Source organism: Rousettus aegyptiacus, unplaced genomic scaffold, assembly GCF_014176215.1.
Source record: "Rousettus aegyptiacus isolate mRouAeg1 unplaced genomic scaffold, mRouAeg1.p scaffold_m13_p_18, whole genome shotgun sequence".
Lineage (NCBI taxonomy): Eukaryota > Metazoa > Chordata > Mammalia > Chiroptera > Pteropodidae > Rousettus > Rousettus aegyptiacus.
The window spans coordinates 11908861-11971783 of record NW_023416293.1 but is presented as its reverse complement, the minus strand read 5'-3'; the positions used below and the strand labels follow the sequence as shown (position 1 = coordinate 11971783).

General features: G+C 44.0%; 1 protein-coding gene across 3 annotated transcripts; it reads right to left on the bottom strand.

Annotated features, from left to right (window-relative positions):
• Positions 1-5673: 5673 nt before the first annotated feature.
• On the bottom strand, positions 5674-58757 carry MARK1 (microtubule affinity regulating kinase 1). Of its 3 annotated transcripts, none has more exons than XM_036235462.1 (18): positions 58510-58757; positions 37529-37732; positions 36496-36549; positions 29434-29482; positions 28251-28316; positions 25600-25670; positions 24209-24265; positions 21109-21345; positions 20895-21014; positions 18835-18934; positions 17732-17844; positions 16173-16182; positions 15536-15732; positions 14635-14735; positions 13259-13423; positions 11997-12260; positions 9729-9773; positions 5674-7832 (listed from the first exon to the last, which is right to left on the bottom strand). In XM_036235462.1, the coding sequence occupies exons 1-18, from the start codon at positions 58558-58560 to the stop codon at positions 7478-7480; spliced, it is 2259 nt and encodes a 752-aa protein (XP_036091355.1). In that variant the 5' UTR covers positions 58561-58757; the 3' UTR covers positions 5674-7477. The 3 variants fall into 3 exon arrangements, with proteins under 3 accessions (XP_036091355.1, XP_016020561.2, XP_036091354.1); XM_016165075.2 differs by having other exon boundaries at positions 16029-16182; positions 58510-58655; XM_036235461.1 differs by lacking the exon at positions 58510-58757 and adding an exon at positions 57334-57546 and having other exon boundaries at positions 16029-16182.
• Positions 58758-62923: the final 4166 nt, after the last annotated feature.

Genomic DNA, 62923 nt, shown 5'->3' with positions numbered 1-62923 from the left:
TTTTCTAGACCAAAGTAATTTTATGTCGAATCCCATAGTGCATTTTAAGGACAAAGGCATGTATAAAGAAAAGGTTGAATGTTATTTGCTTTATAATTATTAGTACTGGTATCACTATTTTGAATCTATTTCTCTTATTGGCAAGTAAAAGAAACGCGTTATCATGTTGGCTTTGCTATGAACCAAGAACTTCAGAGTGACAATTATGTTATAAAAAGATGCATAATTATAGTTTGAATATAGGATTCAGAGTTTAAATATTGTGGTGGTGAACTGATCTTAGGACTAAATTGATAATGGGTCTGCAGTTAGTACGCGTGCATCTCTGTCCACAGAAAAGGTCTACAAGTCACAGTATCCCAGGGGCGCTAAGTCAGATAGGCACCCCCCAGGGCTCACAGTTCGGTCTCTAATATCGATTTCCACTACTGGGGCTTAGGATGTTGGCCAATGGCATGCCCAGGACAGAGAAGGTGGAAGGCGGGCCTGGGGTATCTTGTTACCAGAAAGCAAAGACACTTTAAAAAAAAATGTGTATTTTTATTAAAAGGCGACATGGGACACTTAAAGGGTTCCTTTGGCTAAACTGTGACATTTTGATCACTGAAGAAAGAACTAACGACTACAGATAATGGAAACAAATCGAGCCAATGAAAAGCATTCTAAGAGGAAAAGAAAAATGCGATGTAAAAAAAAAGGCTACGAAAGACTATGTTATTTTTAACATCAACTTTAATGTGTCTTGGCCCTGCTAGATTCCTGCACTATGAAAAGAATGCAGGATTCCATGAGGTTCCAGAAAACTTACGTGAGCATTGCACGTGGGCATGAGGAATCCAGCGGAAGTGTCACGTGCCTTTGGAGCTACAGGGAAGATATTTAAATAACCTGAGTGAATCAAAATATTGCCAATTCCAGTGTAAGCACTGAAAAACGTTAGCCTCAAATTCGTGAAGAGGCAGAAGAAATAAGACCTGCGATTAGTTACGTCTGGGGATGTGGGCCAGAGACCATGCACTGTGAGGGGTGGTGGGGCCTACGTAGTTTCCCCACTGTTCTGGGCAGTAGTGCAGCAGGCACTGACCTCTAGTGGTTCAGTCTGGTAATAACTGGAACCAAGAACAATTCCAACGTGTCAAAAGGTGGAAAAGGCATGATGTGGCCTTTCACATTTCTGTGCTTCTGGCTGGAATGCTACGCATTGGGTCTGGTGACCGGACCGTCACACGTTGACTGGGATCTGTGCTTGACAAACGCATCATTACTTAAATGCAGCTCGAGAGACCAAACTTTCTAAAAACGGACCACACAGAGAAAGCTAAAAGGGGCTGTTGATGAACAGGGTGGAAAGTGCTGGCTGGGGGTCCAGGACCCGGGGTGCAGAGCCTTCCCGGGCCGGAGGTTAGACCAAGTCACTTACATCGTTCGACCCGGCAGAGAAACGAGAGTGTGAAGGAATGGTTTCTCAGGCTACTTCTGTCCCTGGTTTTCTGAGAAGACAAAGCGTAGAAGCGTTTAAAAATGTGAACCGATTTCTCAGTCTGGATTCACTTCTTTCCATAGTTAAGTCAAAACCTTTTAACACACAGGATTATACTTTTAAAAGAAAGGAAACATCACTGCCGAGGTTTCAAAACCTGTTTTGTACTTAAACTCTGATGCAAGGGCTTGGATTACTCTACCCTTTCCAGCCCCTTTACAAACCGCTGAGAAAAAAAATGTCTGCGGTATGCACACCTGTTTTGAGGCCACTTAATCCTATAATAATAATAATAATAATAATAATAATAATAAAATAATAATATGATGATGATGATGATGATGCATTTCTCATTCGATGAGGAAGCTGTACGAAAATGAAAAAGGGAGCTATCTTTCAAAACAGAGAACGGCGGTGACGTGGGCTTGATGCCAAATGCCGTCAGGGGAGATTCTCCAGCTTTGTGTTTTCTAGTACTTGTCGGGTATTCTTTCCCCAAATCAGCTCACTCTACGGGGAGGGGAGGAAAAAAAAAGGAGACAGTGAGATGCAAGGCCCCTCAAAAGTATACGAATTTGTAATCACCCATCTGGAAAGAACATCGAAAGAGACCCACTAAGTGCAGCCATTGGTACTGAGTTTTATATGCTGATTCTACAAAACCGTAGCCATTCTTAATAATATATGTGTGTCTAGGGTGAGGGCGTGCCTCCCACGAGCTGGGGTTCTTTCTGCCCTTTGCTGTTGTGGCTGTTTTTTTTTTTTTTTTTCCTCCTTTTGTTTTTGGTGGTAAAATATTCGTATAAAATGAACCGTCTTCGCCATCGTAAGCGTCCAGTTCAGTGCAGCTGAGTGCGTTCACATTGTCGTGCAAACATCATCAGCCTCCATCTCCAGAACTCTTCACCTTACAGAACTAAAACTCTTCTGTCCCCGTTAAACAGTAATTCCGTTTCTGCCCCCCTCAGCCCCTGGCAACCACCATTCTGCTGTCTGTCTCTGTGATACCGGCCACCTGCCACCTCACGCGGCATTTTTCTTCTTCTGACTGGCTTACTGCCACTTAGCTACAGGTCCCTTAAGGTTCCACCAAGTTGTGGTAAGCGTTAACATTTCCTTCCGTAAAGCTGAATACAATGCCATTGTTTATCCATTCCATTTTGCTTCTGCGTTCATCTATCGGTGAACACATGGGTGGCTTCCACCTTGGGACCGTTGTCAATAATGCTGCTGTGAACATGAGCACGAACATCTGCCTGAGTCCCCACGTTCCGTACTCCCGAGCTTGTTAGGGGTGGAACTGCTGGATCCTTTGGTAATTCTATTTCTCCTTTATTTCTAGCTTTGTTGAGGTATCATTGACAAAAGTGTAACATTTGGCGTGTACATGATTTGATAGACGTGTAAGGATTTCTACTGAGGTAATACATCCACCGCCTCACTTACATATGTGTATGTATACATGCATTTATATATTTATATTTTGGTGAGAACACTTAAGATCTACTCTCGGCAAATTTCAATTATATAATACAGTATTACCAACTATAGTCACTGTGCAACATACATTAGATCCTCAAACCTTACTCATCTTGTAAAGTTTGTTCCCTTTTACCAACCTCTCCCCACCGTCCCCCCGTCTTAGCCCCTGGCCACCACCATTCTACTCCTTGTTGGTTATGAGTCTGGCTTTTTTTCCCCCACATATAAGTGATGCTATGCAGCAATTGTCTTTGTCCGGCTTATTTCACTTAGCATAATGCCCTCCAGATTCACTTATGTTGTCGTACTTTTTAAGGCTGAATATTTCACAGTAAATATATAAATACATTTTCTTTTTTCATTCATTCATTCATTCATTCATTCATTTGTTGTTGGACACTTAGGGCGTTTCTGCAGCTTGGCTCTTGTGAATAACGCTGCAATGAACATGGGAGTGTAGATCTTCGAGATAACGATTTTGTTTCCTTTGGAAACATAGCCAGAAGTGGACTTCCTGGATCTATTTTTATTATGGTAGTTCTATTTTTAATTTCTCGAGGAACCTCCATCCCGTTTTCTACAGTGGCTGCACCAGTTTACATCCTGACCAAAGGGTCTAAGGGTTTCCTTTCTCCACGTCTTCACTAGCCTGCGTTGTCTTCCGAGTTTTTGGTGAGTTATTCCAAGAGGCGTGAACTGATAGCTTGTCGCTATTGATCGGCATGAGTTCTGTGTATATTTTAGCTGTTAACCTTTTACCAGACACATGGTTTGCAAGATTTGCCCCTATCTATAGGTTGCCTTTGCATTTTGCTGGTTTCCAGAAACGTTTCGGTTTGAAGTAGTGTCGCTTATTTTGGATTTCCCTTCCTTTGCTTTTTGATCTAAAAGCACGATCTAAAATATCATTGCCACGATCCATGTTAAGCTTACTTCTGATGTTTTCTTCCGTTTCACAGTTTCAGGTCTCATGGTCAAGTCCTTAACTCGTTTTGAGTTGATGTTTTGTATGGTGTTAAAATAGCGGTCTAGTTTCATGCTTTCACACGTGGATATCCAGTGTTCACACCACCATTTGCTGAAGAGACTGTCCTTTTCACCTTGCACATTCTTAGTATATTCTTGTCAAAACTTAACGGACCATATACATGTAGCGGGTTTACTGATGGGCTCTCTATTCTGTTCCATGGATCTGTGCGTCTGTTTGGATCCCGGTGCCGTGCTGTTTTGATTACTGTAGCTTTGCAATATAGCTTGCAATCAGCGAGCTTGTTGCCTCCAGCTTTGCTCTTCTTCCCTGCAGATTACTTTGGCCGTTTGGGTCTTTTGTGGTTCCATACTAAGCTTAGGATGGTTTTTTTCTTTGACTATGAAGAATGCCACTAGAATTTTGATAGGGACTGCAGTGAATCTGTAGATTGTTCTAGGTAGTGTGGACGTTTTAATGATACGAATTCTTCCAACCCTTTCCATTTACTTGGGTCCCCTAATTGCTCCTCTCCAACCAGAGAGCAAATCCGAGCTGAGGTTACCAGTCAGTGCTTTACATAATGTGCTTTTCCTCAACCTGCGTGAACAGTGGCACCTCCCCTCCCCCGCCCAGAACATGTGGCGTATTTCTAACACGTGTCTTACGACCATGACGAACTTGAAGCCTTTCCTCTAAAGGGTCTTTTCCATTCTGCCTCTTAAATTGTGACCGTCCTTCAAATCTCTCAGAACTCCTTCCTTTCTCACGTCCGTAGAGAACTCACCCTTCTCCGTACACGTGGTCCGCGTCTGCTCGAACGCGCGTCGTTTCCTGTTTGGGTGTGTTGTTGTTGTTGTCGTTGTTGTTGTTGCTGTTGTGTCTTTTCAAATGGACCTGAATCTTGGAGAAGTAGAAGCCCTCTTTGACAATTCCTTCGTACGTCTTTAGACACGGTAGCTACCTCAATAGGTACTTTTAAAATGAAGATCATCTTGATTAACTTACACGCGCTGATGGAAGCATTTACAGTAAACTGGTATCTTGCTCATCACGTTTATCTTGCTGCCCACATTATGAGGTGGAACTGTTGGTTTAGAATCACTTCATGACAAAGCCTTTTGGACTTCACACCAAATTCTACCTTAGAGGATATTATTGGGTCAAGGTTCTGGAATATAGTTCATATTATTTATCAAATTTTAATTTTTCAAATTAAATACTGTGCCCCCAGTCTCCACATAGTAATTAATTTAATGTCGGGGATGTTGTGTCAGATAATACTTAAACAGAAACCAAGGAAATCCTGATATCATGTAGCCAGTGAACATAAACTGGTATTTATTTATGCAAATATTGTAAAATTCCTTTAAATCTTCAAAATAATTATGTGGTAATGAATATATAAAATGGGAAATCTAAAGTGAATATCAAGATTTCATTTTTAGCTCATAAAAAATATTGAAGTAAAATTCCTTGCCATAAACACAGAAGAGTTGACAGAGTGAAAAAAATATTTTAAAAAATCAGTTTTTACCTTGGGAAAGGCATGATGTCTGTTTTTTTCAAAAGTATTTCAACAATAGGAATTCCTATAAAAATATTAACCATTTCTCGTCATAATGACATGTTGGTGAAAACCTACAGAGAGCTTCACACCCTGCCAACTAAATTTAGAACCCATGACATCGACTCCCCATACGGAATACTTTCGTTCTAGAAAACAGGTAATTCAACATTCTGATAAAGAGCAAAGGACAAGTGCTTTATTATGAGAACCGTTCAAGTAAAATTTCAGTGTGCACCAGTGAAAGTGAGAAGATTTGCATCGATGTTTTTTTTGAAGGAACACTGGATTAAAAAGGGGCTACACAGCTGTTTTTTGTTTTTGTTTTTCCAAACACCACCCTTTGCTAAGGCAAAAATACACTTCATTCTAAAACAGAACTGGTACAGAAGAAAGCTACAACGCGGTACAGTACAGAATGGAAGATTCATCCTAGTCTGGAAGCCATTAGGAAACGGCACGTCACCTACACTTAGAGCTTTCTAATGTAGGGTAGAATTACAGTATTTATCACGGCTTTCGTGTTTTTTCAACTGATCAAATCTGAGTCCACTTTCTATTTCTCAGGAGTGTGCAGATGGGGCCCGTCCCTATGTCGATATTACAGTAATTACAACATTAAATAACATTGCACAGTCAACCTCTAAGGCTAATTCAGTAGAAAAAAACAAGTATTAAAATGTACCTTTGCTAGTGGTTTCACATCGCATGTAACACTAATTGTGAAAGAAAAGTAGGCAGATGCCCAATTACAAAACTGCACGTTGCGGGCGTTAATGACGTGGCATAAATACAAGAGATCTGGCAAAACAGGAAAAACAAACGGGTTACACGGGGAGAAACGGATCAACCACATAAGCGTACATCGATGATAGGCTGTTATCGATAGTATGTTTTGCTCAGCCTCTCTTAGGGAGTGACGTGCAGGTGTCGGGGGAAGGTGAAATGGATGGGAGGAGAATTAGACGAACGCTCCCAATGCCAGTTAATTCCTGAGGTGGCATTATGTCTTAACCGATGCACTGATCAACACTGTGAGGACGAGTCTGTGCTATGAAACAGTCCCGACATCACTACATTCCCGCGATGACACTGTGGTATTTGGAAGGCAGCAGACCTACGTGGACAGTTTACACTGGAACAGCCAGACGAAGTGTTGATTCTTTTTAATTTTGCTGCTACAACTCGCAGTGAGCCAGAAGACACTTTATCATAAAGTCCAAAAGAAATCTGATGTAGGTTTCAGGTTCCTCCCTTCCTCCCAGTTAGCTCAAGGCAAAGCTATTGTTTATTCTCGTGTACTTTATTTTAAAAACTCTAAGTGCCAACGTTGTAAACATTTCCTATCTTCTCAACTAAACCTTGTCTGGTAACAAGGATAAGAGCAAAGAGAAGCAGGTTATAATTCTGTGTATAATAAAGCTGATCTATTTATCAGCTTCTGGTCTAAACTTAAAATATGATTTAAAAATAATTTTTAAAAGTACATGCTACAATCATAAAGACTATTTCTGTGCACTTTTCATTCTGGACACGATTTCCAAAACTGCATGATGGAGGTAAGAATTTAAAAACCCACCAGAATGTAAATAACAGTGAAGAATATTTTCAACTCAAAAGCATCAAACGTACATTTCTGTGCAGAAATCTCGACAAACTATACAAGTCTTTAAGCAATCATCTGTTTTATTATACAACTCTATGAACAGAAAATGAACAGAAATACACAATATACTTACCTGTACAGGTGAACTTACTTTTTTTTTTTTTTTTTTTTTTTTTTTTTTTTAGCTACAGACATTATAGTTCACGCTGCCTTTAATTTTACAGTTCATAACTATGTATAACCTTATTGCGTTAAGGGCAAATTCGACACGGGGAGATCGACAGGCCAGTCACGTCGGGTGCCACCGGTACCGCTCAAAAACCGTACCTCAGAATCCGGCTGTTACCTCCCCTGAGCCCGTGAGCTCGCGCCGCTCTACAGTTTAAGCTCGTTTGCTATTTTCGACGCGACGTTCTTGAAGGCCATGGACGTGCCGGATATCCGCTTGAAGCGCACGCCGTTGAGCGACAGGCGGGGCAGCTTGCACACCTCCATCTCCCACTGCACCAGGCTGTCCCGCCGGGCGTCCCCGTGGACGCAGAAGAGCAGGAACCGCTCCTTCTGCTCGTAGTCACAGCTGTTGGCGTCCAGTACCTTCCGGATCTCCCTCATCATGTCCCCGGGGTCCATGGCGCTGGTGGTCTTCATGCTCCAGGTGAAGCGCAGGGAGCGTGGCTTGCAGTCTCTGCCCTCGTCCTTGTCCCTTTCTTTCGGCTCCCCTGATGTGCTTCTGGGAGGGGCGGGCCGAGGAAGAGAAGGGAAAGAAAAGCCCATTCAGCACAGACATCGGGACGCACGTGAACTCTACGTGGTCGTCATTCGGCGCGTAATAAAACTGCCCGATTTGCAGAACTGCCTTCGGGGAGATACTAAGGTTTCTGTTACTTTGCTGGTACAAATGTAGACTCCCCCCCCCCGCCCCGAGGACGGCCTCTGTTTTGACCTTCCTTACTATCCTCTGTCTACACTAGCATGTTTTCTTACATAGATCGGGTTTGCAGAAGTGAAGAACTTAATAATTTTTCGGTTCTTTCCATATTTTTCCTTTCAGTGTGCGAAAGCAGATTCTCCACTTTCTACACATTTGTACAGGAAAGAGACCAAGACCGCGAGCGTTCTGCTTGCAAATACACATTTTTGAAAAATAAAGAAAATTTCTTTTTTGTACTTTTGGGTGACCTGAAGACAATAGGCACATATGAGATGTCTTCTATGTGTATCGCCAAGGTGTTGCCAACGGTAACGATGGCTGCAGAAAGCTCCTAAAGATGCTGATGCTAACGATAACGGCCACCATTTATCGGGCACTTCCTAGGCGCCAGGAGGGGTTCTAAGTTCTGGCCTCGTCTGTATCGTTTCCTCGTTTGCCCCTCACAGCAACCCTAGGAGGAAGTCTGAATGAGGAGCTGGGGGCACGAGGAGTCGAGGTCACGCTTCTACGGTCACATAGCTACGTGGTGAGTGGTGGGGGACGCAGCTCAGACCCACCGGGTCCGGCTCGAGAGACCGTGTTCTCCCCATCATGGCCCACTATCTCCCTGACATGACGGACCCTCACTGGAACTGGTCTGGTCCCACATAAGCTCCTTACTGCTTCTTCTTCTGTAAAATGGTTACTTTTCGCCTGGTGGTTCTGAGGGCCAAATGGCCAGCAAGTACCTCGTAGACGGTACTTATTCAGTAAGTCTGTTCAAAAGCCCAATGAGGACCGAACCAAAGGGACTTGCAGTCACACTGAGAGGATGCGATGCACGCAGGGTAACTGCAGTATGGGCAGCCGCGTGTGACACTACACACTACTACACGTCTCAGAGGACAACTGAGTAGAGAGAGAGAAAGGACAAGGCGAGAGGGCTCGGAAATGACGACTCGCTGAGGGAAGACAGAAGGAAGCCGGGGAGTTCGTCCTGAGTCGCCGTGTGTCGGAACCCCGCGTCCCGTAAGCCCTGCGCTCACCTTAATGCCTTGGTTTCTGAAATGTCCCACCTATAAGTATGAACACAAGCACTAACGTGTCATTCATGTGGCCTCTAGCGGCCCGTCCCCCTGCCAATCACAAAATCACAGACCCTGGGAGCCGGGCTTGGCCACAGGTTTTGCCAAACCCTCCGCCTCGTCTGACTGCGCTCACGTTTGGGACCCCTCGCCAGAACGAATACGCGACCAGCGCCGAATGCCAGGAGCCGTGAGGGACGGCGGGTGTGTTCCCACCACTGGGTGCTCGCGACGGCGTGCGGCTCACACCCCCTCTCCCTACATACCCGGGCACCGCAGCGTTCTGCGTGATCCTGGCAAGGCTCACTTTCGGTGACGTCCTTTTACTGAGAAAAGGATCAGGACATTTCACCTCTTAATTCTTCTGCTGAGACGTATTTGCCAGGACGGAAAGGCCGTTTCTCTACAAAGCACGCCGTTCAAAATTATGTCGAGAAGACACAAACTTACAGCCGAGTTTTACTTAAATGTGAGGAACGGCGAGGCAACTTAGGAGGACCCATCCCAAAAGACGCACTGCCGACGCACGCACTGTCTAGTCATTAGCTGCGTCCGTGTTCACTGAGTGCTGTCAGGGTTTCGGAAGCGCGTTCTCACACCTGGCGGCCAGGTGTTAACAGGGGCTCCTCACCTGGAGGTGTCGGTTCTGCCGCTGGCCTCGCCTTCACTTGGATCCCTCAAAACAAAGCGAAGGGCGAGATTTAATGATAAAGTGAAAAGCGGATCAAGAAAACCGACATCTAAAGTGACCTTAAATACAATCAACCGTTGAGCAAATTTCTAGCACGACGGTTTTCTGCTACTAGTCATTCTAATACTATTTCTTATGTGTTTCAACATAACCACACTTAACTGTCATTTATTGAGCGTCTACTGGGTACTGTCATAGCGCAGAGGCTAGGTGACAGTTTGGGATTATTATTATTTAATTTTTACATGATCTTCCAATTCTCAGACATGATCTTAAAGTTATAATTTTGGTTTAGTTTAGTTCGATCTAAAGTTAAAAGTATTTAGTAATTATCAATAGCAAGATTCAACTTCATACCTGTTATTAAACAGAATTCTAGTAGCCGCTCAATTTAGAAAATACATTAACCTTATAGTTAGAAATAAAGCTCAACACGTACGTATTTCTAAAAATAAAGATCAATTTTTAAATAAGCAATTAACTTATTTCAGAAGTTATGCTAATGATTCATGCACATGATAAAATATGACAGCAAACCAACAGCCTAACAAACCAAGCAGGTGAGTCTACAAACAAAAATTCAATCTTAAACAGAAATACTGACCTTACCTGGATATCCACCTGTGAAATAGAACCAGGAAAACTCGACTACTTGTCCTTTTGTTGAATGTAATTAACATTTTTTGTTTACCAAAATTTTAAGTACTTCGTCATTTTCAAAAGTAAATAAGTATCTACAAGGAGCATCAAGTTATAAACCAGTTTAAACATATGAAGAGATGGCTTGTGATAGAAAAATACTATTAAAAAGCTGGGAAAAATTACCAACTTGAACCCTTAAGTTAATGTTTTCTTAACGTTTTAACCATTACATTATTTATGTAAAATGACTCCAGTTGGAATAACATCAAGTGCGACTTTCCTCACTCCCTCTTCACCCCAAATTAATAAAACACATCCATCCACTGAGTTCTAAAACATGAAGACATCTTAACCCGGTGGTTAAAAATGTGAACGCCTTATGCATCTTAGGGCCTTTAGCTACAGGCCCTTCTTGACAAAAGCATTGTGTAAACCACATTTTCCTACTTGAACGAAAAAGGATAATAAGATGTGTTCTCAAAACGGACTGGGGTTTCTAAAATTTTCCATTTTTGAACACGTGGCGTTTTCCCTGGGAAGTGTAATAAAAATTCATCTATGCAAATCTGTTTAGGTCAGAGCACACCGAAATAAATGCGGTCTCTCCGGAGCAGGTGCCAAGAGGAGCGCGCGCCCGGCGGCACGCCGAGGCGGAGGGCGGGCCGTCGGCTGGGCGGGGGCGCCCGGCACGCCGTGCGCTCCGTGGGACACCCCGGCAGGGTCCCCACACGCCGTGTGCACCGCGGCTCCGTGCGCGCGGCCTGGTCCCGCCGGGGCCACGGGCCCCCGCACAGCGCGGACGCGGTCACACGCACCCTTCTGCCGTCAGCACCTCGGACAGCGCTCCGCGTCCCGGACTTCCGCCGGGGTGGGCAGCACCTGCTAAGGGATGCGACTTAGCGTCGACCTCAGTGCGCCCGGCAGCTCATGCAAGCGATGTCTACTGATCCACGCTTATTTTTAGAAGACACTGCAATTTTACTATTTTATCAGATTAGAAATGTACTATTTTCTTAGATTGGTTTACTTTTTTATATATTCATTTTGGGTTTACTATGTTTTGATATAAAGTTTTTCTGATGTTAAATTATGTGAGTCATCTATACGATGGTAAGGCACAGACTTTTTAGGGAAAAAAAAAGGGAAATGACATATTATTGGTGAGAAGTTTAAAAGAGTTCTGAAGAAATATTACTTGAAGGATAAATGTAGAATCCTATGTAATTGCTTTTTCTAATCCAAGGCTGTTAAGGAGGGTGAACGTTTTTGTTAAAACACAGTTTTGATATCAACTTGTGCTCTTTTCCCCTCTACAGAATTTTTAAATTCTCATTTCATCCATTTTTTTTCTTCCCTTTCTCTTCAGGAAAGAGATTTGATGTCTTCCTCGAATTTTTTTCTCCAAATTTCTGTAAAAGCGCAGCCCTAATATAATAAAACGTCACACCACTATGTTTTGGGAAAAAATAAATCACTATGAAGATTATGAAGATTATGAAGGGCCCCCCCCCCCAGCTCCTGCCGGCGTTCCCCGGGGGGGGTGCACGGCCGCGGCCCGGCACTGACCTGCGGGCGAACCTGGACGTGATCTTGCTGATGAGGCCGGTGGAGGTCCCGCGCCGTGCGTGCACCAGCGCGCCCGCCTCGTGCGCCGGCGACGCGGGGGGCCCGTTGTATGCGGCGCCGCGGCGCTCGCGCAGCTGCTCCCCGTGGAACGTGCTGCGGCTCGAGCTCCCGCGGGGGAAGCGGGTCCGGTCGCGGTCCCGGTCCGGCGTGGCGGCGCTGATGCTGTGAGCGGACGGGGACGCGGCGGGCGCGCGCTGCGCGGGGCTGCGGGGACGCGGTAAGACACGGCGCTCAGAACCAGGGCGGGGGGGGGGCATGGGGGGGCCAAGAACTAGACCGAAGCCTCGCGGGGCTGCACCTGTCATCCCTGTTCGACGTGTTCGCCTTAGACAGAGATGGAATGCGGTGTCTGCCCTATCGTCGTACCCAAAGAGATACAATCTCGGTCTGAAACTAAACGCCTTTTCTAAAAATCTGGTTCCGAACGATTAAGAAATTACTGACGTTTATGCAAAGATAAACGCTCGTCAGTAAGAGGAATACAGGAATGCCAACGCAGAGGCACTGCATACATTTTTTTCTCTTTTTTTTACTATTCGCTAAACTTACGTCATTCAGCAACATGGAATATGAATGTTACTGTTTATCCAAAAGCATCTGAATAGAATCTTTTGCTACTTGTAACTCAGGCCTCGGTGACAGCACATGACAATGGAAATACGGTTAACGAATCTAACCATCAGAGATGTTCCTGAATTTGAGGATTCCTAACACTGACTAATACTAGAAAAACGGTCACATAATTTTACGCCTGGAAGGCTCTTTGAGAGCCGGTTTCACCGCTAGCTCCTGCCAGTTATTTCTTCTTCACTGAGCTGAGCTTTTAGTGTCCCTAAGAACGAGTGATGGGCAGGAGCTGGGACAACTGCCCAGAGGTCTCAACATCCAGGCTCAATCTTTTCTTGTTGTTTCTGAATCACGAGAAACTCAACTACCTACATGATGTATCAGGCAGCAATACTTCCCTTTTAACAATGGGTTTCAAATGACATCCTTCAAGGAAACTCCTCCAGAAAATGATTTAAATTATAAGCCACATGTTTGAAAACAGCAAGATTATGTTACAGTTCAACTTCTTTGCCAGGAACACTGCATCCTCACACACAGGTCTTTAGGTCCTGCTGCCTAAAGTGCATTTTCACGCGATGCCGCTCTTTTTAAGAACTAATGATGAACAAAACGCAATGCGACGAGCACGTTACCTGGGTCGGTAAGCTTCGGCGCCATCTTTAATGGTTGGCAGTGTAACTTTAAGAGGGTGGCCAGAAGCGGACATGGACTTCTGGTGGCGGGGTCGTGCCGAGGGGACAGCCGAAGCCACAGCAGCACCTGCAGAGGACATGCTACTCACGGACATCTCCGTAAGGCTTTCGACAGAGAACAGTTGGGAAGACCATGGAAATGCAAGAAAGAAGAGTTGCAGTTCATTACGACTGAAGAACTCGGTATTTAAACAGCTAAGCCGACTCACCCCCTTCATGAGCGAAACACTTTTACAAGAAATGAACATTAGTGGCGTGAATAGTGATTGACAAACACGATTCTTGTGATTCACCGCCACCTTCCGTGGGCAAGATGTCCTACACACTTGCTCTCCCTGTGTGAGTCTGAGAAGGTATGAAATAAATGACTTTTGTGAATAAAATGTCTACGACTGGAGACATTTTTCACTTTCCAAAAGTCAGTGTGGTGTGTGTGATGCGTTGGCTGCGGTTCGCTGTCCATTACACAATAAAAATTCACAATTATAGCCACGGCACCACTGCTAGGAACATTATTAAGACACATTTAGCTCATACCATTAATCGCCCGTTAACTGCTGCAGGAGGAAGGAGCTGCGGATTTGGCCTTAGCATAGGGAAAAGAATCCCAGTTGGGAAATAAATTCCCAATCATTTTTCTAGCCTGAATGATCTTATGTCCAAGGACGATACCTTTCTATGTCTTGTAGTAGCACTTACTGTACATGTCTATTAATTAAGAAGAAATAAATGTAGGAACAATCTGTCCACTCTACTGAAATGACTAAGGAATAGAATTTTATTAGAAGAGGCCCCCAGACCTTTTGCAATATATGGATGACTAGTCCTGTATTACAACTCACGGTGAAAAGAAGCGAAAATTATAAAATAATAAAAACAATATGGTTTATCAGTACTTAAATAAAACACTGAGAATTTTATGGTTCTCAATGATCAGCTTTAGAGGAAGAAAAATCAAGACTGTTATTTGGATAAAGTTAATGACTTGCTGGCGGGTGAAGGGAAGGAAGGAAGAAGGTCGCAGCAGGTGTATGAGAGACTAATATACAAGTTATGAAGGTCACATTAGGATGGTATGATCTGCTTGGTTATAGAAAAGTATTAGATCATTTTTAAGGGGTTTATTTGGAGAGTCTCAGGTCGAGATTCAGCCCTCGCTTTCCGTATTTCCTTCGCTGGACAGAGGACAGATGGATGCCTTGGTAAGGACGGCCGGTCACAGTCTCACCAGCGTGCACTTCCTCCCCTCCTGACCTGTCTGCGCAGGTGTGTCCCCAAGGGTCCCCCGCGGGGCCGCCGGGCGCTCCGCCACTCACCTGCTGTCCTTCCCGTTCTGCAGCGCCGTGTAGCGCTCTGTGGCCCGCTCACAGACGTACGTGTTCCTCCTGGCCACGCTGCCTCCAGCGTACACGTTGTTCTTTACGATGGAAGAAGAAGAAAAAAAAAGAAGAAAAAGCCGCTTTTAAACCCTGACTGCAGTTGTGGAAAGTCAAAGAAATGAATTCAGGCTGCTAATGACTCGGAAAAAAATGCACAGTGGAACTTCATTCTCTTAGAAAATCTTCTTCTTAACAAGCTCGCTCTCTCTCCTCTCTCTCGCGGACTGCAGGAGTTAGAGGCAGAGGCTTTAGCTCGCTGTCCTACAGCGAGCAGCTGGGAGGAGCGGCCGCAGATACTGATGTAGCTTCTTCGCTCCTGGCCCGCTGCTCACCTCCTGCTGTGCGGCCTGGTTTGAACCAGTCTGTGCCCCGGGGGTTGGGGACCCCTGCTCTAGCTGATGTTTAGATAACGGAAAATAATGATTTGCCTAGGGAAATTACTTTAAAAAATGTATTAAGCCTTATTATAGTTAAACCACTTCCAAACAGAGTCTGCCTTCATTGAACAACTTATTTGTAAATATAAAATTAAAAGCACCCATATAATATTACTTAAGCATGACAAATAGGAAAGATGAGGCAGGAACGTTTAGTGCACTATTCAGTGGTGAGGCTAAGTGTAATTCAAAAAATTCATATTTGATTCTTTCGTTCTCAAATTGCACTGATGAGAAGCTTAGCACCTTTTGTAGGTTCCTTAAATGTACGATTCACTTTAAAGTTTTGAAACTTTCAAAAAAAAAAAAGAGAGATAAAGGTTTTGAAAAACCTTTTAAACAAAGAAATCCTCACGACGGATAACCACCCCAAATGACGAAAGACCAGACTACCGACTCACACTGGGAACGGCTGCAGATTTCTTCCTCTCTGGCCCCGCGAGAGGGCTGGCGGTCATCTCGCTTTTTGACCCAACCGCGGCGCTGCCCAGTTTGCGCGCGGTGACCTCTTTGTCCCATTCCTCTCTCTGCTCACTTTCCACGCTGTTGGCCTGGGGCCTTTTCGTATATGACACGGCGGGAGGAATGGATGGGCCGGCTGTGACAAATCATTTAAAAAAAAAAAAAGCATCATTAGCTACCGAGCGATGCACCTAGTTTCTTCTTACGAACAAAAACGCTATTCGACAATATCTTTGTTTGCATATTTCACAATCCGAAGTTAAGATTAAACTGTTAAGTTAGAAAAGGTCAGGGGATTCTAGTTATCGGTCACTAATGGAAATCTGTGATTACTGGGACATGAGCACACGAAGATGTGAATGCGGAATGCTTAAAAAAACCACGGGTTTGGGTGGAGTCGATCTGCCTCTCCGCCTGTCTGACTTTCCCCACCATGGTCGCTAAAACGCCGCTGCTTCTGGTTTGCTGAGACGCTTCGCTGGACCTTCAGGTGAGCAGGGGACTGGAGAGTGCTGTTGTTTAGGTCACTACTGGGCCGCGACCTCTGACTCAAGTTTCCACTGGAAAAGGACTCACCGCCTTCGAACTGTGAGGAGAAGACAGACCATCAGGGTTTGAAAGCACAACAATGTTCCCCGAGTGACGAACGCCCCCCCTCTTCTCTTCCTAATCTGGCCCACTCGTCCGTCCGCACGGGGCGTAGTCGGAACGTAATCGGATAAACCGCGTGGGGACAGACGTGCAGGCCGGCACACGGGGAGGGAAGGACCTGGACGTGGCGCGCTTCCACGAGCACGTGTCGTCTTCCGTGGTCGTGTCCGAATGGCTCCGGAGTCTTAGTTTAGTTAACACACCCAGCGACCGTTACCACCCATTTACTGGTTGTTATGTGCTAGGCACTGTGCTAAGCTCTTCACAGAAATGACTTTGTTTAATCATTATGCTTTTAAAAACCCTGTTCGTTATTTACCTGCACTTTATAGACAAAAAAAAACAAAAACAAAAACAAAAAACTGAGGCTGAGAGAGTCAATGGTCGGCTCTGGATTCGAACCCGAGAAAAAAATCTAAAATTGGAACTTTATACACACACATATGTGACGTATTTTTTCCCCCCCACCACATTTACAGAACAGTATCTGGTTTACTGGCTGTGGTCAAGACATCGCACCTACCTAGAACGAAGCCGGGTGCATTTGGGATCGATACACTATCCCTCTTTCTGTGACCTAAAAGACGTTTGTAGCCAGCAAACTTTTAACTGAATCGCTGGCATCCCAACGGGAAGCCTAGATTCACGTGTAAAGATACTAATGACGAATAGCGGAATAATACTGATAATGAGAATCATAATCGAGACTAGCTAACACAGCACACAAAGGAACTGTTGTAAGGATTTCAGAGGTACTAATTCATTTAACCCTCAGTGATCCTACGAGGTGGGGACTGGTATTACCCTCATTTTACAAGCTAGGAAACTGAGGCACAGAGAAACCCAGGAAATTGCCTGAGTTACCTCGTTAGTTGGTTGGTGGCTGGCTAGGGTGGGCAAAGGGGCAGGGATTCAAACCCGGAGAACCAGGCTCCGAGTTCAGGCTCTTACTGCAGCCTCGTGAGTTTGTAGTCAGTATAGTTCAAACTTGACTTTAATTCGTGCACGGGCTGGACTCTGTACACGCGAAATCAGTGTTTCCTTTGTATTTATTTAAATTAACAGGAAAGTTAAAGAGCTTGGGAGTGAAACCGAAAACGTAAGCAGAAACACTCCAAAGACCTTAGAAATAACCATTTGTGCTACACTGTCACGTCCTCTTGTTTGGGTCACAGTCCCTTCTGCACACCCAGAATAAGCATGTCACCCTCGACTCTGGGGGGGGGGGGGGGGCGGGGTGGCATTCTCAGAGACGAGACCGTGAACGCTGCCTCTCAGAGGCGAGGCGCTGGTCCACGCTTTCGTAACGGAACCTCTCGGAGTACTCGGAAATAAAATCAGTTCATAGCTTAGCGTCTTGAGTTTTCTAATAAATGAAGGTGTTAGGGTCTTTCTGTTATTTTTGACACCACATTATAGCTTAGGCTTAGCTGTTACCAGCTCACGAAATGATTTACATTAACCTAAAACAGCGAAACACTTACTTCGGGTGGTTTTCTACCTAGAAGAATGTAAGTAGCCATAACTTCGTCATATTTCTGATTTATTAAGGCGTCATTTATCTCATCTCGTGCAAAACCCATGGTGACCATGATATCTGGAAGTTAAAAAAAAAAAACAACAAAATACAAATTTTCTGGAAATGGATTTTAGAAGACAGACCATTAAAAATGGGCAAGTTCCCCAACATTTACTATTTCAAAACCGTGTTCTGAAATTATAAAGTATAACATCTGTTACAAAAAATTCTGGATCATTAACATACGGACGCCACAGTCACAGATTCCCATGCGGAAATTCCCGCCCCCCTGGATGCTACATTCCTGGGCCCGCTCCGTTGCTCACGGCCCAGCACGTCCCTCGTCCCTGAGCTGAGTGCCTCTGCGCAGCCAGGGACACAGCATCTGCCCCTCCGCGGCACACGCGGGACCCCTCCTCTCTCTCCATCACACCCTCAGACGGCTTCTCTCTCCTGACCAGCTTCTGTGCTCCGAAGGCAGGGTGCCTTTTCTCTGGAGAGCTCCAATTCCACAGCTGTCCTTCTGAATAGAACCCTAACACCCTGGAATGCTCCTCCCTCTGCCCTGAAGCCCGACGAGCGCACGGCTGAGACGACTCAGTGGTGACGTCGTGGTGGCTTTGGGCTCGAAGGAAGAATGAAGAGAGCAGGCTGGGAGCAGAGCCCCGGCTCGCTGTGGGAAGGCGGGCCGGGCTGGGTGCGGAGGGAACTGAGAGGGGGAGCCCGGGGGTCTCTCCCTTTCAACTCTATGTTTTGGTCAAAATACACGCCGTGTTTTGCTAACGTTCACCAGTCTGATCGGTCCTGATATCTGAATCAGCCATTCCCCTTGTTAGAAATTGGTGAATGAGATTTATCTATATTATTTAAATTTTTATACCACTGTTGCCATCAATTACCTGAGAAGAAACTAAAGAACTTGAAATTGGTAATGTTTAGTGTATATTTGGGGAAAGAAAAGACGGGAATGCAAGTATTTTTCAAATAAAAACTGCTCCCTATTAATCGGGGGACTAAAAGACCCATCAGGCGTACGGACGACACCGCTCAGAACGGTTAAATACTCACCTATCCTCTTCGTGTCATTGAAATCCGGCTCGGGCTCAGTATACGGCTTTAGCTCTTCCTCTTCGTGACCAGCATTCATCCACCGATCCTTCATTATTTGCTAGGAAATAAATTCTGCATTATGCGTGGCCAAGCGGAACATTCGAACACTCACCTGCGCTCTGGCTTTGGCAAATGTGACATTCATTGGTCCACCCGCTAAGAATCACGTGACGTTTTCAAACTATGGTTAACTGTTTCCGGTCCGATGAGCAGGCCAACAAGAAATGCAGGACTCTGGGACATACTAACGCACCTCAGGCCCGCTATGACTGCCGTCTCACGCACCTGCCAACCCTCCTGGTTCATACAGCCCGCTGCCCGTATTCCTGGACAGGGACGATGTTCCCGCTGGACAGTGTTAACCGCGGGACCCACTGATGTTGACCTCCACTTCCCATTTTTACATGTAAGATGAACGAAGCGTGGACTGCACATTTCAGGCAAGAGTATGTTGCATCGAGCTAGGACTTGAGCGGACTCCTGAAATCGAGGTGGCATTTGGATCGGGAGCAAAGTCACAGCAGAGGGGACGTGGGACGGGGCGGGAGGAAGAGCCGGCCTGTGACTTGGAACCAGGGGAAAAGCAGCGAAAGAATGAATGGGACGTAAAGACAGCATCTTCGGGTGCCGCGTTTGAAGGTGACCTGGCAGCGTAGGGAGCCAGGCTCTGTCCGACGAGGAAGCGCAGCGGCAGTTCAGAACCGGCGCCGGGAGAAGAGCCAGCCGAGGCCGCGCGGGGCGGAGGGGGGACACCCCCCCCCCCCCCGGCGTGCAGCCAGCACCAGCTCCACCGCTGCGCGCGCCGCGAGGCCAGGCCGTTCCGGGGAAGGCGGCGAACCGCAGAGACACGAAAGGCCACCGGGCGGCGCCGAGAGGAGAACCCGGACCCGCTTCCCTCCCTCACTATCCACTCGCGGCGGCCGGGGGTCCACGCAGCAAGAACGGTGCCACAAGGACACCTGCGTGCAAAAGCAAATCAAAATCAACTGACGAGGAAATCTCCTTCGGTGAAAGGAAGGGAAGGCGAAGGTGGGAAGAGCGAGCTGCTTAGGAGGACGTACGGGGAGGTGACGCGTTTAATTCTAAATTCGAAGGTCTTTTCCGACAACGAGGCCCAGAAACAGCAGAATGGGGGTGAACGGAAGAGAAGCGACGTGCGCCCCTTGGCTGTGTGGGCCTCGCGCCTACGCGCAATGCCTCCACGGGGACCGGAGAGTGAACGGAAAAGCCAAGGAGAACTGTCCCCAGCAAACAGAGGTGCCGTGTGAGTAAACAATACAAGCTGAACCTCTGAAATTCTATTCGTACAGGCTAAAATATCACTCTTAAAAAAGAGATGGGCAAAATACTTAACAAGTAAGTCGTTCTTATTACAGAATCAGAAGGAACAAAGGTTAGACATTTTGGTTACATGAACCACAGATGTGATTCTGCTGTAATATACTTAATACACTTATAATAGTGTCTGTTATTAAAAATAACCTCACATATGGATAAGCAAGCAACATGACAGTGTGTTAAGGAATGAAATACCCATTTCCAGTATGTGCTACTTAAATATTTAAAAATTTCTGTACTGATGTTGAGAGATTTCTGCTAAATTGTTTTTGCTCTCAGGTACTAATTTCAGATACATCCATGAATTATTTACTGGATCAGAATTTTCATTATCTTCTTTTATCCTCAAAATATTTGTACTGACTAAATACAAGGTTTCTGGACGGGATCAAGTCATTTCTGCCAGAGGCTAAAAGTCAATTTAATCCCTATTTTTATGTTGTTTTAACTGGATACTTCACTTCAGGACAAAGAAGAAATGAGAAACCAATTGCGATAACTTCTGAGTAGTGAAAGAACCGTGTTACTTTCCTTAGCTCTAACCACAGACAAATTCGATGATTTGGCAATTTTCCTAAAAACACATGGGGAAAATGTTGTTAAAAACAATCGCCGCTTCCCGGAGTATTTTAATTATCCAACGTTAAACCCAGAGGACAAAAAAAAAAAAACCTACTCACTTCCAAGCTGCCTCTCTTAATTGGGTTCAGCACTAATAACTTCTTCAGAAGGTTTTCACAGTCAGTGGACATGTAGAAGGGAATACGGTATTTCCCTCGTAAGACTCGCTCACGCAGTTCCTTAAAAAAGCAAGAGACAGCACTTAGCAGGCCGGCTTTTCAAGTGAGTGACTGTGTCTGGGGATCAAGCGTGAACATCAAATTCGGCGGGTACCTTTAAATTCTGGCCATCGAAAGGCAAGGAGCCACTGACCAGCGTGTAGAGAATGACACCGAGACTCCACACGTCCACCTCGGGCCCGTCGTATCTCTTCCCTTGGAAAAGCTCAGGGGCGGCGTAGGGGGGGCTTCCACAGAACGTGTCCAGTTTGCTCCCGACTGTAAATTCATTACTAAAACCAAAGTCAGCAATTTTAATATTCATGTCAGCATCAAGGAGAAGGTTCTCAGCCTAAGAGGAAAATAATAAAAAGGACAATGTAAAGAGCCTACGTCAGGGAACGTCTGCATCACAACCGTCTCAGAGCCCGCACACGCATGTGTCGCCTCTCACTGTCATCCGCCAGCGCAAAGCCAGAAGCCCGGCACGGCCCTTCGACGTATCGTCCCTGATCAGAACGACGCCTGCCGAAGGCTGAATTGTAACACTGTGAGAGGAAAGCTCTCCTGTAGATGCATATCTGCGACCGTTTAAGAAAAGTGATTCTAAACCCGTTTTTTTTTTTTTCCCCCCTTCATAGTAAGAAACATCCTGGAACTGCATCTTAATATGACCTATTCTGGAGAATATAAATCGACATCACACTCATCCACTTGGGCTTAACCCAACAAGTTTACCCAACAGTACTCTATTTCAAGGGGGTATCTTTGGGTGATGTGAGGCTGATACCGAAAATAACGGCCAATCAGGACGTCGTGACTGCTGAGTTCGCCCGTTCGTCCTGTCCCATGGAATGTTCCTGAACAAAGTTCTGTTCTTTCAGTGAAAGAATGCAACACAGACTCCACGCGATCTTGTTGGTTTCCACCTTCCCTTTGCTGTTTGAAAACTACATTCTCTTCTGGAGCTAAATCATGGTAGAAAGCAGTGACTTCCACCCCCAAGCCCCCAGGTTTTGAAATCTCTTTTGCAAACGCGAGCAATACAATAAAGGATTTGCTTTTGTGTGTGTTTTGTTTCAAACTCTGTGTTACAACGGATAGACTTAACAAGGCTCTAGGTTACTTGGTAGATACGTTTTATCAGGTTCTGAGGAGTGAAATTTGACTAAAATGAAAATCGGAGTTCTTTTTATCACTGGACGGCCTAACGGTCATCAGAGTCGGGCACCGTGCACATCATAAAGCTCTTCCCTTCCCTCCCTGCTTCTTCTTGGCTTTTTTTTAAGGTATGCTAGCTTGGGATATTTATTTTGGAAAATGGAGATACATCCAGCACCCAAAAAATATATGATAAAAATAAGATGTGGTTTGTGATATGATTATTATAGCAGCACATAAATTTGGGAGATTTATATTAAATCATAGCACTTGTGGACTGTGTAACAAAACCAGGTTATTTTGATGTCTCGGGCCTGGCCGCTGTAAACTCCCGAGGCCATCTGTGAGCGAGCTGGACTGTGCTGGGTCTCTCTGAGGCATCTGGATGGATTATCGGAGAACCCAGGCTCCCTCAGAGGAGGAGAGCTCGGGGGTGGGGTCCTCGGGTCCCACCCAGGAGCGCGCGGGAGACGCTCTCGTCTGGGTGAGAACATGGGGTGCTGACCATGATTTTTTTGCAGATTTCCTTCATATGAGAAATGAGATGAGAAGCTGGGAGTCAAGCGCACAGGCTGGAGAACGGTCCTCTTTATGTGTGGACGTGACTTCCCCTTAAAATAGCTGAGGGAGGAAACCGAGAACTAGAAAAATCTGGCTCAGTAGAAAATCTGTAAGCTCAGAAAAAGGAAGCCAAAATACAGGGGTAGACTTTTGGCCACGCTTTCAGACAGAATTTCCAAATTGAACAAAAAGTAGTGCTAATAATTGACAGAGACGATGGGAAAAGAATAAGTAAAGAATAATGTGGGAGAAGAGAGATAAAGGAAAAAAAGACAAATGTTTTAGCCCAGGGACTTTCTACCTTCATAGTCATGTTTTTTTAAGGGGTGTGTGTGAGGAGAGTACCTGAAATCTATTCTCTCAGCAAATTTCCAGTGTTCGATGCCGTATTATTAATTTTTTTGGCTATGACACCAGAAGCTCAGGCAACCAAAGTGAAAATAAACATTTGGACTTGACCAAACTGAAAAGTTTCTGAACAGCAAAGAAAATCATCAGCAAAACACAAAGGCAGCATGTGGGCTGGAGGAAGATATTTGCAAACCAAAGGTCTGATAAAGGCTACTGTACAAACTACATAAGGAACCCATTCGACTCAACAGCAAAAAACCAGACAACCCAATTCAAAAATGGCCAAAGCATTTTTTTTTTTTCCAAACAAGACAATATACAAATGGTCAATTGGTACAAGAAAAGTTGCTCCAAATCAGTAGTAATTATTAGGGAAATGCAAATCAAAATCCTAATGAGATATCGCCTCCCACCTGTCGGGATGGCTAGCATCAAAAATACAAAAGATAAGTGTTGGTGAGGATGTGGAGAAAAAGGGAACCCTTGTGCACTGTTGGCGGGAATGTCAATTGGTGCAGCCGCTGTGGGAAACAGTATGGATGGGCCTCGAAAAACTAAAAATAGAACCACCGCATGATCCAACCATTCTCTCTTCTGGATATAAACCCAGAGGAAATGAAACCGTACCTCCAAGAGACATCTGTGTTCCCGTGCTCACTGACTGCCACAAACGTTTCTTGACTGTCACATGTTTCTTATTCCAAAGTGTGCTAGTTTCTACTAACAATATGCATTTGATGTTCATAACAACACTTAAAATCGTTCCTTACTCCTTTGAGCTTTAATGTGAAGAGTGAGCATTGGCTTTGACATCAGACGAATCTGGATCTGTGCCCTGACCTTGCTTCTGACTGAATGCGACCTCGGGCATTTTTAGTTAGGGACAAAGCCCCACATTTTACCTATTAAAGTAAGCTTATTAATGGTGAATCAAATCCTCTATGTTTTAACGCTAGATAACTTCTCTTTCATATTTCCTTCATTTTCTCAGTGAAAGTACTGCCTTTCGTAAAGTTGCTATGTAGATTAAATAAATGCTAGTTCCCTTGTAGAGTGCCTAGCACAACTAGGCGATCAAGCATAGCTCCAATATTATAAAAGACCTGTTAGTAATTAAGAATTTTATAAAATCAGTGGCTCACCTTAAGATCGCGATGAACAATGCATTTTTGATGGCAATACTGTACAGCGGACACAATCTGAAATGAGTATTTGGATAAAAGATTAAAAAATGTTTTGGTTAAAAAAAAAATCACAATTTCCCCCAATTATCACCTCCGATTTAGATAAATTACCAGGTCGGATGTCAGAGTAATATTTAATAATTTCACGGTTCCTTTAGTTCAGAAAACTACACATATTAAAGTGATGAAAAGTCCACTCTCAAACGTGGAAAATGTGGAAAAGTAGTATTCTCTTGCTAAAATACACTTAAAATATTTCTTTGTCATAGTCCGTGAAGATGGTTATATTTCTCTGTTTACATGATCAAATGTGTACAGTTTGTAGCTCGGGTCAAATGGTTTATTTATTCCGATTGATTTGGAGAACGCTACGTCCAAAGAAAAGCTAAACAGGTTTTTTCTTTCCCTTCTTTAGGACTTCTCTGTTTATACGTTAACATACATGTAAATTCTCTTAGGGAAAACTCCGATACCAGCATTCAGTGTTCTCCAAACTTGTTGAATACAGGCCTCCTTTAATTGTAGAATCGGTGTGTGTGTGCTTATAGAAGAGGAACTGAACTATTTTTAAAGAAAATATTTTAAGTTCCAAATATTTAAAATCCCAAAGTTTGGGATATAGTAAGTTGTCTGCTGAAACTTTACTTCGGTAAATTTTATGGACAATTTAGAATTCATTAATCTGTCATTTCTATAGCAATTTATATAGCATGCTCATTTTACTCCCTTTAAATTTGAATCCTGAAAAATTAAAAATAAAATCCTGGATTAACTTAAATTACTTTTTCTTATTTTATCATTTCTGTAATAAGTCATTTTCAAGTTGAACCAGAAATAGAAATATCTTACCATATTCTTCTGCCAAGTTTGCAGGGTTCCTAGCCTACCTACTAAATGAAATTGACCGCAGTCTTTAAATCTACAAAAATATGAGTTCTAACACCAAGACATCTTCTATTATAAAAGAAAATAATACAATAACCTCTTCAAACAGTACACATATATACTGTATGCATAAAGCTAACAATACTTGGTAATAATTATTGGATAAAGGATTAAGTATTTTTCTATCTGTCTGGTCTCTATTTCTAAGACCATCAGAGTTAATGAGCCTCATCTATAAACATTTCACTTTTTATAATCCCCTACAAATAACCATTTGTGACTCTTTCAAATTTAAATTCAGGAAGAACGGATTTCTTTTTTCAGTTTTCCATTCATAAAAAGCATAAGAAAGCAGGAATTTTTCTTCTTAAAATACCATGTACCCTAAAGTGCAGTTTGTGACATCGTCCATTGAACGTCACTAAAAATATCAGCAAAACAAAGTTGAAAACTGCTTTCCATACCTGCCTAAATTTTGCACGGGCCTCTTTTTCTTTCATTCTTCCGTGGGCAACTAAGTAATCAAATACTTCACCTGAATCGGAAAGGTAAAAAGCAGGCAGTAAAACAGACATAAAACTTTAGTTAACAACATACGCAATGTCAAGTTTTTGCTGTTTTTTAAAAAAGCTTTTGGCCCACAATTTTCTGATCATTCTATGTAAAGCACAAGCCATTACATTGTGAGGATTACATGAAATAATGCGTGTGCTTAGCACGGTGACTGGCAAATAGTAAGCACTCGATAAATTATATATTTGTATCTAGGTACACAGATATATTACATATACGTATATAATAACAATCCCATGATATAAATACTAAAAATCAAATATGTAATGGCGAACGTCAGATGAAACTAATACACTACAAAGTCAGACAGCATATTATATTAAGCATATTCAAGTGACTTAATGGGATTGCGGAGACAGAAATGAATGGGTGCTCTAGCCGACTCATCGCAGTAGTTAATTCTAGATACGTGAGGTTAGGCTGGGAAGGACGCACACACAGGAGTTCAAAAACGTGCACGACTCTCCAGTTCTGCCTGGAGCGCTCAGACACCGAAAGCCGACGTGACTCAGTCCTTCGCTCACTACATAGTGTGTGTTTATGGCTTGCTTCCTCAACTAGAACGTCACCTTTGAGATTAGGGACTCTGTCTCTGCTTATCCACGGGTTCCTAGCACCCAGAATATTACCCAGTACGTAGCAAACATTTAGTAAATATTGATTGCGTGAACGAAAGGAGGAATAAACGTGCTATTCCAGAGTAGACCTGACGCCTTCTTTAATGGGCTCTTTTGGATCAAACGTGATCCAGCATCAGAGAGGAGTTCCCTGCCTTCCCCGCCACAGGACAGCTCTGGTCTCTGTAGTGAACCACAGTCAACTCATCTTCTCCTGGCAGGAAGGAGGCCGTCACGCTAGACTTCTGTGTGCGCGTCCGATTCAACCCTAAAAGATCTGGACGCTTCAGAGGAAAAACATGAAGTGCTTTACTTTGCAGAGTCGCCTGGCCATTTCTAGATTCAAAGGGCGAGAGAAGGATCCTCGATTTACTGCCAGAACCATGATGGTTTTGTGGCAGGGTCGCTGACGGGCAAGACTAAAGCAGCCCTATCACGAGCCATCGGAGAGGAATGAGGAGGCTTCCTGGTGTGGGCTGGACTCCGGGGCACGTCTCTCTACCCTGCGCCGTCCCCAACGACGCCGGCGAAGGAGGGCAGTGAGGACACTCCGTCCCAGCCATCGCTCCCCTACATTAGCACCTGCGGGGATGACTGTACTTACCCCGCACTGTTATGCATATTATATGCGTAATATGTTATGCACATTAATATTAGCCCCGTGGTGGGCCTTCGTAAAAACGGAATGGTGCCCACAAACGACAGTTGCCTGTAATTTCTCATATCGAAGCATGTCTGGCCCCGTTCTCTAGATGACTCGAATGAAACATAAAGAGTCTAAACTAAAAATAACACTCAGGATTCCCACGCTGACAAACTGTTAAACAAATCTAACTAAAGGACACAAAAATAGAGTAACGGCTCATTACGTGGTATTTGTAGGTTCATTGATGTTATTATAGACCTACATTTTGTGCAAATTCTCATGGCTGAATAATTTTTTTAATCCAGTAATGATAAACATAATAGTATAAGTGTTTAGATTAAGTCGAAAAACCTGCATTGAAATATTTTGAGGGTGGAAAGCAGCTTTGTAAAAAAAACAAATCTACCAAAACTTTCAATCAGTATTTAAAAACTGAAAAGGAAATTAGCATGCATTTGATATGTGCAGTAAATTTCCTTTGAAGTTGACGAGCTGGCACAGACATACATAATTTAGATGCTGCGGACCAGAACACATCCTCTGTATTCCAGTTACATAAAATTTGAATCAACAGAAAAACCTATATACTTTATCAGCTAAAAGGACTCCACGCTAAGTTTTCTATTGATTAGCAAAAATGTTAATTAGCCAAAGTAGTTTAAATAAATTACAGCTTCCCCCACTTCTTCAACTGCTTAAATTTTCTGAGCCTTTACAACAGTCAAACATTCTCCTATAAATGTATTTTACTATTTCCCTGTCGACTCAATCTTCTAACTTAGAAAATATGTAGATCAATACTTGTTTAGATTGAAATATTTTACGGATTATCTTGAAAATGTATGTATATTAAGACTGTCATGTATGTATATTAAGACTGTGAAATAAATATTTGGCCTAGAAAATGCTTTTATCATAGACTTTATTAAGTACCTTCAGAATTTGAGATTTCCTGCTTATAGTCAAGAGGTTCTAATTATCATAATAATGATAAGTAATAATATAATAATGAGATAAGAGAATGAAAACATTCATAGATAAAAGTGCAAATTTAGAGTTTTGAAAAATGCCCCTAAGTAATTTTTAAATAAACCCCAAATCCAGCTTTCAAATGTGAGGTCAAGAGGTCTTAAAGCCAAACACACACTGATTTTCCTTAAGGTCTCATTTAAAGGCATGTTAGTAAAACCACAGGCTCGTAAACAACAGTGAAGACGGAGACGTCACAGTGAACCGTCAGGTGCTGATGACTCCATATGCTTCGATCCCCTCCTCTTACCCCCACTTGCGTATTCCATGACTAAATAGAGGGTCTTCTCTGTTTCGATCACTTCAAACAACTTTACTGAAAAAGAAATAAGAGATGTAACTCTGTAACTGTTAGCACATACTGAACATGCTTGAATAAAATCCAAGGTAACGCTAAACCAGTGGAAAATCTGAGGGTTTATTAAAGGTTATTAATTATAATTTCAACTTAAAAAATCCTCTCAAGGGTTATTGCTATGGTGAAATAAAACTATTGATCGTGAAGTAATTTGGAACCAACTGCTGGTGAGTCAAAAGAGAGTTAAGTTTCTGGGATTAAAATACATACCTTTTTCTAATTAGAGTAATGTAATAAAAGGAAAATCTTAAAGTCAAAATAAAAGTTTTTAGAATGATAAAATTTTACCTAAAGCTTTAAAAGATACTATAATATAATGGGCCTATCATAAAATTTTAAAAGATCTTTAGTATAGAAACAAAAAAATTCTATAATCATGTGATATAAAATTTTCTGGTTAAAAATTACTAAATTATCAGATTTATGTAGTTGAAATTATATACCACAAATAATTATAGTAATATCTCTGATAAACAAAAGATTTTAAAATGTGCCAGAAACAAGTAAAAATAAACAGATTAAAAGAACTGTTTTCTACATCTTATAATCCGATAACTTTATATAATAATCGATAAATTTATTTGTTAGTATGAGGGCAAACCAGCATTGATAGAAATAAATTCATTAAAACTGAAATCAACTATTTTTTTTAAATTCAAATTAGTTACTTTGCCTATAAACTATACTCAAACCACAATACATATTATCTGGAATTCATTTTTTATAAATACTTGGCATGAAATCTCTCTTTTAGAGAGACTGAATGAAAAGATACAAAAAAACATTTATATGCGTTAACTCCAAGTTACATCCATTATTTTAGTGGAGAGCAGAAGATAGTAACCTATCATCTTTCATTTGACTGCTCTCTACATTACTAGGGGAAAAAAAGTAACCTAGCAGAAAACAGCAATTTGTAGCCTTTAGTTAACTTCTTTACAGTCTATTTTTACCCGAAGTATCATTTTCTCAGGTTATCATTTTTCTTCTATTGATACAAAAAGTCCTTAATATCTTTCAAATACCCTCAAATGGAAGAAAATACTTGTCATTAATTTACATATAAATTTCATACCTATGTTAGGATGATTCAATATTTTCATGATGCGTACTTCTCGAAACAACTATTAAAGAAAAAGGTAGACATACTTTTATTATCAAAAAACACTTAAACAGAGAAAAAATCAAAACACTCACTTGAAGAAAGTCATCTGCTCATAAGACACTACGGAATCCCAGTAATGAACTAAGAAACGAAGTTTGTGTTTCGGCCCCAAGTCTAACTTTGCTGAGACCTGGTTTCCAGGGCAAGTTTAACTAGATGAACTTGAATGGTTCTGTTTGTGTGTGTGTGTGAATAAACTATACTTTAAAAACTTTCATTTGACTGCTCTCTATATTACTAGGGGGAAAAAAGAATAAAATAGTGTGGAAATGAAATGAAATGATCCTTCATATGATTTTTATCCAAAACGACATTTTGTTGGGGGGCTGCATTTGGTTCTTTAGTCATCCCTCATTGATCAGATATTTTATGAAAGATTAAATGATAGAAACACAGGGCACAAACCATTTTCCATAGGATTTTTAGGGCAACACATAATATTAAAGAATAAAAATATATTTACCACTTTATATAAAATCAAAACAAAATGAAAGTCACTTGAAACATGAATGTTAAAATTGCCTTCCTTTAATTTTACTTTTACACAATATAAGGCCCATTTTTCAAAAGCATGATTTGGCATATATATATATATATATATATATATATATATATATATATATATTTTTTTTTTTTTTTTTTTTACTCTATCTTGCCTTTGAGAATGGGTTGGTGTCAAAATCAAACAATTAGTCCCAGAAAATAGAAGAACCAATAATTGACGATACGCCAAAAAGTTTGTATTAAGACATATGTTTATTAAAATAAAATCTAAAGTTAGTGCTTTCAGAAGTTACTTTCCTCTAAGGAAGATACACAAATGAGCGAAAAGAACATGAAAAGATGCTCGATACCATTAATCATCAGGGAAATGCGAAAACAAATCAAAACCAAGATGAGATGCCCCCTCAGACTCCTTAGAATGGCTACTATATAAAAACAAACACACAAACAAACAGCCAGAGAAGAATAAGTGTTGATCAGGATATAGAGAAGGTGCGCACGCCCGAAGGAACTAAGAGTAGGGTCCCAAAGGGATACTTGTACCCCCACGTTCGCAGGAGCGGCACTCACAACAGCTAAAAGGGAGGAGCATCTCCAGTGCCCACTGACGGTTGAAGGGACACACAAAATGCGGTAAAGACACACAATGGAGTATCGTTTCACCTTAAAAAAAAAAAATGGAAATTCCAACATATAACACGAACCTGGGACGTGATGCTCGGGGAAACGAGGTAGTCACGAACGGACAAAGACTTTACGATTCCACTGAGGTCCCTACGGCAGGCTGGTCGAACTAACAGGGATGCAAAGCAGAGCGGTGGGTGGGCGGGGGGAGGCGCAGGTTTACTGTTCACTGGGTTTGGAGCTTTGGTTTTGAGAGATGATCGAGTTCTGGAGATGGACCGTGGTGATGACTGCGCAACAATGGCGGTTACGTGAGGCCACGGAGCTGTACACTTGATAATGGTTAAGTCACATGCTACGTATATTTTAACACAATATGAGAATCCAAGGTGTCTCTATGCTTCCATAATTCCTACACCAGATCTGGGCAGGACACAGTCTCTGTGTGTGTGCACACGTACATGCGGATGTGCATGTAAAATAAAATTGTATGAAATCCATGACACTTATAAACGTTAATTAACTAAAAATGACACGGCAATAAATAGAAGGTCAGAGCTAATTCATTCATGTTCAAAACGGCTCCTCCGGGTAAGTGAAATGCCGTCTCGTTTCAATACTGGGACCAAGCGCAGAGTGTCCAGCTGGACCTCCGTGGTCTTCAGTGCACGGTGACCATCCTCCCCAGGCCCTGACAGCGCGTCCTCTGGACACTCGTCCCACCCCCCACTGGCTGCTCAGCCTTCTGCTGGCTCTGCTCCCCGCTACTCAACCTCGAGGTTCAGCCCTTAGCCCCTTGGCTTCTTACTGGACGCAGCTGTACCTGGATGATTTATCCTGACTTCGAATATCCTTGACTTTTTCCTTCTGTTTCAAGTGAGCATGTCACATTGCAAAAACGTGAGGATGACGCTGTCACATGGGTACGCCTGATTTTATTCTTGTTAATTTTTACGAAATGATAGGCAAATTCCATCGTTTACTCTTAGAGGCAAACTGGTGGGACATATCTCATAACTAATGAAAACATACCGATGTCTCCTGGCAGCTCCATGTCTGAGAATAAAGAATCCGAAGGAATGAATCTGAAGGAACAATCCTTAGGCATTTCTCCACGGACACTGTTTCTGTTCGTTTATTTGGTTGTTTTCTGAGCTGGGCTTTTGAGTGGCAATCAATTAATGAATTTCGTCCCTGACTCGAACCTAGATTGTAGCTATTCTGTTCTACCAAGAACAGAGATGAGCCGGGGGTAGGACGGGACTCGAATCATCTTGTGGAAGTGGGGAGACCTCGCCGAAGCAGTGCCTGAGGAGGAGGACACTCCAGTCCTACCAGAGTTGGCTGCACAGAGGAGAGACGGGGCTGATGTCGGCTGCCTGAGTCCAAGGGAGCGGGCAGAGGGCGCGCCAGGGGCCACATGGACGCACGTCACCCTTTAGCCCAGCGCAGGCCTTTGATGGCGAGGGTGCCGAGCCTACCAGCGCCTGCTCGTCCTGAGGACAGATGGGGGGGGGGGTGGTCGAGGGGAGAAGGAGATCTGAACACTTGACCATGAAAAGAAGTTTACCCGGAGGTGGAGAGTTATTGTTCAAAAAAGTCAATTACCGTACGTATCGCGTGCTCAGGCACAAGTAAGGAAAATAGAGGTTGGCAAATGTACTAAATACCCCACAACGCTGCTTTAGTTTCTGATTTCCTGTTTTTTTTTGTTTTTTGTTTTTTCTCATTTTCAAACTGTGACATTGTGATGTTTCTGGCATGTATAAATTTAGCAGGGGAGCTCCGAATGCATGAATGAGCTCCAAATGTATGGTTTCACCTTGGCTGTGGGCTGGAAATTAAGGCCAGAGTTTGCTGCAGTGGTTTGCTGAGTCAGAGGAGTAAGCGCTGAGTGAAGACTTGAGATGGGTCTTCCATGACTAAAAGGCAAGGACCTCACTGTCTGCACTTGGGGACGGCTTTTCCGGTCCGTCAGAGGCTTTCACTATTTCCTTCTTGGCTGGCTTTTTTTCCAGAGGAGTGAAGCTGGTAAACAACCCTCGATTCTGTGGAGAGTTATTTACATTTCGGTTCAGTCCTTCCTGCTGAGGGCTCGGGGTCAGAATTTGCCAAACTCCACCAGCGTTAAGCACTTGCCTCAGTTATGAGCATTTTCCTTTTCTCCTCTCAGAGACTGAGCCCTCCTACCTCTTCCAGTCCTTCTGCCTAAGTGGCCACGTGGACACGGCTTGGAAAACCCCATTCTATTTACGCCCAAAGCATCGCAGTCAGGGGCCAGTCAAACGCATCTCCACACCTGCTCACCGTGTTGCCTCGGGCTCACCAATGACACGGGGCTGGTCCTGCTTGTTTGATCTTGAGGAAAACAGCTCTGTGGCCACCAAGAACTTCAGGAAGGCAGGGGTCAAGCTTATCCCCCCTGGGAGAGCTTTCCGGACTGTCATCAGAGTCCCAGTAAACTGGGCTCACAGAAGGAGGGTGACATTTAGATCGTCTTGTGCCGTACAACGCAGCCTTGTTGGCCTTGCAAGTCTTTTGCTCTGATTTGGATTTGAGGAAAGGTAAGAGCCTGTCTTTGCCTTCGTTGTAAACCGTGTAAAAATTCTACCTCTATTTTTGACAGCATCTCACTGGCCTGTAACTAATGTGAAGTGTGACATTCAGTTCTCAGTTCCAAAAGCCTGCTAGGACCTCAGAAGTGCCACTCGATGAGGGATTTTATATATGATTTGCCTATATAACAGAACCCTATAGATTAACCTTTCGGCTATTTAATTTCTAGGATCCTCGTTCTGCTCCTTTTTCAGCCTTCAGACATCTTAACGAGACAGCAAATATTCTGCAAGTTATTGCTTGTAGCAGCGTAACACTTAGGCTAACTTCTTCAGTTCTACCCACGGTATAGGAGTTCAGAAAAAGAGATCTGAATATCATTAAATGAATATAAGTTAGATGATTTCTAACTAAAAAGTAAACAAAACGATGCCCGGTGGTACTCCCCAAACTGGACAGCTTGTAGCCTGTTCCACTTTTCCCGAAGCTTTAACTTCATAAACAGAGTGTAAGATTCTTATTTTTTTATGAACTGGTATCAATTTTACAATGCTTAAGTCATTCCCAGGGCCGTGCACAACTCTGGGGCTTAAGTTGGTGCTAAATAAACGAAACCGTTTGAGATATCGAATCAAATCACTTCAGAGGGAACACACTAAACATAAAATAGATTACACTTCAAAAGATGGCAACCTCACTAGAAATCATGGAAATGATAACAAGATACCATTTTGCATCCATAAAGTCGGCATGAATGAAGAAATCTACTACTAGTGGAGCGATAAAGTAGAGAAACAGTAAATCTCGTCAGTATAAACTGTTTAACAGCTTCGCGGGGCAGTCGGACGATCTCTAGTTCAGTTGAGAACGTGTGTACCTCACGACGGAGCAGTTCCTCCCAAGAGAGGTTCTTCTACGTGTCTTCGCAGAAAGACATACGTGATAATGATCATTGCCGCGCTGCGTGTAATAGCAAAAATAAAAACCTAACGAACTAGAATAAAAACCGAAATGAAGCACAAAAACTTCAGGAACAATCTAAATATCCACCGAAAGAAAAATGGACAAACTATAGAATCTATTAATAAGAGAAAGGGTAAACCATGCCATATTTACATAATAATAGCAGTGAAAATGAATGAGCTAAACTATATAGACCTACGAGAATAAAACTGTAAGAAAATGTCCTATGAACAAAGTGAGTTGCAGGAAGATGGGAAGTTTAAAAATAAACAATATGTAGTATTTTTATGTACAGATATACATATGTGGAAATTTTTTAAAAAATTGAATGGGAATAAGAAAGACCTAATTCAGAATAGCAGTTTTTTTTCGAGCTAGGAAAAAACAGAAATAGAACCAAGGAATAGCGTATAGGGCTTTAACTGTATCTGCAATGTTTTTATTTCTTAAAAAAAAAAAAAAGATTGGACATGAAATATTTTAGTTCAAAAAAAAATCATGAGAAAGCAACTTTTCTTAAAATGGGAAAGACATTTTGAAGTCCCCATCCACAAACTAAAAATAGACTAGTTTACTATGTCAACAAACGTCCCAACTTAGAAAAAAATAGGAGGGTAACTCTTCAAATAACTAAATGAGAATATGACTTTTAAAACAGTCAGATGGTTAGTCTAAACTCATAGGTGATTTAAAGATTCCTTTTCTTTCTTGTGCAAAATCACCAACCGTCCTAGCGCTTGGCAAGGTCAATGGTCAAACGGTCCACAATGCATGAGAACTAGTCAAGCCTGGACCTGTTTTTTCCCCAAAACTTCTAATAGAAACCAAATCTACGAACATAAATAAAACTTACTTAAAAGACAACCACATACACACACTGTACTGGTACCTTTGGAGAATTTCAATCTTTCCTTTGCTTTAATTTTCATGGATTAAGGAAAACAAAATTTCCACTCGTTCTATGCCTATTTGGAAAAAGCTGCACTTTATCAGCAAGATCAGCAGAATTTATAACAGAAGTTTCCCGTCACCAACGAGTACATTTTTTAGTCATTCGGATAAATTAAGCACCATTAGGCTTCACGTCTGCATGTTTCCATGAGCACGACTTTGCTTCGGTGCCTTTGCTTCTGGGCCCTCTTGGGAAAAGCCAGCGAGCAGGGTCATGCGGTCCCTGCCTTTTAAAGGCAAGGGGCTCCCAGCAGAGGGGCAGGCAAAAGCTTGCCCCGCGGTGCTTGCATCCCAGAAACAGCATCCCTGGGGAATTCATAGACCCACACAGGAGGCCTTTTTGTAACTATTCCTGCCGCACCACGGTTGGCGGAAAGACCAGTGCTGGAAGCTTCTCCCAGAAGACATCCCTTAAGGTATATTATCTCACACTCGCAGAGAAAGAAGAATCCAGCCAACCTTTTGGGGTCTCATTGGTTGGAAATACCGAGGCTACAAACTGTTAAGTGTATAGTTAAATTTAAGCGTGACCTCGGAAAGTACAGAGACAGATCTCTAAGTAGAATTAAATAAACTGAGTTATCTGGGGCCGAGCTGTGCCGAATGCCTTGACAGACACAAACTTTTCAGGTAATGTCAGAATCACAGCAGGTACAGGTAAATGCACTGTACTAGACATTTCTTATAAGAGTTGCTCTGATTAAGGAATCCAAATTTATTTACATGACATCTATGATCCCTTTATATGCTAATAAAAATCACAATGTAAACTAACCACGAACTTAACGTATAAGGCAGAAATGTTAAAATACCTGCTTCATTTATAAACTACTAAAATGTCTATCTGAGAAAGTTTTCCCATGTCTGCAATTAATTAAGCAACATGAAATAGCTTTGCCAGACTCACCAGGGCAATCCCCAATGCTTTTTATTTTTTTCGCCCTTTGAAACAATGCTCATATCTTTTACTGTGAGTTAGCAGACAGACTAGTTCTTACGGGAGAAGAAGAAAAGCAAGTGAAATAAAAGAAGAAAACCCACCTATGGACAATAATATTAACTTATAAATAAATTTTTAACAAAGCAGAATCCTGAATACATCAAAATAGGTGATACAAAGTTTTATCCTACTGAATTAAAATACATAAATTCCTTTCATATGGTATATGCATTTGAGCAGTAGATATTTTTCAAACAACCATTTGGTAAATAGTTTTTAAAAATTAAATACATTGTTTTATAGCATGTCTTTTCTCTAAATATTGATAAAATATAGTATTGCACTTAATAAGAAATTTAGGATAACTGACTTTACAGAACTCATGTATTAATAAACTCACATTCTAATTACTTACTATTAAAATAATTAAATACCTTTTGTAGGCTGGTAGGATTTAGCTGAGTTTTATCTATTATTTTCACAGCAACCTAAAAAAGAGAACCATTAAACTATATGAGAATATATTTTAATGAATAAATATTTATAAAGAAAATATCTTTTGTTTCATTCCTAACTAGATATACTTCAGCTACATTTGGTGTTCACATAATTGGGTAATAAAGTTTTGATAATTTGACAACCTTAGAATATATTCCATTGCTCTAAGTCTTTAACCTACTCAATTCTGAGTCAATGATGAAATTAAGCTTCTGTTATTTCCTCTAAGCTTCCCCTTTTAAAGTAAAAATCATGTATATCTTAATCTTTTATATTCTTGATCTTGATAAGTTGCGACTAGCAGAGGGTGCAGGCTTATATGATGCTCAGGGCAAAAGAAAAATTTCCTAAAAACGTTCTCTGAGATTGTTCATAATGCCCTAACTGGGTCCAGTAAACATTAAGTAACATAGGATGCTAGATGTTTAACTATGTTTAACATTTAACATATAAATTATTACATATATTAATAATTATCATTATTAAATACATAAATTTTTGTTACACACAAAACACATGGGATTTAAGAAACCCAATTCTCTTATTACCTGAGAAAAACATCTGTGTAATGATAACACTTGCTCCGTGTGGTCTCTAAACGAGTGGGCTACTCTCTACACATGTATAACCTACTTTATTCGTCAGCAGTAATTAATAAGAAGTTACCCTAGCCCTGCTCTTGGGGCAAGATGGCAAAGGTCACCCGAACAGTTTACAGGAGCAACGTAACGGGACGGAAGTCTGAGACGGGCCCATTTCCACCACGCTCGATCTTTGAGAGGCTAACATGTGGGGTGACACTTTCCTAAACATTAGAAGGCCAATGTTTTACGCCAAGACACAGCGTTCCTCAGACGGCCACTGTCCTTTATTCCCCACTGTCGGAGGTCGGAACGCTTTCTAACACGACGCTGGAGAGGCCGACCCTCGACGCCCAGGCAAACATGAAAAGGCATCACGAAAACTCACCTCTCTACCAGTGAGAACATGTCTGGCCAGCTTCACTTTGGCAAAATTTCCCTTCCCTATGGTTTTCTGCAGACGGTAATTTCCAATGTGAGGCTGCTCGTCTGTCGCGGACGTGATGGAGTTTCGACAGCGGGGGATGTTCTGTCTGCTGCTGGACTTGGGAGGCGGGACGTGTGGCTCTGTGTATCCATCCACGGAGGTGTGCTGCGGAAAAGGTTTCGAGATTTCACGGTTGGTTAAACTGTATTGGAAAAGGACCGTCGAAAAGGCTACGAATAATTTTCATTAAGAATTCCTCTTCGATGAAAACACATCGCATGACGTGATTTTAAAATCTAAGTCTTCTATTTGTGATTTCGACGGGGCTCGTGCCCCCTTTGCCAGGGAGAAGAATGTAACTATTTAGAATGACATGTTCTGCATAGCTTTGGGTATATGTTTTTGTTTTAAAAAGTATAAATGAACAGGGGTTCCACAGACAATACTCCCGCGAGGGTGTTAAACCTTGAGGATGGATCGGTTGACAAAGCAGTCAGATCGTGTCGTTAAAACGTCGTTAATGCGAAGACAAAACTAGACCGACCACGTGCCACGTTTACCCTTTCGTTTGCTGTGCGTGTAACTCAGCCCACTGACCGACCAGCTGCCCGCTGCACGTATACCTCGAATCGCTTCCCGCCCAACCCCCTCTCTCACCATGCTCACCACGCCCAAGCAAGAGCTATCGGTAGCCTTGCTTTGGCTCCGTGACCTCATATCCACTGCAAAGATGTCACTTTGTCTCACAGACTCACACTAGCCGACGATGGCAGTGAACAGCAGATCCTGTTCACCTGCAGGTCCGCACCTGAGATCCCAGGTAAAGCCGCCTAACGAACTGTCTCACCAGCTCTGATAGGTCCTGCTCTCCTCTGGTTTTGTCTACATTCCTACGTACAGACAATCAATCCCTAGCTGTCTTTGTGAAAACATAGAATCACACGTATTAAACATAACATCCTTCTCCAACTGGCTTCTTACAAATACTGAAGATGAGGAGAACAAATAGCCAAAGAAGGAAATCTTTTCTTTGCAAAGTAATTCAGACCTCTGTCATCCTACCTACACTACCAAAACTTGTCTGAAATGTTTGATCAGAAATTTCTTAAAGATAACATTAACGACGACTGTGTCATGCAAAGCACGATTCAAAGTCAGCCATTTTTTTTTTTATGTTACTGCTTTCTAAAGTTTTTAAAAGCTTGGTTCAGGATTCAATTGGGTATATGACCAGAAGGCACAGTTAACTCTATACAAGAAAATTATGACAATCTATCACCTCAATTTGACAATCACGGAGTGATAAGCTAGAAAAACAGAAACGAGATGAGACTATCCCATCAAACACTCCTTCAGCACCACAGCAATGCTTTTGAAGAAGAAAAATATACAGGAGAAAGATTTATTTGTATCATCTTTCCACTGCTGGCATAAACATAAACCCAGAAAATGCAAGTAAATCAACACGACCTTTTGGAAGCACTGCTTGGGTCCCACACAGTTGGCGAGAGAGAGAAAACACGCCTGATAACCGACTGATTCAGAGAGAATCATCTGGTGATTCTTAACTCGTCCTTTCACATTCGGCTTAGACATGACTGCCCAGGGAAACCCATACATCGTATCGGAGGTTTTATTTCCACCTCAACTAAGCTGCGTTCAATGCCCGTTTTTGGTTTTTCTACAGTTACACTTTAGCAATTCATCACCCCCAATTTTTCAATTAATTTTTATTAAGGTGATATATGCACAGGGTCAGAAGTGTCCGGTGACTCTACTAGGCTGCTAACGAGAAATATCCCCAGAGCCACACTCCCCGACGTCACCCTCCCAGACGTCAAGCCCGCCCCCCATGGCCTTTCCCTTTTTTCAAAACGACGCGCTTTCACTGATAATTCTTGGCTCATGGGTCTTAGACATTCTCTCAGTTTCCTACTATGGTCCATTAAAATTAAGATCTTTAAGCCTTCCCTCCCCTCTTCCCATCCTCCTAACGCAGCGTAACCGAATTTTCAGTTAAAAAACCTTGTGTTTACATGATTACGACTTGTAAATACTCATTCGGTGGAAGCCAAGTCGTAGAGCACGATGCTCCTACTCGATTTTGTCAGCCTCACTGCGGTCTAAATAACGCACGATGAAATCTACCACATTTCCGTACACGATCTGAATTGTGACAAATGTATGTTCCTGAAACATGACCATGTAAACATGTAAAACACTTCCCCGTGCCCCTGTGCGGTCCACACCCGCCTTTCGCTGATGCGCTTTCTGACATGGTAGTAGATAAGATTCCCCGTCCAGAGGATAAACGGTATGCGACGGTTTCCAACACCGTACCTATGCTTAGACACTGGATGGCAGAGGGAGGGGGACAGATGGAGAAATTATGAAGGAGAATTACTCTGGGGATCAGGAAAGAAAATACTTTAGATAAACCTATCATGCGACATATGGACATATTTGCTTCTATTTAAAAAAAAAACACGCAACACTAGGATAAACTGAAAACTAATAAAAACGGTTATCTATAGGGTAGGGAGACAAGAGAAATGAGTGACAGGAAGACCGCTCAGAATATACCTGTGATACGGCTTCAATTTAAAGTCACCCTCCCTCTGGACCCCCCTCACGGCCAGTGTCCGCACAGAGCTCGTGTCCTTAGGGCGGACTCTGCTGTACCCAGGGGACTGTGGTTGTCCAACTCTGCTTCTAACTAGAAACGAGACGGTGAGAAGAAGAGATCAAAGGTCTGAAGACACAGTTGGTCCCAAGGACGTGGACAGGGAGAAATCCCCCTGGACTCTCCTGCTGGCCTCCGGGACACAGGTGGTTCCTCCGGCAGAGGCCACGGCGAGACCCCCTGGGCCGGGAGACGTCTGCCTGCACCGAGTCCCATTCGGGTGTCACGGCCCCCAACGCCCCCCTCGCGGGGGGACCAGACGGGGGGCTCGGCAGGCAGCCGAGGCTCACGGAACACGGCAAGCACAGCTCGCTCGCCATCCCTCTGCGCTGCCTTCTGCTCCCCCGCTACGGTGAGGGCGACGTCGACGAGTCGAGAGTACGGACCGGCTTCCCCGAGCGAACGTTAAAACGGAATTCTCTGGCCACCACCATCCCACGATGGCAGCGCCATCAGAATCGGCGGCTAGCTCACCACACACATCCACGGGCGCCTGGTGATGGTCGCTGCCGAGAAAAATGGACCCTCCGCGCTACGGGCCGAAGGCTCAGCGAGAACGGGACGGAAAGGTGTCTGGTGACTGTGACTTAATGAATTTTCCCCTTGTGTTCGACTCATTTTTCACACCTACTACTCCATTTTTTGATTTAAGAGCTGGTGCAAACAATACCTTCCTAAAATAGGAAAGCAGAATGGTACACATTTGGGTTTTTATGTCCTTTTACAGAAAATAGGTAGCTTTGTACTGCCCTAAATTACGAGTGGAATTTTCCTCCCTCAAAAAGAAAAAGCAGAATGAAAAAAAGGAGATAATGTAATCTTCTAAAGAAGAGGATGAAAATAAAGAGGAAATTATTTTGGACCCTCTGCTCTTTGGTATTTGAATAAACTCTCTGAGAGGGAAAAAAAAAGAGTATTATTTCAGGAATACCATGAAACTATTACATTTCCACATCGTACTGTTTAGTTTAATTAAAAAATATTAACTGAGAACTGACGATTGCTGAGGAATAAACATAATTATAAGAAATGACCCTAAATATTAAAGATTGGGGAGAAAAACGAACACAAACAACTTAGGTATGAAACGGTAATTAATGAGACAGGTTTACCAAGGGCGCTGGCTTCCTGTCGCCTGGAGTTGTTTCCCAACATTAAAAGTTACTTTCAGGCCACGAGAGCCGTAATTCAGCAGATTCTTTTTAATCCGCCTTGCACCATACGGGATCTGTCCGGATGACACATTTAGGAAGCAATTTTCATATACATCTGGTCTTCTGCCTTCCTAGCAATGATCACTATGGTTGAATAATTTATCGCCCATCTCCAGGGGGCAGATAAAAAGTGCAGATCTGACACTCAGCAGAGCGCCTCGTACCTGACACCTGGCCCGACGGGCTCTCGTGTGTGGCCTGAACGAGGGAACAGCACGCGGGCCTGGGAACGAGCCTCCTCGGTGCGGCTGGTCTCTAAGGCCCACCGGATTAGCACAGCTGTCAGTTAATCACAGTTTCCCTCCGTGCTCGAAAGAGAAGTCACAGAGCAAACAAAACAAAACAAAACAAAACAAAACAAAACCATAAAAAAACCCACACGCACACTCTAAAGTGTTTGTATTAAATGAAAATCATAGAGAACAGAGAGAAATTAAATCCACGGGCTATTTAAAAGCCATTTAATGCACTGGTTTCCACTCTGTCCTTCGCCAAGCTAATGTTTTCAATAAATAAGCACGTAATCCATTTTAACTTGGCACTTTTCTCTTTTTTCTACTTCTGTCTTCGGATAGAAGTGCTGATTTACAGTAAAATGGCCAAAAGGAAGACAACGTGCATTCGGTCTGTATAAAAAGGATTATCCGTTGTTGGTAATTCAGTCAGTCAGGAAATGTAGGTAGAAAAATCTCAGTCTTCATCGACCTGAAAATACCTTTGTCCTTTACTCTTCAAGGGTCGCTTTGTTAAGAGACTTTGAAGTTAGTTATATTCGCTCACGTCACGTAAAGATTTTATCCCACCGTTTAATATATTTATTATCGCTGATGGAAGCTCTACTGTACACCTGTTGTTACTCTGGAAAACATGTTTTCTCTTGACTGCTGCTCAGATTTTCTTGGTATTTTGAGTCTGCAGTTCCACTCGGTAGGGATTTCTTTTTATTTACTCTGCTAGATATTCAAAGAGATACTGAAGACAGAATCTCTCTGACTCTGAATGACTCTCAGCCATCATCTTTTCAATGACTGCTGCTCACAGATTTCATCTGTTATCTGTTTCTGGAATGTCTTTTCAGTGTATGTTGTACTTTTTCATTCTAGGCTCCATATTTCCTAATTGCCTTTTCATATTCTCCATCTCTATTTCTCTCTGAGTCATGTGAAGTCATTTCCGGAGATTTCTACTACGCCAGCCCACCGAGCCCGACTCCGGCTAGCTGTAAGCTGGGGCTGGCCGTCCTAGTGAGCTCCGACTTCAATGACTAAGTCTTTCATTTGTCGAATTTCCACTTCGCTCTCTTTCTAAGCAGCTTACTCTTCGCACTTGTTCATCGTGATTTTTATTCCTGCCTTAAAAATTACTTTACACAACTTCAGTTCTTGCAGATCATTCGGATTGTTTCATTCTTTTTACTTCTTAGGGTAGTGTTTCTGTTTTTTGCTTTTTTGGGTTTTCTTTTGTATTTATTAATACTGCCCAAAGATGGTGAGTTTCATGTAACCCCTTAAAAAAAAAATCTGTTTGGTGACAGTTCTGAGTTGCAGATTTTTTAAAGTAATGCTACTAAGCACTGTTTCATTTTTTTCTACCAGAGTCTACCAAAGCCATGAACCTATGTTGACATTAATGTCTCAGTTTGGGGTTTCTACTCCACACACAGCCAAGAGTTGTAGTTTCCATTTCTTTAGGCCTTGGGTAGATGGCAAGCCTTCTCATCGATTCCTCAACCGAGACACAGTCCTTCTCAGTTTTCTTTGCCCAGAGAGGCAGCTCCGGGGGCTGTGAGTGTCACGCCGGGGGCTCACTCCCAGCTCCTCCAGCACAGGTGGGACCGGTCCCACAGTCCTGTCCCCACGAGAGCCCCGGAGCCACTGCCCCGTGCGCGCCCCGAGGGCCGCCACGCTGTCGGCTTGTGCCCACCATCCGGGCTTCGGTTTCTCTTCAAAGCTCAGTTATGTAGTTAATAAACTTTTTAAAAATTATATTTAAGCCTATCGGTGCGTTTGCAGCAATGAGGGAGGAACCGCGTCAACTCAGTCCGCTACAGTACTGGTCCCCACCTTCCCTCGGTGAGAATTCACTCAGTGATGCGCCTTTCCGTATTATCTATTCCGTATGACTCCCAACTCTTTATCCCCACTGTGACCCTTCCTTGAATTTCAGATGTAATTTTCTGTCAAGGAACTTATTTACAGAATGTGTGTGTGCGTGTGTGTGTGTGTGTGTGTGTGTAGCCTACGAATCAAGAAAAAAACACAACCAACCCCATTTTAAAATAGGCAAAAGATCTGTACGCATACATCACAAAAGAAAATACACGAATGGCCGATCGGCATGCTAAAAAAAAGCGCGTGGTCATCAGTCAGTGACGGGTCTATGAGCGTTATGATAGCGAAGTCAACGGAAGAACATTATATTCCAGTAGAGACAATGGCAGTATCGAAATTACCTTCGACTTGTTGAAACCTGACTTAGGACTTGCTTTTATGTTTGGGGTCGGTAAGACCAGTGCAGGCTCGAGAGAGAGAGAGAGAGAGAGAGAGAGAGAGAGAGCGAGCGAGCTCCCATCAGCATGTTCTACGCAGTCATCGGATCCGAGTGTATTTATACTCCTCTGAAGAATGAACGTTTTAGAAAACGGGAAGCCCGCGGAACAGCAGTTGAGCTGTGTGTTCTCATCTCTGCAGGCAGCAAACAGACGATATCCCGAGATGAACAACCGTGAATTTCCTCATCGCCGTGGTTTTGATTCTTCTTTTAAACACCTGAACATCTTCTGTTGCAAAGCAGGTAACGTGCACCTAACAGCTTAAAAACGACACCCCCCCCCCCCAGCCAGGTATGCGTTACCCTCATTCTACAGGTAAGGGAAGATGCTAAACGCCACACGCCCTGCGGATGACGAAAGCTGGGGTTGTCGCGCACCCTGAGGCATCACCGCCACCGAGAACGCCGGCGTCACTGGGCCGCTGTCCTCTCTACCCTCGGACTCCTTCTTTGCCACGTCGCCTTCCGACGACCGGCTCGGCTTTCTCACCCTCGACGCGAGGATTCCAGCGAACCAGAAAGTTCGCGTCGCGTTGTAAAGTTAATACGACTTTTGTATTAACGTTTAGTACAATGTTTACAATTTCTTAGTGTAAAAAGGAACATAAACTCATGCCTAAAATACAGGATTAAAAAAAAAAATACATTAAAATCCCGTATAATCCAGGAACCCTGAGGTAAGCACTTAAAACGTTGATATTTACCTCCTTTATCTAAACATAACAACCACCAGAATGAGAGTGACAGCTAACACGCAGAGAGCTCCTACCTACCGGCTACGGGCACTGTTCCCAGGACATTTGTCGTATGTGTTCGAGCATTTAAACTTCACAACCCTGGAAGGTGGGCCTGACTGCCATTCCATTTCACAGATACAGAACCTGAGGCAGAAAGAAATCCCACGGCTTTCCAAGGCCACAGAGCTAGTACTCGGCGGAGCTGGGATTTGAACCCACGCAGACTGACTTCGGAGCTTGTGCCTTAACCGAGCGGTCACGCTGCCTCCGGATCTGAACTGGGGTGTACAGAGGGGCGAGTACCTCTCTTGGGGAGGTAGGCAGGGAGCGGCTGAGCCCGTGTTTTATTTTTAGAGGGACTTCTCCCTAAAATACCCTCCTGCTCCGGACCCCGACAAATCCCCTGGGAGGTCTTTCACTACTGCTTGCCAGAAGACGTTGACTGAGTCCCCAGGGGAACAGAAGAAAACATTTGTCTAAATTATATCTAAAAATAGGGTATTAAGTTCTTTTTAGAAACTTCCTAGTTCTTTCACTCCCACAAGGACGAAGACCATAACGTAAACCCAAGCCAGAAATGACGACGGATGTTTGTTCTTTAAATCACTCTTGTAGTCATAATTCATTCTAAGCCCTTCCATTCAGATGTACTGAGTAAATGAAACAAAATTCGATAATTATTCCCTAGCATAAGCTGATAATCATTTTGACTTAAATGTCAATACGCTCTCTAAATAAATTTTCCGAAGTACAGTAAAATTCTAACTGATGACAAACTTATGCACATGAACATGAGGAAATAAATGGTCAGTTCATAAAAAAAAAGAATCAGAATTTAAAAAGCAAAAGTTGTACCTACAAAGCACGACCTCAGCTTCTTAAAGCACTTCTAAATTTTCCAGAGAATGAGCGAATCTTAATAGTATATATTTACTAAACATCCGCTGAGTAGCTACTCTGCGCACAGCACTGCGCTCAAGTCCTTAAGGCGGGGGAATGTGTTTTACTCACACTTTCTTGCTGTTTCCAATACAATCTAGCAAGCAATTCCGAAAAAACATTTGAAAGCCGGTCGTGCCAGGCACCACTGCTTGACGGCTGTGGAAATGTGCGTTCGGGTTCTCAGGACGTCTGCGGCACTACGTGTGGGGCGGCTTTAAGAAAATTGCAGAACAGTTCACAAGCACCGTTGCAACGAGCCTACGGGGTAGCTATTCAATTCCGGCAGGGGAGCCCAGTCTCCTCCTTGGCACATGCTTCCCTCCCCCGTTTCTGCCTCCCTCCTGCAAAGGAAAGTAGGAAGAAGGTGGACGCGATCAATCGGGCTCCTACCGGTCTCCTTCATTCAAGACTTTCCTCCTCGGCATGTCCTTTGGGCCGCGGTAGTCAAGAATTGACTAGAAAGTCAATTCCCCAGGTTTCAACAAGTGACCGGAGGCATATAATTCATTTCCCTCTAGTTGCTGGTATTTTAAACAGTAAATGGAAAGAATCTAAATCAATGGCAGGACTTAGCGGTGCTACTCAGTCAATAAATAATTTACACAGAGCAAAGTGTGCAAGGCGCTCTACAGATAAGCATCACAATGAGATGAACCAGTCAGTGCCAAGAGGAAGAGGGGTCAAATGACTTGCCCAAGGTCGTCTAGCCAGTGACTCAGCAGCTAAATAATCTCCCCTGGAGGTCGACTGATTAACGTCACAGGCGGGATGCCCAAAAAGGCTACGGAATCCCCACCCTAGCATCTGGCTGAATCCTCCTCCGAGCCCCTTTATGGTACACCCTGTTCCTCTGTCCCAAGCCTGGAGGGGCTCTCATTTCTGGTCCGCTAATTCTTTTATGGTTACCATGGGGGCTTCTCTAACACGACGGTGTGTATGAGATTTCATTAGAAAACATGAATTTTTTTTTCTTAATTGGTGTTAAAGTAATCATTATTCTGACGCTTGCGGAAGCGGTGAGGAAGACTATATTCACGGTTACGGTTACGGCGACGGGGCTGTTACCGCAGGGGAGAGGGACCAGTTCGGAATTCAGCGGTGACAGCTGCAGACCCACGGCTGAGGGCCGGAGGAAGGGGGTCGGTGGGTGGAAAATCACTAAGGCAAGACATCGAGGGGAGGGGCGTTCTGGGCGAAGGCAGGTCAAGGACTCGGATGTCCGAGGGAGGGGACGAGCGACTTGTTGAGATACCCGGGGTGGTCAGAGAGCGAGGGCGAGCAAATGCTCCCTGGAGGGACTGAGCGGAACTCCTCGCTGAGACCGGACTGTGCAGGCCACGCAGGGACGGGACAGACTGGAGGGCCATGGTCGAGGCCGAGCTGAGGAGGCCCAGAGGAGCCTAACGGAAGTTAGGGCACGGTCAGGGTCTTTATCACCAGCTCTGCCCTCTCCCCTGTACCTCAACCTCCTCCCAACATGCCGAAGTTGTCATCTGTGTCATAGAAAAGGCACCTTTGTGGCCTATGAGAAAGCAAGCCACTGAACTTTTAAACCTGATGTGCTTCTAAAACACACAGGCACACACAGAATGCAAATCTAAGCATGCCGACCCTCTACTTAAACCCTCCAACAGCACCCGCCAGCCCCAGGGCCAGGTCCTGCTAAGGCATGCTGGGCCCGGCCTGGCCTTCAGGCTAAACGCGCCCTCCCCCAGGCTCCTGCCCCCTCCTCTCCGCTTCACACTCGGGGCCTTCATGCTCCACGCTCTCGCAGCCCGAGAGTCTCCTCTTCCCACCGACTCGATTGTCGAGGGGCCGGAGCGACTTGGCGAAGGAGGACTTATCTTTCCAGCCTCAGGTCAAAGGCTAGGAACCTTTCTTGGGCGCTCCGTCCTGCCTCCCCGACCCTTCTTTATCCTGTGTCCCGATCGCTGAGCTGACAAGGAACCGAAACTCTGTACTGTGCTGGTGGGCGTCTCTGTCTGTCCCAGTCTTCGGGCCCCGAGTCCCTGCTGAGCAGGGGGCAGGTTTCGTTTTGCCTGGGTTTCCCTTTGCGTCCCTATGGCCTCCAACCGAGACGGAACAAACAGGAAAGGACATAAAAGCAAAACCGCTTTTGAAATCGAGAAAGCGGTACTGTTGATCCCCCCAAAGAAAGGTAGTCGCGTATCTTTAAAGATTTAAAATAAACCTGTGGCTAGATCCTGCACAAGGAGTTCGTTAGAACTTGGGACTGTTTCTCAGCTTCGGATCTGTTTACAACCTGAACGAAACTGACGCGGTGGTCGAAACAGTGTTAAATAATACTTTCTCAGAAAAAAAAAAACAAAACAAAAACAAAACGATCGCCTATAACCAAAGGCACTGTATGCTGAAGTCTTTCATTTTGCCGCCGCCCACCCTTCCCAATACGGTCAACCAGATAAAGCCGGGAAAAGGTAGGCGAGAACGTGAAATTCCCCATCGCCCCCTTCGTCGATCGCAGACCCACAAACACCACCAACACGTAAGTTTATTCTCTCCAAGCCGGACAGTTAATTCCCTGTTACTTTCTAGTGCTCTCGTCATCTATTAAAAAGATCGAGTCATCATTTTTCCCGCCCTACCTTCTATAACAAACATCAACCATATCTTTTTTTTTTCATTTTAATCAAAAGATGAGAGATTCAGTACGATGTAATCATCGCCATCGCATAACTCACTGTTTTGCAAAGCCTAGTCGGTGGGTATCAACATCGGAACTACCTAGGGTTTATGAAAATAGGAATTCCTGGGCCCCATCCTAGAGAAACTGAGTAAGGACATGGAGTGGGCGAGGCAGAGGTTAGGAAGGTGAATCTGAAATGATCTCCCCAGCTGGTGCACAAACTCGCTGTATTTGAGAATAAACTGTCCTGATTTAGTAAATTGTTTAGTACCCCCAAACACCTAGGATATACAGAGGTAACGTGGGACGTAATCCCTGATCCCAAAAAACTTTCAATTGAGTTAGGAAGATAAAGTTTACACACACTGGAATTATAGAACACCGCTAAACTCTGTGCTATAGAATGGTCTTCGAACTTTAGAACAAGTGCCCCTACTTTTAAAATTTTCAAGTATGGACCACCTTAGAAAAGCCAACTTAAAAATTACATATGTATTATACATATCTACTAACAGATTATTTACATTAAAAAAATCATAATACTAAAAAAAGGAAAGTTTTTGGAAACATAAAACTTAAATGACACAAACTTTTCAGTGATTTGTAAAATATTACTAACATTTGCCATGTAAGTATGTTCCTTAACTCTTCAGATCATGGTGTAACAATTTGTGATGCAGACAGTTTAGAAACACGAAACAATAAAATTTAAAATACAACAGATGGGCAAAGGGACGAGTGGAGCATGTGTCCGGCACCCTGGCTTTTCAGGGAGCTGCCTGAGGACGGGTTTCCGTCCAGCTTGACTCAGGGCACAGCTGGGAATTAGCGAATGCCAGGCCCCGGGGGCTGCTGAGAACGAAGAGCTGCTCGGTGTGCTGGTGTTTCAGAGGGACCACGATACAGCAGGGGCACCAGAGGGGACCAGAGATTAAGAGCTCCCAAGGACAAGAAACCACGAACCCATCCAGTCAAGAGTCGCCGCACGCAAGGTAAGAAGACACATGCACAGAGCAGACCTGAGAGCCCTGAGTGTCTCCAGCGGGAATGAAATGTGAAGATCTTGCCAGGTATCAAGCCGGTCTAGAAAGACTGGGAGAGGTAGTCGACTTTTAAAATGCATGGCTACCAACATGAAGTCACAAGGAACGCAAAGAAACAGGGCATAAAATAAATCTCCATAAGCCAACCCTTATGAAACGAAGGTGTATTATCTGACAAAGAATTAAAAACATTTGACATAAAGCTGCTCAATGAGTTCATGAAAATAAGAATTTCCACAAAGAGGTAGGTAATATTTAAAAAAAGAAACAAATAGAAATTTTGGAAGTAAAGAATTCAAGAACTAAAATAAAAAATGCAATAGAGGGGTTACTGCCGACTTCACGAAGCAGAAGAAACAATCAGCAAAACTGACGACAGGTTGTTTGAAATGATCTAGTCAGAGAAGCAAAAAGAAATATAATGAAAAACAGTGAAGAAAGCCTGAAGAACTTACGGGATACCATCAAATGGACTAAAATGCACATTATGGGAGTCCCAGAAGGAGAAGAGAGAAAGGACAGAAAGCTTAAAGAAGAAAAAAAAAAATGGCTGAAAGTTCTGAAGTATGGGCAAGGAAAGGGACAACCTGATTCAAGAAATCCAAAAGGACTTCAACAGGATGGACCCAAAGGTGTCCACTTGTCAAAAGTTAAAGACGGACATTTGAAAGCAGCAAGAAAAAAGCAACTTGTCACATACAAATGAAACCCCATAAGCCTACCAGCAGAAAACTTGGAAACCAGGAAAGAATGCGATACTGTATTCAAACTGCTGAAAGAAAGAAACAAAGAAACAAACAAACAAAAACAACAACAAAAACTGCTAACCAACTCTCTATATCAAGCAAAACTGTCCTTCGAAAATGAAGGGGAGATAAGAACTTTCACAGATGAACAGAAGCTGAGGGAGTTCATTACCACTAGAACTGCCTCACGCGAAACGCTAACGGGCGTCATTCAAGTTGAAACAAGAAGGTGCTGAACAGCAACAGGAAAGCGCACGGAAATATAAAGTTTGTTGGCGAAGGGAAATATATCGGCAAACACGGAATACTGTGATACTGTAATGACAATGCATAAATCATTTTAATTCTGGTTAAAAGACATAAGCATTTTAAACACTAATAAAATACGTTCATGATTACACGATATAAAAAGACATAATTTCTGGCATTAATAATTTAAAGTGTGGGGGAGGGAAAAGTAAAAGTGTAGAATTTTTGTCTGAGATTAAAGCTGTCATCCGTCTAAAATAGACTGTAATAAGGTATTTTGGGTTAGCTGCATGGTAACCACGAAGAAAATACCTACAGAAGATACACAAAAGAAAACGAGAAAGGAATCAAAGCATGTCGCCACACACACAAAAATCAACAAAATACAAAGAGAGCAAGAGCGGTTAAGAGAAACAAAGAACTACAAAACCCACAGAAAACAATGAACAAAATATCAATGTTGAAATCGTCCCCTATCGACAACTACTTTATATATAAATGGATTAAACTTCCTAATCAAAATACGTAGAGTGGCTGAATGGATAAAAAAAAGAAATCTCTCCAGCTATATGCTAAGGACACACACACATTGAAAGTGAAAGGATGGAAAAAGATATTCACGCCGGTAGTAACCGGCGGCCATACTTACAGCAGACAAAACAGACTTGAAGTCAAAAACTGTCACGTGAGACAAGAAGGACAAAAAGGGACATTATATAATGATTCAAAGGATCAATTCACCAGGAAGATTTAACAATTATAAATATGTATAGAGACAACATCAGAGCACTTAAGTATAGGAAGCAGGCATTTTTAAATCTGAAGGAAGAAACAGATAGCAACGCAGTAACGGGACATTTCATCACGCCATTTTCAATAACAGACAGAACGTCCAGACAGAAGATCAAGGAAAAAACAGAGGACGTGAGCAATATGACAAACTAAATGGACCTAAGAGAAATATACAGAACGTTTCACTCGACAGCAGCAGAGTCCACATTCCGTCAAACACGCATAACATTCTCCAGGACAGATCTCACTGAGTCACGAAACAAGTCTTAGCCAATTTAAAAATACTGAAATCATACCAAGTATCTTCCCCAAACTGACGACATAAAACTAGAGATCAGTAACAGAAAGAGAATTAGAAAATTCGCAAACATGTGGAAATTAAACAGCATACTCTTCAACAACCAATGGTCAAGGAATCAAAAGGGAAATCAGAAACTTCTTGAGACAAATGAAAACGTAATATATAAAAACTTAAGCGATGTAGCAAAAGCACCACTAAGAGTGAACTACATTGAAAGAGAGAGAGAGAGATCTCAATGACCTAACTATACGCCTCGAGGAACTAGACAAGGAAGAAAATCCTCAGCTCAAAGCTAGCAGAAGGAAGCAAATTGTAATGAAGATTAATACAAGAATAAGTGAGATGGAGAATTGAAAAACAATAGAAAAGTCAACAACGCTAAGAACTGTTTTTATCCAAAGATCGACACATAACAAATCTTTAGACAGACATTAAAAAAGAGAGAGAAGACTTAAAAAAAACATGAAATCAGAAATTAAAGAGGAGACATTGCAACTAATGCCACAGAAATAAAAAGGCTCATAAGAGAATACTAAGAATAACTATATGCCAACAGATTGGAAAACCTAAGAGAAATTCCTACAAACATACAATCTATTAAGATTCGACCATGAACAAATAGAAAATCTGAAAAGATATATAACTCGTAAGAAGATTGAATCGGTAATTAAAAACCTTCCAACCAAGAAAAGCTCAGTACCAGAAGCTTTACTGGTGAATTCCACAAACGTTTAAAGAACTTATACCAATCCTTCTCAAACTCTTCCGAAAAATGAAGAGTACACTTCCTAACTTGTTATATGACGACAGCGTTACTCTCATACCAGAGCGAGAAAAAGACATAACAAGAAAAGAAACTACAGGCCAATTTCCTGATGACTACAGATGTAAAAATCTAAACAAAATATTAGCAAACCAAAATTTAACAGCATATTAAAGAACCATAAACCATGACCAAATGGATTTCATCCCTGGGATACAAAAAAGGTTCAACAAACAATAATCACGGTGACACACCACACGTTAACAGAACAAAGGATGAAAAGGACAGGGTCGTCTCTACGGATGCAGAAAAGGCGTGTGACCAAAGGGTTCAACATTCTTTCAAGATAAAAATGCTCAACTCTCTAGAAATGGACGACTTACGTGAACATAAGAAAGGCCGTATATGAAAAGCCCACAGCTAACATGCCCAGCGGTGAAAACTCGAAAGCTTTTCCTCTGAGATCACAAACGAGGCAAGGACTCACACTCTTGACGCTTATCGTCAACTCAGTAATAAAAATCATAGCCAGAGCAATTAGGCAAGAAAAAGAAGATATCCAAATTGAAAAAAGTATTTCTTCACAGATGACATGTTATATATATATAGGAAACACTACAGATCACACACACACACACACACACACACACTCAGAACTATAAACGAATGCAGTTAAGTCGCGGGATACAAAATCAACAAACAACAATAACTTGTTTCTCTATACCATAACAATAATATAAAAAAGAAATTAAAAAACAATCTCATTTTCAATAGCATCAAAAACAAATATTTAGGAATAAGCTTAACCAAGGAGGAGAAAGACTTATACACTCAAAACTACAAAACATTAATGGATTGGAAGGTTTAATATTGATAAAACGGCTGTACTAGTTAAAGAGATCTACAGGTTTACTACAATCCCTATGAAAACCCCAATAGCACTTTTTACAGAAACAACAACCAAAAAAAGAACAGTCCTAACACACATATAGATAATTCAGGACTCACAAGGACCCCGAATTGTCTAAATTTTCTTGAGAAAGAACCAAAAAGCTGGAGGCCTCACAATTTCTGGCTTCAAAAAATATTTTAAGCTATAGTAATTCTAACAGTATGGTAATGACTTAAAGATAGACATGCAGACCAACCAAACAGAACTGACAGCCCAGAAATAAACCTACACGTGCACATATGGTCAAACGATCTTTAACAAGAGTGCCAGGAATATACAAGGAGGAAAGAAGAGTTTTCTCAACAAACGGTGTGGAAAAACTGGATATCCAGAAATTGGATTCTTTCTCTTTCATTACATACAAAAATCAACTCAAAATAAATTAAAAACTTAAATGTACTACCTGAAAATATAACACTAAAAAAAAAAAAAAAACTGGGGGAAAAACTTTATTATGTTGTTCTTGGAAATGATTTCATGGAGATGATACCAAAAGCATGGGCGAATAAGGCAAAAGTGGGTGGAACCACATCAAACTAAAAAGTCTCTGCACAGCGAAGGAAAAAATCGACAGAGTGAAAAGGCAAGCTGTGTAAAGGGAGAAAATACTTGCAAATCATATATCTGAAAGGGGGTTAACATCTAAACTACATAAGGAATTTCTACAATTCAATAGCAGGAAAAAAAAATAACCTGATTTTTAAAAAATGGACAAAGGACTTGAATAGATGTTTCTCTATATAAATGGCTAAAGACATATGAAAAGATGCTTAGTGTCACTAATTATTAGGGAAATGCAAATCAAAGCCACAATGAGATATCACTTCACGCCCATTAGGATGGCCATTATTTAAAAAACAACAACAACAACAACAACAACACCAAAAATCTAGACAATAACAAATGTTGGTGAGGATGTGGAGAAATCAGAACCCTTGTGCACTCTTAATGGGAAAGTGAAATGGTACAGCCACTTTGGAAAACAGTAGGGAGTTCGAACGATTAAAAATAGATGCGGCAATCCCACTTCTAAGTATTTATTCAAAAGAACAGAAACCAAGGTCTCAAAGAGATATTTGCATCCCCATGTTCACTGCCACAGTATTCCCAATCACCAAGATAAGAAAGAAAAGAACACAAATGTCCACCGACAGATGAGTGGGTGAAGGAAATGTGCTAGACACATCCAGTGGAATATTTTTCCACCACAGAAAGGAAAGAGAGTCTGTTATAGGCTACAACGTGGATGAATCTTGAGGGCATTAAGCTAGGGGAGCGAAGCCGGTCATAGAATGATTAATATTGCACGATTTCTCTTTTAAGAGGTTGCTAAGGTCATCAAACTTAGAGAAGCAGGAAGTAGCACTGTGGCGGACAGGGGCCAGGAGGAAGGAGAACTGGGTATGAAGCTTCAGTCCTGCACGATGAAAAGGTTCCAGAGATTTCCTGGGCAACGCTGTGCCTGTCGCCCACGACGCCGCGCCGCGCTGTGCACTCAGCGATCCCTTAAGAGCTCAGATCTCACGTCGCGTGGTTTTTTCCCCTAGCGCGACAAAAAACATATTCGACAGAGGGTGTACGTAACAGTGATTTAAATGCAGCCGAAGAGATGCAGCTAACTGAAACACAGACCTAAACATATTATGCACAGTAACTGGACCGTAGATCTAACTATAGATCGTAGCGCAGAGAAACGATGAAACAGGAGAAGAAATGAATGAGAGTTTAAGACTAAAGATGTCGGACGGAATGAGAAATTTTAGCACGTCTTAATCGGAGCACCAGAAACACGGGAGAGAAGAGAGGTAAGGCAAATTTCAAAGAGGTGATGGTCGCGCATTGCCAAAATTAATAAAAGATATAAATCCACAGAGTTTAGATCTAAACAAATCATACGGCTCGTAGAACAGAGAGGCATGAACTCATGGGTAAAAAATGAATGAGATCTAACATAATCGGACTCCCAAAACAAAATCCTAGAGAGACACTAATATCTGTTGATGACAAATGGAAAATTCAAAAGGGGGACATGACAGCATGATCCCTTGTATATTACTCCTAGTCATCGCACCTGGCACCGGCAAGTACAGAATAAAAGCAGCAAAGTAACCCGGCAATTAGAATGCAGCACGGGACATGAGAGGTACGCACAGGGTCAGAGCAAACCCAAGGACAGTGGTGACTAACAATGATTCCCAGAGGACAAATGACCAGTGACCACCTTAGTCACGTCCAGTACTTGTTGCAGTCACCACTGTGAGTTTCAGATCTATGAAAAGAATCACCATTGAGCGTTCTGCTACTCAAAGTTTACAAATAACTTTAACCAAAGTCTACATTAAAACATCCCCAAAAGGAATCAGATCCCTTTTCTTCGTATTTATCAAAATCTCACCACCAAAAAGCTAGTCTGGACATTTCCAACCCGTAAAAAATAGCATTATTAGAGTTTTCCAACATGTGAAAAACATTTTTTCCTCGCTTCGTCTGAAAGCACATGAGAGTAATGGTGATATACTATTCCATGCTGGAACTATCGAAATATGATCTAACAGAAGAAAAGAAAAGCAATACTTCAACTAACCATTCTTTTACTGGACTTACTCTACAAACTATCAAACCCATTTGCAGACATTAATTCTAGTATCTGCAACATGGTTTTTCTACTTTACTATGAAGTGTTTATTGCCTTCAGAGTGAGTCATTGGTTGTTCAATTGTATTTAGCCATTTGAAGCCTGTTAATGCACACACAACTCCTCCATGGAAGAAAATATTTCTGAAAAAATACACACAGAATGGTCTCAAAAAAAATTATTTCTTTCTCACTCTACTATAAAGTGGAATATAGAAGATTAATGTTGCAACATTCCTCTTTTGAATTTTTAAATTTATCCTCAATATATATTAGTGACGTGGGAAAGGGTAGATCATTACAAACTCCCAAGGACACATAGTCCCGAATACGTTCTTGTATGACTAAACACATTTTTATATAAACTGCAAGTGATTTCAATACAACACCAAGATGGTTTTTTAAATTATCATATTTATTTTAATTTCTAGTGGTAAAAAAAAAATGTCTTTAGTTGTGTCCTTAATATTCCAAAAGACTGAGATGCCTTTCGTAGTCATATAAATGTAAATTTTCAAAACCATTTTTCAAAATACATCGCAGGTGGCAAAACGTACATTTCGACTGCCACAATGGTATTAATCTAGTAGCTAACAAGTCAGTTTAGTACTTTACTTCATTGATGAGAGGTAAGAATGGATGATATTTACTACCCACCAGAGAATAAAGAGAAACAACAATCTGTGATTTAAATAGCCATCGGTGATGGTCTCTGTGATAAACTCCTACGGAGCCTTTAAATCAATTTAGCCCTATTTACTGTTTGGGATTATATTTATTTACCTTTTCTCTAAGCTCCCTGAGGGGACAGGCTTGTCTTCAATAGTACTCTGTATCCCAGTTCAAAACCAAAGCTAAGTGTATACTTTTACTGATAAATGAACAGCTGTAGTAATATTTTCCATGGCAATTAGGAGAAAATCAGGATGTGGGCAAAGTAAGCTAGTTGTGGGTAGAGTTATATACAACGCAATGACAACAAGGGACAAGAACATAAAAGTGACTTTGAAATAACATGTCCAGAAAGAGAGCAAATGCATTTAATGCAGCATAATAATTTTCAGAAGTACAACAAAATGTATCACACAATTATTGCTTAGCTTTAAAACCCCACATTTTGTACTACTCCTTGATGTAATTTCTATAATGCTATCTCATGTCTGAATAAAGTACCTTGTCATACAAGCATGAAAAGAGCTAAACACGCTATCCAAAACCCTCGAGAAAATAAAAGCAATGTATCTTCCCACCCTTCTGAGGTTAACACACCCAGTGTTTGCTAATAAAAATAAGTCTTACTTTTCACTGAAACTGAAATGACACTGAATGACGAGCCTTTTTAGAGTTTTTATGCGAAAAATTCTGCACCATCAACTTTAACCAACATTTTCATTTTTCTCCTTGACCTTCCTCACTCTCTCAATCAGAATTATGCATCGACTGTATATTTTTTTAAACAACGATGCAAATTGTTATCATTTATGGTCTCAGCAGACTTACACTGTATCTTTACCATTTTAAAAGGTACCCTGGAACAGCTTCCTGGGTCTTCTAACAGCCTCTTCCTAGAATTTCTTCTCCCTTCACGTGATTACATCAAGCCTCTGCGCTGCCCCATGCTCCAGGACCAAAGCAGCCGTTCACACCTTCCTCCCTGGCTCGCTCGCTTCAGAGGTGACTTTGCGTCTCTTCTCTCTCCTACCTTTTGTCTATAAACGCCAAAGGACTTCATTGTGTTTTGCTCACCCTGCGAAGGCATCGTACAGCAAGAGCTGGAGCGTCCACGAGTTAACTCGAGAAACAGAGATGTGGACAGCAGAGCAAAACTTGCTGTCCCTCTAGCTCCTTAAAGAACTCAGAAAATCAGCCCAGGCCCTGTTTACAGGTCACGAGAGTTGTCGTTGTTGTCGTCGTCGTTGTTGTTGTTAAATCTCTCCCACAAAAGAACTGACAGAGACACAGGCACAATTATACTTCTGGAGGTGGAAATACAACTGATCTTGTTCCTTGGGTTTTTAAGAATTTAAACAGCAGGGACATCTGTTTGTAGATAAAAACTCCTGAGGGCAAGTCGATCAAAAGCACAGACAACCCTTCCTTTAAAAAAAAAAATGCACCTTACGACACTGCCCGGAGGAGGAGGAGGAGAGATTTAAAGTAAAACCTGCCCTGATTTATCGCCACCGACTTGAGCAAGAGAAGAAAAGCCTTTGGTTTGCTGTGACCTCAGAGCCACGGAGGCTGTGGGTGAAATTCTCATCACTACCGAAGAGTGAGTGTCACGGCACTGCGAACTCGCGTGCACGCATGCACACGCGCGCACACACACACGCCCGTCTCCACCACCCTCCGCGGGCCCTCCGTGTCCGACCTGCCCCCCTCGTTGCCCACGACCCCCCATGTGGCCACAACGCTGCAAACAGCGAAGTCACGGGGCCCCGGAGAGGGGGGGTCGGCCGGCTCGCCCGCGGGGCCGGAGCCTCGGCGCGGCGCCGAAAGCCCGGGGAGCAGCAGGGCGGCCGGGCTGCGGGGACCCCCATCTCCGCGGGACCCCCCATCCCCGCGGGCGCCTCCTCCGCACGGCGCTGGGGCGCGCAGGGAGGCGCCGCGGGGTCGGGGGGCCGCGGGGTCGGGGGGCCGCGGGATCGGGGCGCCGCGGGGTCGGGGGGCCGCGGCCCCGGCTACTCACGTCCTCCGCGTCGCGCTCGTTCACCGTGGGCAGCGGCGTCCGCGCCGACATCTTGCGCGGGCGGCGGCGCCGGGTCCGGGCGGCGGGGCCGGGCGCGGGCTCCGGGCGCGAGGCGGGGCGCAGGCGCGGGGGGGACGAGGCCGCGGCGCGCGGGGAGGGCGCCGCCGGGGGCGCGGGCGGCGTCCGGCCCCGCTGGGCGCCCGGGGCCACGGCCGGAGGCGGACTCGCGCCTCCGAGCGCGGCCGGGGCCGCGGGCCTGACGGCGCCCCGCGCCCCGCCCCGCACTGCGCCCCCCGCGCCCCGCCCCGCGCCCCCCTCGCCCCGCCCGGCGCCCCGCCCGCACTTGCGCCCCCCCGCACCCCCCTCGCCCCGCCCCGCATCTGCGCCCCCCGCGCCCCGCCCCGCCCTGCGCCCCGCCCCCTCCCTGCGCCCCCCCTCGCCCCGCCCCGCCTGGCTCCCCCGCCCGCACTGCTCCCCCCCCGCACCCTCCTCGCCCCGCGCCGCACTGCGCCCCCCCGCGCCCCGCCCCGCCCGGCGCCCCGCCCCGCACTGCGCCCCCCCTCGCCCCGCCCCGCCTGGCGCTCCCCCCGCGCCCCTCCCCGCACTGCACCCCCCGCGCCCCGCCCCGCGCCCCCCTCGCCCCGCCTCGCACCGTGCCCACCCAACGCGACCCTCTCGCCCCGCCCCGCTCTGCGCCCCCCGCGCCCCGCCCCGCACAGCGCACCCCTATGCCCCGCCCGCACCACGCCCCCCTCGCTCCGCCCCCGACAGCCCCCCGCGCCCCGCCCCGCACAGCAACACCCCCACACGCCCCGCCCCGACAGCCCCCCGCGCCCCGCCCCGCACAGCGCCCCACCTCGCCCCGCCCCGGACAGCCCCTCCCGCGCGCCCGCCCGCGTCTGCGCCGCACAGCGCCCTCCCTCCCCCACCTCCCGCGCCCCGCACAGCGCAGCGGCGCCCCCTTCCCGCGGCGCCTCCCCCTGCGCCCCGCACAGCGGCGCCCCCTCCCGGCCCTCCGGGCGCGCTCAGGCCCCCGGCGCAGCCGGAGCGGCGCGGGCGCGGCGCCCACAGGCACTGGGCGTTGGGCGCCGGGTGGGCGGGCGCCAGCGGCGGGGCCGCCCCATCATCCGCTCATCGGGGATGCGGGGCCCCCCTCCTCCCGCGCGGAGCTCGGTCTCCCGGGAGCCGGCGCTGCGCCCTGTGCTCCGTGCTCGGGTTTCGCCAGGTGGAGGTGGCTGGGCGCCGATGCCGCGCAGCGGCCCTTGTTTTGTCCGTTTGGTCGGGGGACAATCGGGTGCGTTCTGACACCGGATCCTGCACCGCGGACCTTCCCCCCCCCTCCCCCCTGGGACCTGCTCCCTGGGGATCTGCCCTGTAAACTCCGCTCCTCGCCGAGGTTTCTCAATTCCCGCCCTCCCCGGGGCCCTGTCTCAGGCCCCTTCTGAAGGGAGCCGCTGAGGTCAGGGTCACCCTCACAGTCGATGGAAAGGCACAGAGCCCCTAGAAGCGCCGGCAGGGGCTCAGGCCGGGCGGCTCGGCCAGGCGGCCCCGACTGCGCAGCCTCCTTGGGAACGCGGCGGGTGGAAGAAGTCACCTCGTGCCCACCGCAGCACCCCAAGAGTGGATGGGACCCGGGAGTCACAGCATTTACCCTGGCCGATCGTCACTTCCTGGGACACAAGGAAGTGCCACTTAGGCCAGCTTGTTGAGGGAGGCCAGCAGTCTCTGATTTGGGCCCTGTCCTACCTCCTGCAGGTGGCTGCGGCACCCTCCCCCCACCTGCCACTTCTCACGTCCCGCAGACGTCCCTACATCAGGGGCTCATCGGCTCCTTGTAAAGCAATGCTGTCCCTTTGTCTTATTTGACAGCTCACATGTTGCACACTAGCCTCTAGGACAAAATCCTCACTATCTCACTATTCTTGTTTCCAAGATTTCTTTTTCGCTTCCTTTCATGGATGCGCAGGCGCACAAAAGCAGTAGACAGAAGGCGATAGACCCTATATTGGAGCCTCTTCCTTAAGCCTCCAATGGGAATCTCAAGATGACGGGCAATTCCTCTTGTCTCCTGAATTTCACCCATTTGAAAAAAGAACCCCTGTACCAGATGGTTTTCATCCCGACTCATTAAAGGTGGTTTCTGAAAAGTTAACATTTGACCCTTACAATATGTTCCAAAAGACCTCAAAAGAGCAAATGCAGAGATCCTCTGGAAAAAAAGGTTCTCACTCAGGGTATCTTCATTTCTAGACATCATCTATGTATTTGCATCTTCAGCACTTTATCTCGTAAACGCTTCCCAGTTTCACAAAGCAAATAAAAATCACAAGATCCCTTGGGTGTTGACAAACAGAATTCAGGCTTCGGAACTGCCAGGCTGCATCCTGAATTATGGTGTGTAGCCAGGAGTGCCAGGCGTTTAGAGTCTCTCCGTGGATATCCTGAAACACCAAGATGGACTGAAGTCATCAGGGCAGACGCTTGTACTTTTCTGATCAGCAAGAGCCACCGCTACCTACAGGCGGGGCGGGGGACGAGTACCTGTGAACAGGTGTTCGACCCCTGGGAGCATGAATCATTCGCTTCTCATCGCCCGCTCGCATGTTATCCGTTGTCTTTACCCTCGTGTTGACCCAGATGCACATATTTATTCCTTCTTACAAAGTCCACTCAATCGACGTATTCAAGTTCATGGACACGCCACGGTAATAACAGTGCACAGAAGAAGGTAACTGTGATGTGTGGTGCTGTCCGCGCTGGCACCGGTACAAAACCCACAGGTTTGCCCCGCGAGGTTTTGGATACCTGCAAGGTGCACTGGCCGATTAGACAAGGAGCTCGAAGGAGGGCCCAGGATTGGGGTGCAGTGGCTTCCAAGACTTAAAAGTGTAGCGTAGAAGTCAAGGGCAAATCCCTTAGCTACGTTTCCTATGCTGTATAAACATATTGAAACCTAATCAAAAATTTTATAGCAATAGTTAGGGATTTTTTTTTAATTTTGCTTCATTTATTGGGGTGACATTGGTTCGCAAAATTATATAGATTTCAAGCGTACAATTCTATACTACATCATCTGTATATTGCATCGTGTGTTCGCCACCCAAAGTCGAATTTCCTTCCATCACGACATATTTGACGCCCAGGACGTTTTTCTACCTCCTCCCAATTCCCCTTGAGATATTTACTTTTAAAATCAACCCATAAAGAAAGGTTTGTAACAGTGGAGCTATACTCAATGGGAGTCTTTTGGGAGTGGGCAACTCGAATCCACAATTCTGGTTGACAAAATAGACTAGAACCAACTCTATCCAAAATATATGGTATGCGAATAATTCGCGTCTATTTCAGGCTTGTTATATAATGCAAATTCACTTTGCAAAGGTTGGGGAAAGTCACTGTGTTATTCAGAAGGCGCGTGTTCTCCTGCGTGAGCCCCCCGCACCCCGCCACCACCCCTTTAAAATGGCAGGGCACGATTCTGTGGTACAATCAAAACCGTTTAGCCATAGGCCTTAGCAGAATGCTCACGAGCAAAATTTTCTCTTGTCACTATACGTCACTCGTTTGTAAACAAAAAATTTCTCAAATGTGACATTCGGTAGAGTTTATAATAAACTCATGAAACTGTACACTTCAGATATCATGTGCTTAAAGGGTATCAATTATCTGATAGACGTGGCTGATCGGTAACTATTTATCGAGGGCATACTTTGTTTCCATAGGACACCAGGCGATCTATAGATCTATAGATCTACAACCTTTCCTTTAATCCACACGAGGAGACTACAGGATGGGCAGTTCTGTAAGGTAACCAAAAAGCTGTTCCAGCTAAAGAGAAATGTGGTTAATGGCCATCAGGAAAAGAACAATCAGTTCTTTTCATAAAATAAACTGGGTTCTGATTGCTCATCTGTGGTTAACAAGGGAGGTTTTTTTGCATGTCAACAGTCACCACTTAAAAAGTAGAATCACTGAAATGGAAAAGGGACTCAAGAAAGAAGACATATTTTATTTTGAAAACCGGTGAGAGGCTGCTTGCTGCCTTTCATGTTGTAGGTAGGGTCGGTCGTTCAAGGACCCGAAAGTCCTGTGATGACGTGCTACACTCGTCCTCGCAGACGTCAGTGAGGGCCCGTGTCCCGCGCTGGGCTGCTCCACACCTCGCAAACGCGGCCTCTGCCCACGTGACACATCCTGTCCCTCGGCTGCCCACAGGCACGCTCGCCTCGGCAATGGCACCCCGTTTGGAATTCCCCTACCCCACCGCGCTGCAGACCGCTCTGCACCTGTTCCTCCTTCCTGGAATGTCCTCCTCTCTCTTCTGCCTGATGGACTCGGAGTGGGTCTTTGAAAACCTTCTCTCTCTCGGAGGGCTTCTCCGACACCCCTGCTCCTCCGCACACCCGCAGAGTTC

What these genes read in the sequence shown, in the direction of transcription:
- MARK1 (XM_016165075.2), bottom strand. Translation starts at nt 58,560, where the DNA reads ATGTCGGCGCGGACGCCGCTGCCCACGGTGAACGAGCGCGACGCGGAG. An exon ending in ACGAGCGCGACGCGGAGGAC is followed by an intron (nt 37,733 to 58,509) that starts GTGAGTAGCCGG and finishes CCTTTTCCGCAG; the next exon opens with CACACCTCCGTGGATGGATA. An exon ending in TTAAGAGAGGCAGCTTGGAA is followed by an intron (nt 18,935 to 20,894) that starts GTGAGTAGGTTT and finishes TTTATTTCCTAG; the next exon opens with CAAATAATGAAGGATCGGTG.